Source organism: Labeo rohita, chromosome 16 (genome assembly GCF_022985175.1).
Source record: "Labeo rohita strain BAU-BD-2019 chromosome 16, IGBB_LRoh.1.0, whole genome shotgun sequence".
Classification (NCBI taxonomy): Eukaryota; Metazoa; Chordata; class Actinopteri; order Cypriniformes; family Cyprinidae; genus Labeo; species Labeo rohita.
The window spans coordinates 10,276,473-10,348,561 of NC_066884.1; the positions used below are offsets into that span (position 1 = coordinate 10,276,473).

General features: G+C 36.3%; 2 protein-coding genes across 2 annotated transcripts; one reads left to right on the plus strand and one right to left on the minus strand.

Annotated features, from left to right (window-relative positions):
- Window positions 1-8,620: 8,620 nt before the first annotated feature.
- trhra (thyrotropin-releasing hormone receptor a) lies at window positions 8,621-13,894 on the minus strand. The gene is made up of 2 exons (XM_051131740.1): window positions 12,712-13,894; window positions 8,621-11,216 (listed from the first exon to the last, which is right to left on the minus strand). Exons 1-2 carry the CDS (start codon window positions 13,483-13,485, stop codon window positions 10,785-10,787), a joined length of 1,206 nt encoding a protein of 401 aa, XP_050987697.1. The 5' UTR covers window positions 13,486-13,894; the 3' UTR covers window positions 8,621-10,784.
- Window positions 13,895-21,769: 7,875 nt separating this feature from the next.
- Window positions 21,770-25,604, plus strand: LOC127178706 (transmembrane protein 74). The gene is made up of 2 exons (XM_051131745.1): window positions 21,770-21,857; window positions 23,793-25,604. Exon 2 carries the CDS (start codon window positions 23,852-23,854, stop codon window positions 24,695-24,697), a length of 846 nt encoding a protein of 281 aa, XP_050987702.1. The 5' UTR covers window positions 21,770-21,857; window positions 23,793-23,851; the 3' UTR covers window positions 24,698-25,604.
- Window positions 25,605-72,089: the final 46,485 nt, after the last annotated feature.

A 72,089-nucleotide genomic window follows, 5' to 3' on the forward strand; every position in this document is an offset into this window, starting at 1 on the left:
ATGCATAAAATACCAATATTTTGTTTGACAGAAAAGTCTATAATGTATTTCATTTATGCATCAGTATTCATTGTTGGCAATTCAAAGTCAATGAAGGATAAATAGTATCGGGATCTTCTTGACTGACCAAAAGCAGATTGAGGAGTGTTTGAGACTGGTTTGAAAATGTTTTTAATATTATTATTATTATTATTGTTGTTGTTGTTGTTGTTGTTGTTAGATGTGTAGAAATGACTGTGGGTAAAAAAGACACATTTACATTGTCATAAATCATGTAAGCATCACAGTAGCCAATCCTATTTCAAAAAAAAAAAAAGAAAACAACAACAACAAAAGACTGGAATTTAAACTCACTTTGTCCATGAGCGCTTGTCAGAGTTGAGCCCTCTCTTTAGTAAAACGTTTGCTCTGCAAAACCTTTTTCATAACTCACCTGTGGCTTTTTGTCAAAGAATGGGTTGTGACTTACGTTTAAGACATACTTCTGAATAGACCCATATTCATGCTTAGTATACCATTTGTTCTACTAAACCTTTTGCATAAGCCACTTGTACTTTTTGGTCAAGGCATCTGTTGTATTGTTTTAAATGGGGAATTACTTCTGAATAGATTTAAAGGAGTCATGACATGAGAAATCAAATTTGCTTTGATCTTTTGTATTATAGGAGGTCTTTGTACCATTAAAACATCCTGCAAGTTTCATAGCTTAAAACCTCCTCCCCATTATAAATGAAGCATTTACTTAGTCAAGCTCCAAAAACGGCTTGTTTGAGGTGCCAGGGTGACATCAACTGGGCGCTGTTGTTTGCATATACACCGCCTCCAGATCAAGACATTGACCAAAGTTAAAATGAAAATTTAAAAAATCCATGTCATGACCCCTTTAAAGGAGAAATTCACTTTCAGAACAAAAATGTACAGATAATTTACTCACCCCCTTGTCATCCAAGATGTTTATGTCTGTCTTTTTTTTTTAGTCGTAAAGAAATAATGTTTCTTGAGGAAAACATTTCAAGAATTTTCTCCATATATTGGACTTCTATGGTGCCAATGAGTTTGAACTTCAAAAATGCAGTTTAAATGCAGCTTCGAAGGGTTCTAAATGATCCCAGCTGAAGAAGAAGGGTCTTATCTAGCAAAACAAATGGTTATTTTCTAAAAAAAAAAAACCTCAACCTCAAATGCTTGTCTTGTCTAGCTCTGCGTGAACTTTGTGCATTCCAGTTCAATACAGTTAGGGTAGGTCGAAAAACTCAAATCGAATTTTCTCCTTCAACTTTAAAATCATCCTATATCGATACAGAAATACCGATCCAGCGTTTACAAAGTGCTTGCGCAAGGAGGGTCAAACACCCTTTACAAAAAAGGTAAAACAGTGATGTAAGGAGGATTTTGAAGTTAGAGGAGAAAATGAGATGGGAGTTTTTTGACATACCCTAACATACCCTATATATATAACTACATGGAGAACATTCCTGAAATGCTTTCCTCAAAAACATAATTTCTTTACGACTGAAGAAAGACAATGAACATCCTGGATGACAAGGGGATAAGTAAATTATCTGTAAATTTTTGTTCTGGAAGTGCACTTCTCCTTTAAGTTAAATTATGCATCTTTAGAATATGATACAAATCAGTCAACAAATAACGCTGGAAAAAGGTAGTCAATATGATTTTTATAATGACTAATGCCATTGTGTTTGATATAGCCAGATGTGGTTAATGTGTATGGGCTTTTTCCAAAATTAAATTTTCGGTGACACTCCGATTTAGATTAAATGTGATTTGATTAATCTTTAATATCTGGCTTGTTGTTGCAGATTACTCAAGTCTTATCGGATTTGTCTGTCCACGGTCTAGCTTTTAGCACCTGAACGGACCTAACAGTGCCCTCTCGACCGAGTCCTTTTCCTCCACTGAGTTTCTTCCACAGCTGTCCACAAGAAACCCATCAACTCGAGCTTTGACGGATAGAAATAATTGTTGCCTAGCAACGCTGGTTTGAGATTTGTGAATGCCAATGAGGCTTTACTGTTCATTCATTGCAACATGGGAATGATAGAGGTTAACCATTAATTTTAGGCACAGTTCAGGCAGAAACATCTGCTCAATCTCCCATCCTACAGTGTATTATAAGCACACTAGGTGAAGTGTTGCATGACACACTGTGACGAATTCAGAGATAATCTACAGAGAACGCTCTCTGCTTGATTTGCCGTCTATAATGACACCAGCTTGATTTATAAATATGATGACAATAATTATTGAGGCACATTAGCCTCATTACTAATCATTTTATATGCCAAAACATTTTTCTTTTTCATTGAATCAGCAAGTAATGCTTGGGATCAGTCCAAGATATATATGGGTTGAGTGCTTTATCTGGGGGTAAAACACATGGACTGTTCCCAGGGTTTATTTTTTTGATTAAGTGATAACTAATGTCCTGACATTGTTTATTACTGAATCGCTTTGCCTGAAAACAGTACAGGTGCTATAAAATATCACACAATTTCCTTGAAGTGCAAAGTATCATATTTCCAATGATGTCAGGTTTACGTATATATTTTTACAGGTTACGGTTACAACCTCATAGGTCAATAGTCATGTATGTGCCTCTTTTCACAGCGGAATCAGAGGTGCTTTGAAGTGTGAGAAGAAGCCTTAGGGTGAAGCTAGTATGTATACTATGTATTCAGACTGTATCAAGTGCATACTTTAGGTTTGAATGGCACTTTTGTTCTCACTTAGCTAACAAAAGCCAATCAGAGGGAACTAGTCAATGACCATCTCAGCAACCCATTATTATATGGTCTTAACTCACTTTGTTGCCCTTGTGATAGCAGTGCAGTGATTGCAGTGCCATTTAAGGTCTTTTGTATAAGCACGCAACAGGTCATTGCTATAAACTGTTCTTTAGATATTCTCAGAATTTCCTTTAAAAATACTGTTAATATGATTTTTTAAGGAACATTGAAAGGAAAATAGCCCCAAATGACCAAATAGTACTATAAATTAGTTTTGTTTATTATTTCTTATGACAATGAGATTATTTCTTATGACAATGAGATAAGTTAAGAAATATGCTATCACAGACAATATAAAAGAGGAAATACATTTTGTCCTAGAGGCATAGTTAACCCAATAATAGGTTAGCCTCATTTGATCCCAAATCCTAGACTCATTTTTTTTCTGTAAAACAGATCTGTATGGGACCTCGATACTTTAAAGGGATAGTTCACCCAAAAATGAAAATTACCCCATGATTTGCTCACCCTTGAGCCATCCTAGATGTATATGAATTTTTCTTTCAGACGAATACAGTTGGAGTTACATTAAAAAATGTCTTGGCTCTTCCAAGCTTTAAAATGGCAGTGAATGGGTGCTGAGATTTTGAAGTCCAATAACGTGAATCCATCCATCATAAAAAGAGCTCCACACTGCACTTTTCTATCTACTTTTTCTATTTATCTTATACTTTCTGAAGCAAATTATCCAAGAAAATATCCATATTTAAAACTTTATAAACCATAATCTCTAGCTTCCGCTAACTGTTGTATGCACATTCACGAAAGAGTGGCATTCCACTTAGGACGTAAGCAAATGTGGAAGCGCAGAGGAGAGAGCAAATCAAAACACCAGTCATGAATTAGCAGTACAAAACGAGGATTTGTAAAGACAGATGTCGGAGGATTTCGATATATAGCCAAGAGGAGACTGTTTTTCCTTTTCTGTAAACAAAACTTAGTTCTTGCCAGACTAGCATATTCTCACCAGAACTACGTCATCCGCTGGAACGCCACTCTCTTTTGTGAACATGCATATGACAGTTAGCGGAAGCTTTAGCCTTCATTAACCCCCTGGAGCCGTGTGAAGTACTGTTAATGATGGATGGATGCACTTTTTGGGCTTCAAAATCTCAACAGCCATTCACTACCATTCTAAAGCTTGTAAAAGACAGGATATTTTTTAATATAACTCAGATTGTATTTGTCTGAAAGAAGAAAGTCATATACACATAAGACGGCTTGAGAGTGAGTAAATCACAGAGTAAATTTAATTTTTGGGTGAACTGTTCTTTTAATAGTAAGGACAGAAAAGAAAGAAGTTTGGAACAACATGAGGATGTGTAAATAATGATGACGATGTTCATTTTTGGGTCAACTGTCTCTTTAAGAAAGCTTAACAACTTCTGAGTAGGAGGTAAAAATGTGTACTCGTGTTTTTTGTGTAGCTGAATTTAATGAGCTGCATCATAATAAGAAATGGGCAGAGATAACACTAATGCTTCAGTGAGTTTTTGAGTGTGGTTTTGTGTCCTTGGATGTGTGTGTGTTTGTGCGTATCACCCCTTGTTAACCTGGTTGACGAGTTAAGATACTGTCATGCTAAGGTAAGAACGACAGACCAAAAATGAAATTGTGTTAAAAATGTACTTACTCTCATGTTATCCAAGATGTAGATGAGTTTGTTTCTACATAAGATCAGATTTGGAGAAATGATTTGCGCACCAGTGGATCCTCTGCAGTGAATGGGTGCCGTCAGATTGAGAGTTTCAACTCGAAAAAAAAAATCTGTTCTGATAAGAGACAAACTCATCTACATTTTGGATAGCCATGAGGGTGAATACATTTTCAGCTAATTATTTCTTGATTTATTTTGAATTAACTAATCCTTTAAAGTGGATACAGGCATTTGATGTATTTAAAATGTGTTACTTTTCATTCTAGGTTAATTTTAGATTTTCAGTAATATATTTTGAGCTCACAGCCTTAGATTTGTGTCTGTAATGAAAGCCATGGAACATCATAAATAGAAAGTGTCTAGGACATTACTTGCAATATCACTACAGGCTTATGAAAATACGTGCATCTATGTACATTTCTGCCACACCATAATTATATACCTTACTGCACGTTTTGTAGCAGTTTCGAAATGAAATGTCCAGGGAATGGTGCTAAAACACGTTCAGTACATTTTATTACGTTGGTACAGGCACGTAATGCTGCGTTTTTATTACGCTGCTTGAGGTACGTATTGCGGCTGTTCAGAATTCAAATTTCCGGCGAGTGTCGCTAAAGGTTAATGCTCTATGGTGTTGGAAATATCCCCTACACCAAATCAAATTATAAACCTACCTGATAGTGTTAACAAATGCAAAAGTGATATAAAAATGCATTTGCTGATGCAGCCGTGCTATTATAACTTTCTTACGTGGATTTGTGCTGTTTTGTCAAACTGTAGTTTCACAGGGTTCATACCGGAGCTCTTCATCATTCAAGTGCAATGCTGTATCACGTGAGCTAAAACACAAACCTACTGAGTTAGAAAACTCATGCATCTGATGCTGTAAATGTGACGACAACGTTCAAAAGTCGTTAAAATCATTTTGAAGTCATAACATAACATTCAGCAAGTAATTGTGTGAAAATTAGGCTTTATTAATCAAAACTCTGTACTTGTAAATCATACTTTGTGTGAAAAGGAATAAATGTTGTTGGGAGTGTTACTGTCTAGTGTTCATTTCAAATGGAAACTGCAGTGATTCATACATATAGGTACTTTTTTCAGTTTTGCAAAAACGTATTTCCAGCGAGCGTAGGTAGCACAATAGTCTATTGAAGACCCTATGTTTCAGCTACATCTGTGAGAAATTTTTAATATTTACTAACTGAGATGTTCTTCATTCTAAAATTTACGTGATTTATTTTGCATGTGTTGTATTTCTGACAGAAAAACACGAGGCCAACAATAATTTGATTTGAGCAGAAATTGCAGTTCCAGTCACATGTTATTGAATATTAATTTTGACAAGTTAGTCGTGGAGAGTTGACATTTTCATGAGGGCGTTTGTAACACTGCAGTATGTTTGTTGTTTTGTTTTGTTTGGAATGAAAAACTACAAGCCACACCAACAGGTTTCTCTTTCTATTATTCTGTTCCACTATGCGGCCTGTGGGAGTTCAAAACATTGATTTTCATAATTTGTCTCATTTGCAGTAACAAACAGTCTGGGAAGGGTCTTTTTTTCTTAAGTCAATATTTGTTGAACATATTAGAGAACAAACTGTTCATGTTAATCCTTGTAAAGACTGGAAAGCATTATTTCCATCATGCCAAACACCTGATGCTCACATGCTGTCCTTGTGTCTGATAGACAGAAATGTATTGAATAAGCACTGAGTATAAACAGCAATTCATTTGTATTCCAGACTCTTTATTCCAGTAGAGGCCATGATGTTATACAATGCATCCTAAAATAGAAGTGGAGTGTACGGTTATCTTCACTGGGTCAAGTGTTGACATAAGTGCATGAGGCTGAACTGGGCTGTAGCTGTTTACACTAATCAGTCCTGTCCTGCTAAGCTCTTTTGCTGACTCTTGTGTCAAGAGAGCGTTGGTTCAGATTAACATTCGCTCATTCTCACCACATCTGACTCGAGGCTAATGCTGGATGCATTTGTTTGGGTCTTTTTGGCCCCAGGCACACAAGCCAATGTGTTTGGTGCAGAAACCCAGCTGGTATATGTATCCAATTAGAAAGTGTACATAAAAAGTGGGAAAAGAAAGTTAAATATAAACAATCAAATACATATAAATTATTTTATTGAAGTTGTAAATAATGCAAAGATTAATAAATGTGTTTTACACCAAAGTACTGTTTCAGTTTCAGTATGTATGTATTTATAGCGTGCCATAACAACCTAGTTGTCTGTATTTTTTCTGTTTTAATTTTAGGGCTGTCACTAATGATTATTTTTTTTAGGTTTTTTGTGGTAATAAAAAAAACCTAAGCAAACAATAGCCTTTAAAGTGACTTAAAATACATATATAATAGCAATGAGGCAATAATAATTAGTTGAAATAAAGTACGAAAAGCAAGTAATCATATGGTTTTTCTTTACAGCAGAAAAAAATGTTTACAGCCTGGTACAAAAAGTGTTTTTGGCCTATATAGCTAATTTTGCCCTTCATGTCGATTGTGAGGGGGGTGAATTTTTTTTATAACTCGTCCGTTTAAATTATATTAAGCCTTAAAGGTCTGCATAATTTAGGGCGTGGCAACTTGAGTGACAGGTGGATTGCCGCTGCTGTCACCACCGTCGCGCTAGGCGGGCGTGGTTTCAGCAACCAGCTCCACCCACATCCCGCCTCTTTGCCCATTTTCGATTATCCGGGAGTGATTCCAAGATGGCGACGGCCGACTCCCGCCCACTAAGAGCTTCAAAAATGCTCTTCAGAAACCTACGGGTGACGTCACGGACACTACGTCCATATTTTTTTTTTTACAGTCTCGTCAGTGTGTATGTGAGTGTTTCTACCCTCCTGTTGTGAATCTGCCGGTTTTGGAATTACCTGTGGATTATAATAAAGACTTTATCTTTGACCTTCCTCTTCGTTCACCCCTTCCTCACATATTACGTGACAACAATAGTATTATGCTTTATTATATTTTTAAACGCGTTTAATGTATCATGTAGCCTTAGAAAAAGGTCTAATAAACCATGAATTCTCGTCCATGGAATGCACCACTTCCGGTATTTTGCCGGTTATTTGACATGGCAAATGCAATCGTTTTTTTTTTTTTTAAAATTGAGTACTCAAATTGATCCGAGGAGTAAGAATATTTAAACGAGATAAATGTGACCCTGGTCCACAAAACCAGTCATAAGGGTCAATTTTTTTTTTTCAGTTATGATTTATAAATCACACAAGCTTAATAAATAAGCGTTCCATTGATGTATGGTTTGTTATGATAGGACAGTATTTGGCTGAGATACAACTATTTGAAAATCTGGAATCTGAGGGTGCAAAAAAAAAAAAAAAAAAAAAAAAAAAAAATATTGAGAAAATCACCTTTAAAGTTGTCCAAATTAAGTTCTTAGCAATGCATATTACTAATCAAAAATTACAGTTTTATATATTTATGGTACAAAATGATAATTTTGACCCATACAATGCCGTGCTACTTACGACTGTTTTGTGGTCCAGGGTCATATATAACAACAGAATAGAAGACAATTGTTTTAGATGGGAATTTTCATAAAATACAATGCTTTTGTCATAGATGCAACATCATGCTCAAACAAGCCAATTATATTTCACTTGCAGCTGCAATCACTCTAATGTTTGTTAGTGCTTTGTAATTTATTGCCCCTTATAAATCACTTTGTTGATAACCCACTTCTCTGTATGGAGTGATGATTTATTGTTATTGGAGGGCAAGAGGGAATGGTAATAAATGGTTGTTCAGGCTCTTCCTCTAGAGCTTTTACATCTGTCTTCTAGCGGAGCATCTGCCCTACGTCGGGGCTCCATTAGCTCGATAGTTTAGTGAGGGTCAAGACTGCTTCTGCAATGGAATGGTCCTGAAAGGATTGAAAACTTATAAACTCATAAACAAGCGTGACATCTTGGCTGTTTTTTGTGTCACTGGGTAATCTGCAACAAAATACAATATCCACAGGATTATTTAGAGGAAATGAGCTGAAATCAGTTTTATTGGATTTTATGTTGCAAGATTACTGTCATGAAATTCTCATAAATTACAGCTTCTGCATTAGTATGTGATAACATTATAGGATGTTAAAGCATAAAAATGAAATCGGGCAAAGGGGAATTTCCTAATCATCTACTATCAGTTTATTTTAAACAACAACTGTACAAAATACAAATACAAAGCAGCAAGAAAGACAATTTAAAGACTAATAATGAGCAAATGTTACCACCACACACTTTTTGCTTACATCACAACAGCTGTACATTTCATCCACTGAAGTGTTTGAGTGTTTAAAATGTCACATCACAATCCATATTCACACATATAGTATTTTACAGCAGCCACTACCAAAAACTACAGATAAAGCGCTAAAACATCTTGTTTTTTAGGGAGATAGATATGAAAACAAGGCATTTACAGCATGAAATAATTCTTAAATTACCTTCCCTTATATTAAACAACAATGATGCAAATGATAGACACAAATATCCAAAATCACAGATGATCTTCATCTCCTCTTTAATTTTTCATTTTACCATCTGCAAAATTGAGCTCTGCTGGAAAATCTCAGTGCCAGCATGAGTATCAGATCTGAGAAAACAGCCTCAGCTGCACAATATATGTGACAAACAATAGATACTTGTTTACTCTAGATTTAGACTGATAAATTTGAGAAGTGGGTGTGAATCGTGACCTGCCGAAATGCTAAAATTAAGGGCTTGAACATGCAATGCCCTTAAATCTAGTGTCACGGCTGTGGGTGTACTGTGGTGTTTTAAGCCTCATAATAGTGTCATTTTATATCCTTTTGGAAAACAAAGTATCATTGAGCAGGATACAGCTCTACAATTGTAAAAGAAGTAATCAACCGTCCATTTTTTCAGCGCGCACTGTGAGTGACAATGTGACAACTGTTCCTGGAACAAGTTTTCCAGAGTGATTATTTGGCAATGATGCGTGCAGCCGTTGCCACAGTGACCACTGGCCATCACTTTGAGACCAGAGTGGTAGAAATCTTCTGACATTAAGTAAAGAATTCACCTCTCAGCTTAAACTAGGACTGCACAATTTTGGATAAAAATTGAGATTTATTTTGGCAGAGGGACGAAGCCAAATATAGCCATTAAACATTCGCTTTTTCTCTCTCTATACAACTGGTTTATAAGTGCTTCTCGTTACAGTTAGGGAATGCATGTAATGCATGTAAGCCACCCCAACTCAGTAGATGCAGAGATGAGTTAATGTAGAGCCGCTTTGAGATACTGAAAACACGGTCACGAGCTGCTGACGTGTAACAGAACACAGTGCCGCGCTTCACACAGGCGATTCTAGATGCACCAGTAGCAAATGTGTAGGTAATTTTCAATAGGAGATAAAAGACGTTTACATATAGTCCACAAATGAAAATAAGAGTTGAATTTCTAAAAATGACTTGATTCTTAAAACTGTGTTACCTGAATGATCCATAGCTGTGTTTTTTTTGTTTGTTTAGTGATACTTGTTAATAACAGTTAAAACTGCCTGCTGTTCTTCAGAAAAATTCTTTAAGTTCCATACATTTTTTTGTTTTTTTAGCATTTTTTTGTGAATTTGAACCCTTTCCAATGATTTTGAGATCCATCTTTTCACACTGAGGACAACTGAGGGACTCATTTGCAACTATTACAGAAGTTTTAAATGCTCACTGATGCTTCAGATTCATTAAGCCAGGGGTGAAAACTTTTGGAATTTGAAGATCAGGGTAAATTTAACTTATTTTGTCTTATTCAGGTCAGTAGTAAATAAAAAATAACATGCATTTTGTATGATCCCACTTATTTTGATAAAATAATTAACATTTTGAAGATTCTGCAAGGTGTATATAAACTTTTGACCTCAACTGTATTTATTTCATTAAACTGCAGCCTTTGTGATTTTATAATACCACTAAGCCATATCACAACTGCAGTTTTATTTCAATTAATCATGCAGCCCTAGTTCACACGCTCAGTCACCCCTAAATCAATACCATCACAGAGTCATGTTCAATCAGCCATCCAATTGTATGTCTGTCCTCACCCATGATTGCTTCTGGAGCATTACCTCACCTTCACAAGACTGGGCCAGGCCTGTTTTGGACTTCAGCCACTTTAAAAGTCTAGGTTATGAATAAATCTGCATTGTTTTGAATCTGTAAATGAAAGTCTGTGATTGTCAAAATGCTGTCTCCATGTTGAGGCCCCACCAACAGGCCACTCAGAGGCACTATGAAAGTGCAAATTAAGCAACCTAATCTAAGAAGAATCTAAGCAGTAGCCAATGTGTCTTTACAAGCTATCGAGGACTCTTTAAACGACAACCTCTTCCTCTCAGGCAAAAGCTCTTCGGCTGCCCCGCGGATGTCGTCGAGCTCTGTGGTGTAGTGGTCTGGGCTTTCACCATTGGAGGTCTCCTTGATGACGCTATATGTGAGGGCCACGCTATACGTGGGAGGCTTCTCGGAGCGCTGGGGCCCACAATGGCATAGTTTGTGGAAAGCGGCACGGAACTTCTGAGACATGGCGTTGTAGATGATTGGGTTGATGGCGCTGTTCATGTAGATGCAGAGACGGCAGAACAGAACGAACCAGTTGTTCAGATAGGCTTCCTTCAGGAAGGAGTTGACCACCACCAGCGTTCGATAGGGCATCCACAGCACAGCGAAGAGGATCACTACCACCGCCAGCATCTTTGTCACCTACAGAAGACAGGATGACAGAAGTTTTCAGTTATGTATGTAACTCTCTGATCCCTCTTAATTACTTTTTTCCCTCTTTGGTCTATATTACATTACATTATTATGCACCTCAACAGTGTTTAAGTTAAATATGGGTACATTTAGCATTTATGTTTACCGTTAATACTCAATTTTACATTCTACATTGCTGCTTTAATATGACTGATTAATGTGTAAGGTGAATATGTCTGAATATGAGTGACTTGACTAGCATGAGCTAGACTAGCACCTGTTTCCTTACTAGAGAGGTACCAACATGCTTACTTTAATTTCTCACTCAATCTTGGCCTTTAGCAACAGCATAAACATGATTGTCATGGTGCAGCTGTTGTATTGTTTGCCATAATTGTTTCCAAATGCATTAACACACCATAACATGTCACGGTTCATTTATTGTAGAGATTTACAAGATGGCTTTAAGACTGATTTTATAAAGGTCATGAGAGATGTGTTTTCTCACCATGTTGGACAACCAAGCAGTCAAAGAGCCCTAGGGCAACACAACAACAACACAAGTGCTGTCCTTCTGAGTTTAGCAAATAGGGTCTGGCTTTGCTATGCATTTGGACTTTTACCTGCTCAAGGCTATGTGAGCATCACAACACATAACATTTCTCAAATAGTCGGCAAACGCCCGTATTCTGGTTGTGGATCACATCCTGCACTTCCATTCACCCCAACTAGTGTAGTCCGATTCCCGAAATAATGAGTCGTATGAGTCGGCTCCTTCATGTGAATCAGGTACGACTAATACGTTCCGAATCTCAAACGAGTGATTCTAATGAGTCGGTTCTTTAAAAATGCTCAGCGCGACCAATTCAGTTCTATTTGTAAATGAATCTAATGAGATTTTTAAAGAATCAAACATACAGCGATCAGAATCTCGAACGAATAACTCGAGACGAGTTCGTGAGTGTGATTACTGACTGACTGTGTTTGCTGACATTGTGATATTAAAAATTATTAGTTTTGTTCCAATCAGCGTATAAATTTGATGTCAAATTTGTTACCACGATTTTTTGTATTTTTATTAAATTCGAAATTCAGTGCATGTATGCCGTCTCTAAAACGTCTTTACAAAGTAATTCAAGTGTTTGTATATAATTTTTGCGAGAATTGTATTGCGTTTACTTTTAATTGATGTTTTGTTTTGCAACAGGGAACTAAATGCATTCTATCCATCTCTCTCTCTCTCTCTCTCTCTCTCTCTCTCTCTATCTGTCTATCTATACATATCTATCTATCTATTTATCTATCTATTTATTATATTTCATCTATACATTAATTAAAAATATTGTTTCCTCAGAAGTAATAAAAGCGTAAATGTCAATACAAGAAATCCAAACGAGAATCAACGATTCTCATTTTAAACCAGTAAATGCTAATAGAACTTCGCGCGCAATTACGCACAGAAGAAAATCTGAGTATAATAAGCCAAATAAAACCAGCATTTTACCTGTCTCCGAGAAGCAGCAGTTGTGCTGCTGGAGGAACTCCTGGAGTTCCCATGTACGGACGACTCCTTTTTCCAATTTCTTCGACTTTCCTTGGGATCCGACGGGAGTGGGTTGAGGAAAAGAATTCTTGCGATCAATCCGTATAAAACAGTGGCCAGCAAAAGCGGGATAACGTAAAACACGGCGAAATCAGTGAAATATATGGGCAAATACAGGTTTCTAGACACTTTGTAGGCGCATGTCACGAGGACAGCGTTCTCAAAAACAACCTCTTTCGTGTCGGAAAGATAAAACCACATAACGCAATAGAGGGACGTTAAAACCCAAACGAGAACAATTATTTTTTTGGCTCTGGAGAGGGTGCACATAAACTGCGCTTTTATCGGGTGGCAGATGGCGATGTAGCGTTCAATGGTGAAGGCTGTGATGGAGCAGGAGGACGCGTTGATGCCCAGGTACTGTAAATAAGTGATGGAGAGGCACCCGGCGTATCCGTACACCCAATGGCCGCTAAACAGACTCTCGGTGATGTTGGGCAGCCCGGCTGCAGTCAGGACCATAAGGTCCGCAAGTGCCAGACTCACCAAGTAGCAGTTAGTTGGGGTACGCATGTGCTTGGTCGTTAAGACCACAAGGATGACCATAACATTGCCAACAATTCCAACTCCACAAATAAGAATCACTAATAAGATGCTCGCCACCTTGTATTCGACACTATAATCAGTCCACGTATCAGTCCCGTTGCTGAATTTTATTAAAGTGCTGTTCTCCATACTCCAATTGGTTTTGATTTCTTCTTTGCGCAAAAATCACTTTTCAGCTCTCCAGGACGCGCGCAAAAAGGTCATGTTTCAACATTCCAGAGAAAGAAAAATTCCTTAAAGTTCAAATCTGTGCAATGTCCGTGTGGAATAAAACACCGCTCACTGCAGACTTTAGATCTCAGATGAAAATTAAACCGTTTGCGTTTGGTGCAAAGCCAAGAATGTGTCCGTGGTAATTTGTGTGATATATAAAAATCCTGTCCCTGGCGTGCATAACTGCAGAGAGCTGACAGAGGTGTTGCACCGCCCAGGGCTGAACAGGCTGATATGGTCTCTCGAAGACCCTTGTAACCCTAATACGAGACCGAGAGCGTCAGTAAGGGCAGGTTGTGCCGTGCGTAATGCCGCAGCACCAAGCAAGAGAGGAAGTGTCTCCAACACACGCTCTGTTCAATTATAGGTTTCTCGGCTAAACTGCCAAAAACCCCTAAATATAGGCCCATTTCACATTCTAATTACAGTGTTCCTCTGCAATATGGTGTTTGTTTAAAAGTCAGTTTGCTTTGGGCATATCAGAACTGATAGTGCTTGCTTTTAGGCTGTTTGTTTCAAGGGTTGTGATAAGGTTACAAATTGATCCAAGCCTAGAAAGACTGGCCAAGTTTGATTTCACCCGCAGAATGCAGGAGGTTTACACCCGGAGGAGAACTATTATTGACACTTAACTGAGTCTTTTGAGGATGCACAGATCTTCAGTCTATTTACGATGAAAGAAAATTCACTATGATTAATCTTTTATCTATAGTTTTGTGCCTTGAGCTATGGTGCATAACATTGTTATTTGACGTTGTATTTGTACAAACAGGTCAACTGAAATTAGATTTTTAAGTAAGTGGATAAAAGCTACAATTTTATCTGTGAAAAGACCCTTTAGCTTTGGAGCATTAAGGTTCGTTCACACCAAGATAACTATAAAAATAATAAAGATCGCTGTCCACCTTTTTCTTCAATGTGGAGGTAAGCCTGTGGGGGAGACTTCCGGTTCATTATGCGCTATAGGGAAATAACGAGAAGAATAACGACGTGTAAACGGTAAAACAGTTTGGACTACAAACCAGTGTGTTCATAATTAACATAATACATTAAAATAACACGGTAGGACACACCAATTTGCAATATCAAGCAGCAAAACAAGCTAAAAATAGCTGGACGCGGATGACACCTTCATTTAGCAACACATAATTTTTCTTCTTAGGAATAAATTCCTTATAAGGAAAAATTATTCTTATGGAAAAATGATCTATTATAAGCGAACGCCAAAGCAGAATGTATTCTGATTGGCTGTCAATGTTTTTGTCCTTCATCAGCTGGAAAAAAAAGGAGTTCATGTGTTATTACTGTTATAGTTGTGGTTTGGACTCTGCTGTTCTTTAAAATGTTGAACGATTTTTAAAACTTCATCTTTTATGATTGTAGTTATCATCCTTGGTTTGAACAGGTCTTTATTGTTGCAATATTTGATTGGCGTGAGGTTTTCCAGGTTGGCTCATCTTTGCTCATTCTTAATTTGTTGCTAAATGCGTTCTTTGTCAAAAGCAAGACAGTGTCATTCATGACACACAAAATAAATAAATAATTTTTGACAGTTTTTGTATTCTCTTAAGACTTGAAACAAATTGCTTTTATATTCTTGAGAAAACTTAATAGCAGTTAACCATCATTTTAAAGCTGTCAAATCTTGTGGATTATTTTTTAGGATTTTTCCTATTCGTAGACTAGACAACATTTTGCATCATGGCTATTACAGTCAGTAAGTGCTACAAGTCATTGCACTTTTCCATTATGCGAAGGTCAGATCTATTTGTAGAGTTTATGACTCTGTGAGGGGTGATATCTGACAGCCATAAAGACATAATCCATTATGGACACGTTAAAAAATATCAAGAACATTTCGCTTCATGCAGTTCAGCTATTAATATTTCTAGACCTTTGCAAGTGTACACAAGCGTAGAAAAATAGTATAACGACCTGATAGTTTTTCTTATTTATTATTTGTTTAAAAGTTCTAGATAGATAATGCATTATTTGTGCAACATATTTGCAACCATGAATTATCTTTAAACAGATCATCGTCTATTACCTTACGTAAATGTTTGACTTTTCACATACTTCTTTGCATGGTTAGTGTTAGACTGCCATCTTGTGGACATTCTGAATGATCACACAAATAGTCCAAAAACTTTATTAGTCTATTCTAGAATGCCTTCTAAGGCTTGTGATTCATTTCAAGAAATGAAAAGGAACTAAAACGCTTTGTTGTTAAATATTTCATTATTAGGATCATGTTAAAATGTTTAAAATGGCTTTGGAAGAACCACAATAGTTATTTATCACTACTGAAAATGCTGTTGGGACATTTATGCCACATAATCATGTAGTTTTGGATGTTTTAGACACTAGGATGAGTCCTGTTGCAATATATAGTTGATTTGCATCCCATAACAACACATTTAGTGTTCCCACGTCATCTCAGCTCTACTCAAACTATGGCCACCCATGTAAAAAACAAGTACAGTTGTATAATGACCTTAAGTGCTCTATTTTCATGCACCCATTTTTTACTTACACTCTTAAAAATAAAGGTTCTTTCCTGGCATCAATGGTGCAATGAAGAACCTTGAACATCCATAGAACCCTTTAAATGCTGAAAATTCTTTATAGTGGAAAATGTTCCAAAATGGTTCTTTTAGGAACTGTTCACTGAAAGATTGTTTAGGGAAGCAAAAAAGGTTCTTCTACACTGTAAAAAACACAATTTGTTGAGTCAGCTTAAAATAATTTGTTACCCTGCTGCCTTAAAGTATAAAGTTCAGTCAGCTAAAATAAGTTTATTCAACTTGAAATGTTAAGTTGTACTAAGTAACAACTTAGGTATTTGTGTTTGCTAAACTTAACAGATTGGTAAGTAACCCAGCTGCCTTAAAATCTGAAGTTGATTCAACTCAAATATCTAAGTTGTCACTTAGTATAATTTAACATTTCAAGTTGAATAAACTGTTTTTGAGTTGACTGAACTTAAAATGTTAAGGCAGCCAGGTTACAAATTATTTTAAGCTGACTCAACAAATCGTTTTTTACAGTGTATGGCATCATCACAAAAACACCCCTTTGGAGCCTTTTTTTTAAGAGTGTAATATACTAAAATTTATTCTAAATACATAACTAAATACATTTTTTTAAATACAGAGATAGTATATTAAAAGCACATTTTAGTTAATATTCATGGTGCCCCAAAAAAGCACATTTGAGTACACTTAGATATTCTAAAGTTTATCCTAAGAAGTACTAAAGAATAATTTTTCGTATGTTAAGCACAAAATTAGTGCATGAAAATAGAGCACTTAAAATCTTTGAAATAGAGCACTTTAACTATAATGAGATGAATAAAAATCTGGAAGCTATTGTTCGTCAAATCTCCTTGAGAAAGAGACAAAGGAGCTTATATTGCATTGATCAAAGTTAACTTCCTGTAATGGTTCATCACCCAACTTCTACTCTGAAAGGAACCAGCAAAGCCTGTGAGAGATCTGAGAGATTATCAAGCTGAGACGCGAGAGTTTATGAATATGAGAGCGTGACAAGCATTCATAAAGAGAGGGCTGTGGTTTCATCATTTGTTATGGAAATGTAATGAATAATTCATCGTCTGCCAGACTGTATGAATCATTCATTCTCTAATTGAATTTGATTTCAGCAAACTTCAGAATTTAAAACACAAAGATGTTGTCTTGTTCTTAATCCGACACAATGCCAGCAGACCACTCAAAGCTTGGCAGCCGGCATCTCAAAGGAATAAATAAAATTTCTGGCTGCAACTCAGGAATCTCTCATTTTCCTAATGACGAGAGCCCGTTTCTTCGTCTCACTTTGCACGTCTCCCATCATGCACAAAATGAGGTGAAACTCCCGTTATTGGCTGCAAAGAGAGCCGGTTCATATCAGAAAAATGAGATGAGTGCAGGTAGCCGGCGGTGACGGCATCGGCCCATCAAAACCATTTCATCAAATTAAACGTATTTCAATAATACTTATATGTTCAAGGACAATGAAGTTACTTCTACATCCAAGATTTGATTCTCAACTCTTGTTCTATAAAAACCTTTTTGTCAATTAAAACTCGGATAGTGGATGTTGTGTTGTTATAATTTAAATGGATAGGGATGAGCTCATATTATGATACAATAAAAGCATTTTGTTACTAGTGAGTCACTATTTTCGATGACCTTCAAGGATGTTTAATAATTAAAAGAGCTGTCTGTCATTCTGCCTCTTTCAGTCTCTTAAAAACTGTTCTGCTTCTCCACATGCCCTAAAATTTCTGTCTTATGCTGTATGTATTTAAGAAGCTTAAGAGTTTTGAGAAATCTTTGTCAGAGTTTTATTCCTCTTTTTTCTTCCTGTAAGAGCTTTCAGGCATACACCTCCTTATACAAGACTTTATTCAGAATATTATACTAACATACTGTTCTTCATTGCTGCAGTATGTAATACTGGACTCACTATACATATTTTTTGTACCACACAATGCAAAATGCCCAACTATGAGGGATGAACTAAAATATCAGATTCGATTCTATTTTGAATAATTAAAACTGAATGAGTCATCTGACTGGAAATCCTTAAGAAATTTTTAATGTAAAATTGCTTTAAAATGCTAAATAATAATATGATGACTGGAAACCACTTGCTGAATTAAACTGCAACAGTTCATGAGGCCATTAGTGTCATTTTAGTATTATTTACACTACCAATCAAAAGTTTTTGAACAGTAAGATTTTTAATGTTCTTTTAAAGTCTCTTCTGCTCACCAAGCCTAAATTTATTTGATCCAAAGTACAGCAAAAACATAAAGGTTTTGAAATATTTTCACTGTTTAAAATAACTGTTTTCTATTTGGATATATTTTAAAATGTAATTTATTCCTGTGATCAAAGCTAAATTTTCTTTAGTGTCATCCTTCAGAAATCATTACAATATGTTGATTTGCTGTTCAAGAAACATTTTTTTTATTATTATTATTATCAATATTTATAACAGTTGAGCACATTTTTTCAGGATTCTTTGATGAATAAAAAAAGATCAAAAGATCAGCATTTATCTGAAATAAAAAAGCTTTTGTAACAAGTCAGTATATTTTTTTGGGGGAAAGAAATTATAGAAATTAATACTTTTATTTAGCAAAGATTCTTAAAATTGATCAAAAGTAACAATAAAGACATGAATAATGTTACAAAAGATTCTGTTTCAGATAAATGCTGTTCTTCTGAACCTGAACTTTCTAGAAACTTGAAAAAAAAAAAAAATTTTTTTTCACCAACATAATAATAATAAATGTTTTTTGAGCAGCAGGTCAGAATGTTAGAATGATTTCTGAAGGATCATGTGACTGGAGTAATGATGCTAAAAAATCAGCATTGAAATCACAGGAATAAATTACATTTTAAAATAATTTCAAATAGAAATCAGTCATTTTAAACAGTAAAAATATTTCAGAATTTTACTGTTTTTGCTGTAATGGATACAGTCTTCTTTAAAAAACATTAAAAATCTTACTGTTCCAAAACTTTTGACTGGTAGTGTATATACTATTATATTATTGATTATTAAATAATATTTTTTAATTAGCTTTTATTTTTAATTTTAGTTCAACTTCAATTTAGTTTTCTTCCAAGTTTTTTGTAAGTAGATTTTTTTTTATCTAATATTTATATTTTATTTTAGCTTTATTTCAATTACCAAAAACAACTGAAGTGACAATGTTGCTTACTTCTGTATATAATGCTTGCCACTGAACAATGCGTACTGTTTCATTTACTATTTTAATCAATATGAAGTATATACAGCACAGTATTCAGTTAGTACTAAACTGGTATTCCTTTCTGAACATAGCCTGATATGCACAACTCCTGGATCACATAACATGTGACCTTGGATCACATGTCATGTGACATGTTTAGCTTTGTGGGCAGCAGTGATTTCAGCCTGAGCTCAAATGTAATTGAGTCACTGTGCTCAGCACCAAGGACAGCTCCTCCCTTCCCTACCTACTCGCATTTGCTTACCTTGGCCGTATTATTCACAAAGACACTGCCATTGAGGCTAATAATAAACTACTTGTCCTCAGCATCTAATCAGTTACAAAATCCCCAACAATATCCAGTATAACTACTTTGTTTTTATTTTCAGCATCTGTCATATTGTCATATTTAGAATGATTTCCGAAGGATCATGTGACACTGAGACTGGAGTAATGGCTGTTGAAAATTTAGCTTTGCCATCACAGGAATAACTCACATTTTAAAATACATTAAGAAAAATCTTAAATTGCAATAAAAATTGTAATTGCAATATTAGTTGCACTGTATTTTTTGATCAAATAAATGTAGTCAACTTCTGTCAAAAAAAAAAAATTTTTACAACCCCAAACTTTTTAAGAATAGTGTAAAGCTCATCTCTTCATAACAGTCATCTGAAACTTTCAAAATCAATGCAGTTTTGTTTGCACAGCGTGCACACCTGGACTACATCGGTCAGCAAGTACACAGGTAAGTGTCATGTCAGATTATGTTCCAAGTTAATTTTCTCTTGGCTCCTTTATGCTGAGGCGGCTAAGCGTAGACCTCTGGAAGGCAGCTGGTGAAAATACTAACTTTGGTGGCACAGACTGCCAGACGAGTGTCACCACCTGGATTCACACCTGAGAAACTGCCTGTCTTGCAGGTCCTAAAACAAAGAACCAAACTTTACACTCCAGACTAACATCTAATTATGTGGTTTCACAGTTTAGAAATGATCACGTATTACCTTTTATTTATAATTAGTGATTGTTAATCCTCTAATTAGCCTTTATTTAGATACGAGTGCAGAGGGATGTGACTGCAGGTTTGTTGCTGCTCAATAACATTATGTGTTGTTATTGAGTGCCTAAGTATGCACGTGTAACCACCTGCTCCAAACAACATGAGGATAGATTGTCAAGCCACAGCTTGCTTCTGTACATTCCAAGGTGACTAGATTGATACCCAAGGCTCTGAACTCAATTTCGTCCTTGGCAATGCATGCAGGATTGGCTCAGCTGGCAGCTGACGGTATGGAAATCTCAGAGGGGCATGCAGCAGAAAATAAGCCGTGCACCCTTCTGAGATTTCCGTCCTGTTGAAAATAGTCCAAATTGACTGCAGCATACAGCTACCCCACCTATGTTCATAAAGTCTGCAGTGACAGATGGGAATTCATGACTGTGCACCTCATACTCCCTGAGCTGAGCTTCCACCAGTCTGGGACATTAATCTCTGGCTGAGTAAGCCCCGCTTCTCTGCAGACTCATCCGTTAAATGGGAACTTGTCTGGCGTTGAACCAAAGTCATCCTTTGTATTGGTCAACACAATAGCACATATCTATGGAAATAATATTGATTGTTTGTTGTCAAGAAGAGCTAGGAATCATTTCTGAATGTACCTTAAATTAAATGTTTGAAATAAAAGATCATGTGGAGGAAGTATTCTTTATTTTTTTCTTATTTTTTATAACCAAGCATAGTAAAATAGGCTATATTTTGTTATGGATGATATAGCAGTTATAAATAATGTAAAGGTATGCTTATGTTTACAAGGTCATTTTGAAGAATATGATGTGGTATAGGCTGCTTGTGTAAATTAAAAATAGGTTTTACAGACCTCAAACTGACCAGTAATCTTTCAAGCTTTCTAAGGACCACAGAGCAGATGGTGTAGAATGGGTGTGGTTTAGCAGAGTCGCTGCTCCTTACTGGTCGTAGTAGGAAATGTCTCCAGGCTATGGTTTCCAGTCAAACGCTGGTGATTTGTCCAAAAAATAACTACTTTTCGCTTCCGAGAACTTCATTTCCCATGGTTCCAAAACAATTTTAAGCCTCTTATGTTTTACTTGAAAACGCCAGAGTGATGTAAATCAGCGAGGCGTAGCTACCGGAGGAGAATTTCCAAATCTCACTATGGCGAAGACTTGAATTAATATTCATAACCCGATGCTTCGCCATTGGAACTTTCGCAAGTAACGTCACCAACACCTACTTAAAATTTAATGAGCTGGCATTCGCTATAGGACGGTAACTACGGAACGTCGGCGCAAGCTCATTAATATTCATACTCGAGCCGTTTCCAATAGGAAGGTTGTCGAGAAACGTCATCACTACCTAATGAATTATTCACAAACAGGCCTTTCCCATAGTAGAATTAGTAATTTGGCTATCAAGAGCTCAGTTCATCTTTAAAACGGAGCGTGGGAGGGAGAACGGCGGAGAGCAGCAGCCGGGAGGCCAAAATGTTGGGCAAACGAGAAGGTATTATTTTAAGAACATTTGTTTATACCAAACAAATAATGCGTAATTTGCGTCTAAATATAGGGAAGTGTGGAATGTCCTGTTTGTGCCGCTTTCTCTACGGGATATTCTATGACCTATTGATGAGTGTAACGATGCAGCCTGATGGACACGTGCCAAAACTACTGTATATATATGTGTCTATCGCATATCCTTTTAGCTACTATGTATGTGAGCTATTGCAGATTTGATTATTTGTAGGATGAATTTACTGTCCATTTTTCTTGAGTATTGTATTTAAACCAATAATCACAGTGGCACATTTTTATACTGATATTCTTACTTTTCCAGTTTATTGGTTATTTATTATTTAATAGTTATTCTATAGATTAAAATTCGTTTATATAGATTTAAAACATTCTGCATAAATATAACATCATAAATTAAATTAATATGGATATTGGAACACATGTAAAAGTACTGTTACTGTACTGATATCGGTCATAAAAATGTATCATGATATTGATCTCTGCTGTAAAGTGTGATGCCTATATCTCCATCGGCCGTTGAGCCATGCGTTTCAAAGCGACTTATAGCTTATCTTGGGTTTTATACGGATTGCTTTGCTAATTGGATATTGAAGAAGTAGGGCTAATCAGTAACTTTAATCGTCTTTCATTAAAGAGGCAAATGATTTCGTTCAAATACAGTCATTAGCTGTTGCTAGATCATTGTGTTGTGCATAAATGGGTTAGAGCAGTAAATAGCACGCATGAGGCGCAGTTTGAAATCAGGAACACGTGCTGTAGTACACTAGACTGACCTATAAAAGCAAATCCAGTAACACTTTGTATGTAAGTGTAAATTTGTAACCCTGGACCACAAAACCAGTCATACATTAATCTACAGTCATCTGAAAGCTAAATAAATAAGCTTTCCATTGATATATGGTTTGTTAGGATAGGACTATTTGAAAATCTGGAATCTGAGGGTGTAATAAATCAAAATATTGATTCTGAAATATTCTGAAATCAAACTGCCTTTGAAGTTGTCCAAATGAAGTTCTTAGCAATGCATATTACTAATCAAAAATTAAGTTTTGATATATTTACGTTAGGAAATTTACAAAATGTCTTAATGGAACATGATCTTTACTTGATATCCTAATGATTTTTTTGCACAAAAGAAAAATCAATAATTTTGACTCACACAGTGGCTATTGCTACAAATATACTATGCTACTTAAGACAGGGTCACTTATGATCTGTCATGTGGCAACTATGTCCAGAATTTGAGAAATTTCAGAGCAAATTCCAGATGTGTAAGCACAAAGTACCCAGCAAGCAATAGTCGTCATTTCAACGTCTAGTTTAACTATAGACCCGATATAGTCAGGCTATTTGTAACCCACTTCTAGACCAAATAATCTTGAATTTAGTTACATGTCATTTTTTGGCAAAATACTTGTGAGATATATGATATTTCATCATGTAAGCAAAGTCAACAGCGTTTACAAGGTGTTTGGTTTTATTTCTATATTTCTATATATTTATAAATATATATATATATTTATAGTCTATTCTAGGGCTATGTTTAGATGTCTATTAAATTTTCACTGACAGCCCAATGACAACCTTATTTTAGCCTAGACGTCTAGGCTGTGTTTCAACGGCTAATATACGTTTTTTAGACCAAAAATTGCTTGCTGGGTATTTACTAACAGACATAGTTTGTCAAAAGCAAATAAGAATTTTAATTGCAATAGCATGCAACAAAGGTAGACAACAACAATTGTGCAGCCATCTGTGATCTTAAATAATTATTCAAATATTCACGTTATGTTTTTTTGCAGTATGCTAATTCATTATCATTGTGTCAAAAGCAAAAATTACACAAAAATCTGTTCTATCAGACATTTAAACGTACAGTTAATTATTGTAAATTATGTGTTTATAGGTATAGAGTGGATGGCTTGATGCGGCAAGAAATTAAAGCGATCCGTGGGAGTGGATCTGATGGCCTCGGTGGAGTTACTCTACATAGATAATAGAGGGGGAAGACCTGATCCCCCCGGGGTACTGGATTGGTCTTCTAGCCCTCTTCATGTTCACAGGCTAAACAGTTCAGTGGAAGAAGCTTCTCCCACTCAGAAGGTGCCTGCCTGTGAGGGACAGTGTAATTCAGCACCAAGGACGGCTCCCGTCAGAGGACAACATGGCCAGCACCGACATCAGCCCACAGAGAAGGTCAGGGTGTGTTGTGACGAGGAGCTGGAGACCTCATTCACATACATCGATGAAAATGTCAATCTCCGGTTGGCCACCCCGGACACGAGTGAAAAAAACGCTCCACGCCACACGACTTCGCTCCACGACTCCTCGAGCGAAATCCGTCCCGAGGGCCTTCAGGAGTTGTCGCTGATGTCCGACATCGACCTCAGCTCAGAGAGTTCGGGGAAATCCGTGGATTACGGATTCATTAGCGCAGTCACGTTCCTGATCACCGGGATCTCGCTGGTGATCATATCGTACACGGTCCCTCGTGACGTCAGAGTGAACCCCGACAACGTCTCCGCACGTGAAATGGAAAGACTTGAGAACGAGAGCGCCAGGATAGGCGCGCACCTCGACAGGTGCGTTATCGCCGGCCTTTGCCTTCTCACTTTAGGCGGAGTAGTGCTGTCCACTCTGCTAATGATTTCAATGTGGAAAGGTGAGATGTACAGAAGGAAAGCCTTCGCTTATTCGAAGCACTCTGCAAAGCTCTACGGTTCGATTAATTTAAGAACAAGATCGAGTCCTAGTCGCTCGTCGCCACCACATAGTTTGGTCGAGGAGGAGAATGGCGATGCCATTAGTTGACTGTTTTCTCCGTTTTCTATATTGGACTGACCTTTCCAGCATGGCCAAAAGAGCTTGTTTTTCAACCTTGTATCAGTGGCAACTGCTTACTGATGCAGAAAAGCGTAATATCACATAACAGATTTCTCAGGCTTCCAAAAAGACACAGCATGATATCATTTGTATTAATCATAAAGCAAGTTCCTTTTTGAATAAAAACAGGTTGTGTTGCAGAAATAAGGTTCCTGATAGTATTCAAACCCTTAATTTACAAGCTGAAAATAAGAGCTCTAAAAGAAGTCCTGTGCTGCTAATACTGACAATCCTACTGCCTCTTTCTTACTCTTTCAGAATACTGAAATGTTTCCACTTCAGCCATTTCATCATGGTATGTAAAGTGATTGCGGGCCACCATTTCTGGTTTAGAGCACTTTGGTGTATTCAGATCCTCAGAAAGCATTGTTCAGTGTTGCGCTGAGAAAATGCCAGCGTGTATAATTGGGATATTTTTGCCATTCTTTTCTCATATTGTCCTTGTTAGTTCATGTGTGGAATGGGCCATGCAGAAATCCAATACTTTTTCCCCACTAAGCGCTAAAATATTTTATAAATATTTAATGGAGGAAGCTGCCACACAATGATTTGCTATCTTTTGGAAATTTAAATTCATCTCTCTGAGAGAGCAAAGCATTACTACTGTATCTTCACTGACACTGTATACACACGGTTAAACCTATAGGCTCTCAGTATGTAACAAGATATGGACACAAATGGAAAAAATGTCTGCACTCACAGGATTTATCATAAGATTTACAATATCATAAGCATATCATCTGTATCAGTGCATACTCTGATGATTAATGACAATTCATAAAACTCATAACTTGACTCACTTTCTGATACAAAAATAAAATTATATTATTCTTGATTTGTGTTTCATTGGTTGTGATAATTCATTAACGTATTTTACTGCAATAAGTGTGACCACTTAAAACCTAAATTTATGATCGTGAGTCATCTGTCTGACTCCTGGTTTTGTGCATGTTTCTGAGGTTCCTTGGCATCACCAAGAAAAGACTGAATCAAAGGTCCTTCTGATGAAAAGACTTTAGCTTTAAAACTCTTTAACTAAACTTTGTGGTGTTTTTACTGTATATTATGCTTTGTCAAGCATTAAAGGGATAGTTAACCCAAAAATTAAAATTCTATTATTAATTACTCACCCTCATGTCGTTCCAACAGAACACAAAATAAGATATATTTGATGAAATCTGGGAGCTTTCTCACCCTCCATAGACAGCAAGAGTCCTACCATGTTCAAACCCCAGAAAGGTACCAAGAATATCGACAAAATAGTCCATGTGATATCAGTGGTTCAACCGCAGTTTTACAAGGCTATGAGACTTTTTGTGTGTCATGGTACTCGCGATAATGGTGAAGGATTGTCCCGAGAGACAAGTATTCTCATGAGGATGAGTAATTAATGACAGAATTTTCATTTTAGGGTGAACTACTCCTTTAAAGGAGTAGTTACTCCTTTAACTACTCCTTCAAATTTCTCAAAAACAAAAATTAAAGTATTCATCTCTGACTCACTGCAATATAATGGATGCTGCAGTTTTACAGGAAAATTACTCTTTGCTCATAACATCTTCCTCACAATGAGTAAGATCTAAATTTTAGGTCTATAAGAGATGAGTCACTGGTAATTGCCCATATTATCTAGGACGGTCCTACCGGGCGTCTCAAAGGGAAATTAGAAATGGTAATAGAATCACTTTTAATGAGCTAATTTGAAGGTAGCGTGTAAGGGAACAGTTAGTAACACTAGCTAGGCTACCGCGCGTGGTAATTGTATAGAGCATGACGGTCTTTAGTTTTCACGAACGAATATAGAATTTACACACTATATAGAGAAAAATAAAAAATAAAACACTCTGTAACCTAGTACCTGTAATAAAAATCGTGTTTCTGAACTCCACCGACTGCTAAAAATAGCAGTGCTGTCCATTTCAAACCACATTGTCATGTAGTATGTGGTATCCATGACAGCTTGCCCCCATCAGCCCTATGTTCTGAGAAATCTGGATTCTCCTCCTTTCTCCGAGATCATATATGATTAAAGTGAATGAGGGTTTTTCTGGAAAATGCGCTTAGCAGTGCAGACTTTACGGACGAATTGAATCAACTTAAGCACTTGCAGCGCTTCCAATAAAGACGTTTTTGTGCAGTTGTTTGTTGTACACTTCAGCTTCTCAAGATGGAACACATTAACCTCACTGGAAGCTTTTAGTCATCTAGTCCCATCCCCTCATTCACTAGCACAGGGATGCCACTTGTTCCTACAGAAATGCTCCAGTATTTGATGGAAAGTTGAAGTGTGTGTACTTGTACCCTTGGAAACCCTGTGGAAAATTTCCAGTGGTATTGATTTCTGAGAAGAGCACTCTACTGAGACAGCCTCAGGGATCTGACCCCCAACTCTTGGCTGCGTTTCCCCAGCATTATTTTTAGTAGCAGCACAATGTAGGTATTTGTATGGCTTACCAAGGTTTATTAACATTAGACTTGATATCTCTTTGTAATGTAAATTCAATCCTTTAAGCTTTTTAGCTGAAATGGAACTATGTTCCCCTGCACTCTGCGTTAGCACCTAGATTAGTTTCTCCCATCAGCTCTATTACCCTGAAGCATTTGTCATTATGAGGTGGAATAAGAATGCTTCTAAAAGCCCACGGGAAATCTCAGAGGGGCCTCTTTGGCTCGGAGAGGTTTCTACCTGTCTGGATAAACAATGTAGATTCAATTGCAAAATGGGAAAGTTACTCGTTATCTGGTTTCAATACTAAGAATTGTCCAAATAAAAGTGAATCAGCAAAGAAAATCATGTTGTCCCACTTCCATTACTTGAAATCTCCAATTAGTAGCCTGTACTCATGTGGTCTTGAATAATTAGTAATATTTTGCTCTCCTTCTAAAGAGCTTGGGGAACTGCATTCCTTCTCCTAGGGATTTACCTTTCTGCAAATTTTAGAGCCTTGAGACCCCACCTGAAGAAGGTTTTAGAATTCAATAAAAGTTACAGACAGGTGTGCTTTAGCAGGCATCATTTGTTCTCATCTAAACTGGCTTTCATTGTCCAAGCTTACCCACAAAGGTGCAGCATGCTCGCTTTTCAAGATGGATTGTAATAAATATTAGAAAAGGATGCCAGTCGGCTGCAGAGGCTAGCGTCTCCGGAATGGCTCGCTGTGGTCGGTCCTGTGAAAAGGAATGGTCTGTTTAGATCAGACAAAAGCGAGTGAAAATAATGCCCTGCCGTGTCAACACTGATGAGAACTCAGAGAACATCCGGAAATGATTGCTTTTGTCACATTTCATTTGCACTGAGTGTTTGGTATCTGCTGTGGAGTAAATAAGAAGAAACAAAAGCAAATAGACGGCTGTTCATTTTCTCTATGCTTTCTTACCTGGAATGCGAAGAATTTTTTATACTTTTTCATTTTGCCTTTCTTCAGAAGACCTTCAAGGATCAAAATAACCTGGAATTGCTTTCTCTAGTCAGACTTTTTAGAAAAACAAGCAGCACATCCCAGACATTGGACAATCAGCACTTGCAATATAATGATCTTAAACATATCTCAGTGTCAGTTCTATTCTAAATAAAGGTTAATTTTTCATAACTAAAGTTTAAATCTAACCTTAATTAAAACTTCAAAACTCGCCTAATCGTTTGAATGTGGTTCCCACTAACGACCAGCAGGTGGCACCTTTAGATCTGCATAAGCAGAGTCCTGGATCTATAACTTCCCCTAGATTCACAGCTTATTTGATTTCATAAATTGCATGGTGGTATCAGTTCCTCTCAGTTATCAGTTTACAGACATTTTATTTCGCTCCCATGTGGTGAACTCTGCGATAGCAGATTTTAGATTAGCACACTTTTCGAAAGAATTCAGTTTCGCAAGGAACTTTTTGCATGCAAGGTAACCACATTGCAGCCTATTAATCATATCAGACATAGCCAATGCAAACAAACAGCTTTAAACGCTTCCCGTTTATGCATCTGTAAAACGGCCTCATTACACGTAGCCCATGTAACTGCACAACAACCTTTTCCTCTCGCTGATCTTGTTATAAAACACAAACACATGCATGCAAGGAAGGTGACCTGACCTTCCATCTCCGTGCACAGGCTTTATTTAGGATCGCAAGTGTTTCTCTCCGCCACAAGAACCCTCAATGGAGCTACAAACAAAGAGTTGAATTATTTATTCCCGTCAATAGCTGTTAAAGGGTAACAGACCAGCAGGCATGTGGAACGAGGATTTCCTCTCACGTATCGCAAGGATCAAGGCGTCTTTTGTTTGCGTGTCGCGCTCGCGCACCGTGTCAAGGATTACTGCTGCGTCATGTTTTGTTTAGCGGTGATGTTGACAAGGTATGCGATGCCCTGATGTGATCTCGCTCAGGCCCTGCCTCACCCCCTCCTTCCCCTCGGTTATCTGTGGAGTGGAGAGGACCGTTTGCGGGAATCACTGGTGAACGATCGTATCTGGGCCGTTCTCGAGTTTCTCAGCTGCACCGAGAACTGATGCTGTGCGCTGTCATCACTCGTAACCTTGGAGCCGGACTCTGCTTTCTGGCCCTGATAGTGGCTACTATAAACACAGCATGAGAACAAATGACGGATTGTGTATTTTGTAGTGAATGACTACAAAATACACACAGAGTCAACTGTTATTTGATTTGTCTGTATCTTTTGAGTTGAGTTATTCAAAGAACACATTTAAAAGTGAATTAAATACACCTGTACTATTACGAACATGCTTTTGGTTGAAGTCATTTTAGGTTATGAAATAAGGCATGATATTTTATGTAGATGTTAAACTTCTATTAAAAGACTTTTACCTCATATTTTATTATTTCTGAAACCAGTGAAACTGTTTTGTCAGTGAAGTCAGTGTATAAACAACATGCTGAAAGCTTTTTGTTGTCATGTGGAAAAAAATAAAACCCTTTGTATTTTTTTTAAAGCTATTATAATTTTTTTTTTTTTTACCTTTTAAATTGTCTTTAATTTCTTTCTATAGGCTTATTTAATTTGGTTTCATTTTATTTAAATAATATAAAATCAATTTAGACATTTTTTCAAAAGGAACCCAGCATTAATTTTTTAAGCTGATTTTAACAAGATTTCTCCTTTTTATCATCCCAGACTTTAGACATATTTGTCACATGCATGTCAAAAGTATGTGTACATATCATACATACTCTTTCGACTCCTTATATATCTTTCCAACCTCTTTTTGCCTCACACACTGACACAAACTAAAATCCTGATCTTCAGAGGAAGAGAAAGGAATACATGCAAACATATGTTCTGCATAAAAGAAACCAGTAAAACAATAACTCAGTTGAAAGTGACAGAGAAGATGGATTTGACCTGACATCATTGATAAACTTTTGGCTGGAAACGAAAAGCACCCTTTCTAGTTTTTCCTGGTTGACACAATATTCTTTCTCCTCCCCTCAAGCTTCTGAATACAGCTGTAGTAACCACGACCCAGGATATGAGACACTTGAGGAGACTGTCAAAATGCATATAGCTGAATTAAATTTGTTACATAAATTTTATGAACTTTGAGCTGCCATTAAACTACATGAGTTGACTTGAGTTGAATAATAACTTAGAAAATTACTTGAAAGCCCCTGGTAATGTGTTTCTTTGTACAGAAAACAGATGTATACTCTAAAAAAAAAATGCTGGGTTATTTTTTTAACCCAAATACTGGGTTCAGCTTGTTGGGTTATTTTTAATATTTTTACCCAGGTGCTGGGTAGTTTTTCTGTAACTAAGTTGCTGGGACATTTTTAACTGGGTTAAGCCTGTCTCTGACGAAACAACTCAGCTGCTGAATTACAGTCAGAGAGCGGGCTTTTAGAGTCCTTTACAGGAGAGAGGTGGTTCTCAGCGCTGCCGATTTGTTGCACACCGGCACGAGAATTAGCGCTATTTCAGTAAAAAGTATTTACAGAGAACAGTTGGATACACTAAAATTAAAATGCTACTTTTAAATGTTACATTTTTTATATCTAAAATGCTTGATAAACAACTTTAAAGGAGAACTCCACTTTCAGAACAACAATTTATAAAGAATTTGTCAACCCCATTGTCATCCAAGATGTTCATGTCTTTCTGTCTTTGGTCATAAAGAGATTATGGAGATTATGGAAAGCATTTCAGGATTTTTCTTCATAAAATGGACTTCATTGGTGCCCCGATTTTGAACTTCCAAAATGCAGTTTAAAATCAGCTTCAAAGGGCTCTAAACGATCCCAGCCAAGGAAGAAGGGTCTTATCTAGTGGAACGATTGGTCATTTTTTTTTCGAAAAATAAAAATTTGTATACTTTTTAAGCACAAAAGCTTGTGTAGCACATGCTCTGGGATGTGCGTCCACGATGCTATGAATTAGTAATGGGTCATTTTGAACAAATCTTTAATATGACTCTGGAAGAACGAGTCGTCTCGAGGAGTGATTCGTTCACTCGTGCATGCGCAACATCCTATTAGGTTCTGTACTGGAATTAGTTCACCTGTTTTGAGTCTTCGGGTTTTTTGAGTCGTTCGTTCATCTTATGAGGCGATGAACGAATGACTCAAACCCGAAAACTTGTCAGATAAGAGGTGAGGTGAGCTAATCATAGACTAAAGACCCAGGTAAACAATGAATGAATCTTTTCTGTTTCTTATAGCATTATAGTTTTGTCTTGTTTGTAGTGTGATCAATGTTTGTGTAAGCAAATTTAATTATATTTTGCTAAAATGAACAAAATGACTCAAAAAAAAAGTTCATTTTGCTGAACGAGACTCTATGAATCACATGCAAATTCATTGTCTGAGCACTGAGTATGGCGAAAAACTCCATCTTATTTTCTCCTACAACTTGAGAGGAGGACATCTTTGTAAACAGCATTTACAAACTTATTTGTACTTTCTTAGTCTTTGCCTGTTCGCTTTGTGAACACTGGGTCTGTAGATCCGCCTGTGTTCTGCATGACCTTTCAATGTGATTTAATAGTACGTAGCGTCGCGTCCCAGTGCATCCCAGAGCCTGTGCTATACAAGCTTTTGTGCTTAAAAAGTATTAAGACTAGATAAGACCCTTTTTTCTCGGCTGGGATCGTTTAGAGCCCTTTGAAGCTGCATTTAAACTGCATTTTGGAAGTTTAAAATCGGGGCACCAATGAAGTCCATTATATGAAGAAAAATCCTGAATTGCTTTCCTCAAAAAACCATAATTTCTTCACGACTGAAGACAGAAAGACATGAGCATCTTGAATGACAAGGGGGTGAGTAAATTATTTGTGAATTGTTGTTCTGGAAGTGGAGTTTTCCTTTAAATGTATACTATGTAATATTGTAAACTATGCTGTATTCACCCAAATAAATTTAATTTTTCTGGTAATTTATCCATATGTTAATGTCTTAATAATAAATGTTCATTCTTTGATTATTGCTGTTGCCTCTAGTAATTCTAAGTTCCAGTCCATTTTAAGCCAGCAATATAATATTTTTTAAATGAAAGTTGACTTAAATTAAATAACCCAGCATGTTCGGTAAAAACATTTAACCCAACCAGCTTGGTCAAAATAACCCAGCATGTGTTCTGTCCAATATATTTACCCAGCGATTTACCCAACCAAAAAAAAAAATAACTCAGCATTTTTTAGAGTGCCGGAACATTCAAAACAAAGTCAAACAGGTTTATAATGACATCATAGTTACTAAATTGTTAGCGAATTTACATTTTTGGGTCAGCTATTTCTTTAAGTTTTACACAGCCAGAAACAGATTCATTTGCCAGAACTGAATGTTAAGCTATTAATTTGATCATTAATTTAAAATTCCTTGAGAACATTTGGTATTGCATGAACATGACCTTTCTGTGATATGACTACCCATTAATCAATCAAGAAATCATTTACGCAAATTGGCCATTAGCTATTCGTATCCTTAAACTACAGGATAAATGATCCACCAAGCTTCAAGATGATGTGTCATCATGAAAAAACAACTTTCTCCATTATATAATAAAATACAATATTAAATAATAACTGAAATCCAATTCAAGGCTCCTACACTGAACAATGGGTTTGGAAAATGGATGGATGGATGAAATCCAATTCCTAACCTAAATTAATGCAAGTCAGACCTCGTCTTGCAGTCAATTAGCAATGAATATCATCTCTGCGATAGCAAAACTGATGAAAAATGATGTTAGGAATGACAATTCATACGTCTACCATAGCTCCACTGAGGAGAAAAAGAAGTCTGTTTTGATTGACAGCACAAGCTTAATGCAAATCCCTACTAAGTCTCAGTTGTTATTGGTTAGTACAGCTGGTCTGATGTGCCGCATCACTCCCAGAAGAGTCCCGCCACTGACAAAGAGCTTTGAGAGTGTTTGATGGTGATTGCTCTCGAGACAGTATGGATGATAAATCAGACGAATGGAAGAGGAAGAGCGTGTACTTGGTGCACTATGGAGTGAAGTGACAGGTGTTTGGTGTTTAGCCCATCTCTTGTCCCGCTTGTTCCAGACTCTCTTAGAACAATGAATGAGTCACTGAGGTGAGAAAGCAAAGAGTAAAAAGGCTCTGAGTCACCGGCCTTGTTTCGAGATAAATAAAAGGACTCCCTCATTTATCTGACCGTGCTAAACCGGAGGGCTCTTCTGTCTTCTCCTCTTGGCTCAAGGTTGGCAGAAGTTCAGTTTGCGACGGAAGGGCTGGGCGAGCTAAACAAATCTCCGTCCTGACCGACGTCCTCTTAGCTAAGGTTTGTCTGAGGCTGGAGATTTGTGTGTGTGTTGGGGAGGATGAGGATGACGTGATCCCCTTTATCCCAGCCAATAAAAGAGAGTGGCCAGCAAAGATCCGGTTCTGTACGTGCCGTCAAATTCAATAAGGTAGTGCTTTAATGTTTTCTTTTAATCAACCAAATTGCATTATACACCAACGGCGTGCTGTACCCCTCGACGGCGGCCCGCCGGAAGAGAGGAGGAAACGGCAGGGGGCAGACAGGACACTTCGTTCCTCTCACGTTGAATAGCGGGTGGAAATGATGTCTGACGGACACAGGTGAGTTTTTAAAGAGTCATACAAATACAAGTGTAGGTCAAACGAGTGTTTAAACCAGCTTGGTCCTGTCTTTTCCCATTTACAAGGGCACCATAAACGCTAAAGGACTTAATAAGTGCAGGAAGAGACTAAAGTCACTGCTGCTGGCGTATGAATGTCAATAAAATATAAGTCTAGTCAGAGATCTGGTTAAGTGGTCAGCAAACTCGCTGACACATGGCGCTGTGATGCTCATTCAGGCAGTGTTAGTCTGAGTCTGGCTTGCTTGATCATATCCCACCAAGTCTCCTCAGATTTCTACTTTATTCTTAGTCATAACAATAAAAGTTGCAAAAGGTCAAAATCAAGATTTTTAAATGAGCTTTGTGAATAATACCAAAACATCCACTCAAGACTGGATTATGAACAGTAATATTAATCTGCATTCTTCTACTTGTTTAGACAGAACTTTGCATTTAAGGCATTATGATTTAGCACTATGGTCCTGGTTATGAGCTGGTTTAAGCTGGCCATGTGCTGGTCCTAAGCTGGTTCTGAACAGGAGCTAGTTGCTTAGGACCATCTTAAACCAGCTCATGACCAGCTAAGGACCAGCTCAAACCAGCAGCCATGCTTCAAAATATGCCTAACCAGCATATGCTTTTTTTCAAAAGGAGTGTTGACATCTCATAGCCATATTTTTGAGCTTGAGGTCTGTTCTGGTTGTGTTGCACTTCCTCTGTTTTGATTCCCAAAAGATATTAATGTTTTGAGTCGGCTCTTTTTAATTTATCAACAACATACAGTGCATTTATCTACTAAGATTGTACAACGAATGACTCTTTTGACTCAGTCTTTTTTAGTTATTAAACAACATTCAGCACATCTAGTGTAGTATAATCAGAGCCGATCCTCCCTCTACGCAAAATACACGAGCTGCGTAGGGCTCCCAAAACACCAGAAGGCCCCCCTGCTCTCAAAGATGATTTTTTTAGTTTAGTTTTTGAAGTGGGTCAGCGGTTATCAAAACATGATTGTTCACTTCTTTTAATGCGGTGCGCTGCCACACTTTAAAAAATAAAAAACACAATTTGTTGAGTCAGCTTAAAATAATTTGTTACCCTGCTGCCTTAAAATTTTAAGTTCAGTCAACTAAAATAAGTTTAGTCAACCTGAAATGTTAAGTTGTACTAAGTAACAACTTAGATATTTGTGTTTGCTAAACTTAACAGATGGGTAAGTAACCCAGCTGCCTTAAAATTTTAAGTTGATTCAACTCAAATATCTAAGTTGTCACTTAGTATAACTTAACATTTCAAGTTGAATAAACTTTTTTTGAGTTGACTAAACTTAAAATTTTAAGGCAGCCAGGTTACAAATTATTTTAAGTTGACTCAACAAATTGTTTTTTACAGTGCACCCCTTCTACTTAAAAATCATTCAAATCATGTAACGTGAATGTCGTACAGTGTTTTGCTCGAGACTAAAAAAACAAGTCGAAAGTGTACCAAGCCACAGAAGACAGCTGTTTCTCAAGCACTTTCCGTGAGCGTGATTCGAGACGGAGTGAACCAAGGACAAATACCTAGCCTATTGCTATTTTTTGAACGAAGACGCACTATGTACTGTTTATTCATCAACTGAAAACAGCATAGACTAAAACACTGATTGTGATTTAAGAATTGATTTTGGTTCATTAAAATGAGAATCTATTAAAATCGAGTATAGAGATAATTTGTTTACTCAGCCCTAGCGTATTTTGCTGTTTTTAAACACTGCGCTGTCGTCCTGTAGGTTCATGATAAAAAATGAAAAAGTGAACAAAAATAAAAGCAATTAAATGTTTTATTCCAATTAAAATATGAAAATTAAAATGACGGGTAATTACAGATTATGACGGAATTTTTACGACCCTGTCTTTAAAAAAAAGTTTTGTTTTGGTTATATGAAACGCTGTTAAAAAGTTTTGCTAAATTTTTATTTTTTTATTTTTTGGCACAGGCTATAGTTAATTCTCTCTCTCTCAACATTATTGGCCTATCATGAATGTGAATATAAATATACTAATCTTAGACCTCAGTCTAGTCACTTTGTTGGGAGGCTAATTTGTTGTTAAGAAAATCATTTCAAAAACCTATAAATCCTATAAAAGTGTTCTTTTTTAGAAACTTGAAAACATGATTTGCAGCACTGCTACATGGTGTTCTTTAAAAATATTTACTGCTCCCCCTTAGATTAAGGAATTAGAGTCATAAATAGCATAGTACAAGCAGTGATCTTCTTTTACAGCTTGCGGTGTGTTCTGACTGATGTTCTCAGCATGACATATCAGTTCTATGTTGATCGAGTGTTTTTGCTGTCCCACAGACAGATCTCATGTATTCACCGCATACTTGCATGCAGCGGAATGGACTGGTGAATACATTCGATCCTCAGGATAGAGGAGGAGAAGAAACTAAAGGGATGACTTCAGCCACAAAGTCACTTTGACACAGCGAATGAGGAATCAGGTAACGGGATCAGGCTTCATTAGGTGACTTCAGGCAAGCTGGCAGTCAGCCAGGTGAGCTGGACGCACAAATGGACATTGATTTTTCAATAAGGGCCCCCCGAGCTGTCAGCCAACCGTACCACACCGATATCCCTCCTCCTGGGGATCAGCCTTAGGCTACCTGACTAGTGGGTCTTTTTGGCATCTACACACAGCCCACCTGCTTCCTACCTTCAATCTAACTGAGAAGCAACCATCCGACCCCACTTGGAGAAATTTATGTCTTTATTCAAGTACACAGTGTGAATTGCGGCCTGGGACAGGAGAGGTCATAATCTGTTGACATCTCAGCCATATTTTTAAGCTTGAGGTCTGTATCGGTTGTGTTGCGGTTCTTCTGTTCCAGAGCTGCTGGGGCCAGACACCTTTAATGTGTCCCATCCATCAGGCCGTCTCCTTGACCGCGGGGCACCGCTAATACTGGGCTGCCCTCCACCTGAACCTCTTCACCCAGCGGGAAGTAGTAGTTTGCAGAGGATTCATTCCATCGCTTTTACATATGAATTTGAGAGCAATGTCTACAGAGAATAACGCTGAGGTTGCACAGAGAAATAAAGAGACATGAGCAAACTATGTGCTGTGTCTGTTCACCCACCCGCCTGTGTTAAAATTCGATGTTTTCGAAGGCGTTTTGTCCAAATATCAACCTTAGCGTGTTCCCAGATTGAAATCAATGAGGTTTGATAAATGCTACGTTCTTCTTTTGGAGAAAGCCTCTAATAGGCCTTGGAGGAGAGCAGATGAGAAATCAATATTCACAGCATTGTAAAAATTATACAAGTTTCACTTACATGTAATTATCAGATTTCAAGCCGATTTACCCTGACACTGCTTAATGAAATCGATTATCTGTTGTGCAAAATAACAGAGGGCCTCGCGATCTATATTCAGGCCGGTGCTCTCTTGCAAGCTCATAAATTATGAAAATGCAGTGAAAAGTGGATAATAAATAATATTTATACTAGCTGTGAGGTAGAAGCCATCAGGAGTGTAATAAAATTTGACTTGGCTAATGCTTATTGAAACGGCGTTACTAATGAAAGGGCACTTGTCAACAACTATGAGGTCATTGCAAGCCATAATGAGATTACCTAATCGTAAAAGTGAGAGCTCACGCAGATTTAGGGGACGTAACAAAAGTTTGAGGGTGTTTGGGGAATTACCAGCAGATTTTAACTATCCACAGCTGAGAAACTGATTGTCTAGGGATTACAAAAAAATAAAAAATCTGCCAAACTACATCCTGTCACTATGCAAGATGCAGTTTTCTGTACTTTTAGGGTAATCTGACAAATCGCTAAATTACGGAAGCCTGTTTAAAAAAAATTGAAAAGGTATTTGTCAGGTAAGAAAGAAAAAATAAAGTTACAGCTGTGAAATATAGTCATATTTGTAAGATATAAAGGCACAAATTTGATTTATTAAGTCAGTTTTGAAAAATGAAATTGCAGTTGTTAGATATAAATTAACAGGAAATAAAATACAATCACAGTTATGCAAACAGTCAAAAATGTGTGCCTTGATCTGCAATTGGGAGTCACAGTTTTGAGAAATAATTAAATTGCGAGGCATAAACACAACTGGTTGATAAAAAGTTGCAATTATGCAAAAAATATAGTCAAAATTATGAGATATAAGTTAAGTAAAAATATTAACTTAATTATAAAAAAAAAGTCACAATTATGAAAAGATGCAAATGACGTTATTAGATATAAAGTCACAACAATGATAAATAGATCCAATCTCGCAAAAAGAGCCAAAATTGTTAGACATTAGTTGTTATACATATAGTCTCAATTATGACAAAGTCGCAACTATGCAAAGATACTTAAAATTGTGATATATATGTTGCTACTGTTAGATATAAAGTCACTATACAATACTGAGTTGCTATTTCGCAAAAAAGTCAAAATTGTGAGATATAAGCTGTTATAGATATAGTCTTAATTATGACAAATAAAGTCGAAACTGCAAAGACACTTAAAATTGTGCTATATATGTTGCTATTGTTAGATATAGTCACAATACTGAAAAAGTTGTTGCAATTTTGCAAAAAAGTCAAAATTGTGAGATATAAGTTATTATAGATATAGTCACTTAATTGTGACAAATTAAGTTGCAACTATGCAAAGATACTCAAAATTGTGACATATACTGTACGTTGCTGTTGTTAGATATAGTCACAATACTGAGAAATAGTTGCAATTTTGCAAAAACATTCAAAATTGCACAACTATGCAAAAATGTCACAATGATGAGAAATAAAGTTGCAGTTTTTCCAAAAATCATCAACTCAACTCAACCAGATGAAATACACACAATAGTGGATTACTCAGTAAATATTCATCCATGACATTTAATATTTTGGCTTTCATCATTATACATGTCTATCTTTCTTTAGAAAAAATATTAGCAAAATCAAAAATTTGAGCTGGGTAAGTTTCTAAAATTTGGTTGACTTGACACGGAATGACCTTATAAAGACATAATCGGGAGAAATAACACTGAAATTATGCAAAGACAGTCAAATATGTGAGATGAGTTGCTATTTTTAGATATGAAGTCACAATAACAAGAAATAGTCGCAATTATGCAAAAATAGTCAAAACTGTCAGATATAAGTTACTACTGTTATGTCACAATAACAATAAATCAAGTTAAATTGTAAGATTTAGTCATATTTTGAGGTATAGAGATACAATTGACGCTTTGCAAAGAAACAAACCTTTGCAAAATGAAACAAAGTCTCAGATTTCAAATGTTGTCATTTTTTTAATGAAATTCAAAACAATAAATAACGTTTTGTGGCTCTTTAATGTGTCATGACAGATTGCTGTAGCGTCTCAGTTTAAGCAGCACGTGAACTGTTCATCTCTTCCTCTTTACTAGTTATAGCATGAAATAAACATGAATGAACATCATAAGGTATCTTGTTTCAACCGTGGAAAGACGTCAATACACACCATTTTTTGAGTTTAAGTTGCCATTGTTAATGTACTTACATCTGGTTTATTTGTCTGACAAAAATGACAGATTCTGCATTATGACTAGTCAGATTGGCTGTCAATCAAACTCCCTGCGAAGGCTCAATATTTAGCTATACAGTCATATTTATGCAAATGTCAGTCAAAATTGTCACAACAGAGAAACAAAGTCAGATTGTGAGATATAAAGTCATAATTACCTTTTTATCTTTTTTTTACTCTTAGGCAGAAATTGACTTCCATACTGTATCCACTTTTAAATGCCATTCAATAACACTCAAAAAAAAAATTAGGGCAATAAATAACAGGATACATCAATCGCCGGCTACTCACAGGATATCACGGCATGCAACTTCTCCCTCTGTTTGTCTTACAGATTTCCCATATTTTGAGTCAGACACAGAGACGACGGCGTGAATGCAACACATCAATGATGTGAAACCATATTATGTCGGTTGGGTGTAAATCATGCAGGTACGCAGCAGACCGTTTCGGAAATGAGCACGCCATGTCAACAGTCCTCTGTGTGTAAAACTCCATACTTTCATTTGATATTAGGCTGTTAAAGAATCACCTGCAGGGTTTTGGAACCGACCAACGCTTTGGCATCGGCCGAGTGCAAAGTGTAATATTCACATCCAGCCAGACGTGGATTTTTAAATACATTTTATTTGAAAGCGATTTGCCAAAATAATCGTATTTCCATTTACTGAACCCATCGCTCGCAGTAAAGTCAGCAGACTAGACGTAAACCTCTCTTTACTTTACTTTGCACAGACTGTTCACTGGCATTTATTGCGCCAAATTACTCATGCTTTTGAATGTCACTTTTTATTGGGATAACTACAATGAATTGGTTTAAAGTTTGGAGACCACTTGAAAACCATGACTGTAATGGCTTTTGCAGTATCGAGTTCACCAATACTGCTTAGAGCACCATCGCTTATCCTGTTCTTCGTCAATACAAAGTGTTATGCATAATTCATCCTAAAAACAGATCAAACTGGCCTACAGTTGCAAGGTAAAAGAAAAGCAATTCAGTTTCTTCTTGTTTACTCATGTTCATGCTGTTAAAACCTGTATTTGTTTGTCTCAGTGGTACAAAAAGAATAATTGTGAAGAAAACGAGAAATAACAAAAAAAACAGCATAAAAGGATTATAAAAGTGTTTCATATAACTTATGAGATATGTTACAAGTCTTCTGAATCCTTATACAGCAGCTTATGGTGAACAGAAAAATATTTCAAGTGTTTTTCTTGTATCTTGTAGCTCTTCTTAGCATGTTCATTAGAGTAGCAATCTGATTTGTGATTGAATGTTTTTGTGTTGATTCTTTTCAATGAATCATTTGATCCAATTTAGAACTATTCTTAATGATCCGTTCATGAATCAGACTGATACAGTTTTCGAGTTCAACTCAACAGCTCATTGGGAGTGAATACTGTTAAAGGATAATGACTTCAGTCTGTTTGTCACACAAATCCTACGGCTTCAGAAGACTTGGAATTTAGTGCACAAGTATGTACGGACAGTATGGACTGATATTTTACGACGAGTTAGTCCTTATTTGTAGCTTGAAAGCTCCAGTTCCCATTAACTGTAATTCAAATGAGAAGAGCAAACAGTATGTCGCTCAAAATGTCTACTTTAGTGTTCCACCGAAGAAGGGTTTGGAAAGACGAGGGTCAGTCCATTTCCATTTTTGGGTGAACTTTCTTTCTAAAGGTTATGAGAATGTTTCTCATTCAGCAACTGAATTGTTTTTCTTAACATGCTGGAAGACCTTTTTTAAACTTCAGCATCAATTATCCCATGGCACGACCTTTAGCTGTCCATTTCTTCATGCGATCTACACAAACACAAGCACGTATAATTGCCCCAAAATGCTCCTTCTTCACTATCTGGAAAGGGTTTTGCAGCTTTTGGTCTGGAAAGCCACAGAAGTTGCCATTAGGCTGTTGAATGGGCCCGGCTCCCCTCACCTCATACGATTACCCACACATTTCTCAAACAAATCTCATCTGAAACTGTCTAGATTCCTGTAGCAATTAAAGCATTTCTCTCATTCTCCGGTCCTTTTTCCCTGCTCCTTTTGGCAGGAGAGGTGACCATGTTGGTCAAGTCATCTCGAGGCTCGCCAGCCAGCTCTGCCAATGTCGATTTGCAGGGCTGCTGAGATCCGACAAACAAAAGGAGAGGCGGATTATTGTGCTGAGGGGAAGTCTGGGCTTCTCAGAGTGTCGAAAAATGTGCAGGGTGTGCCATTGTTTCTCAACCGCCAGTGCTGTTTTGGCAGGTCCGCCGACCCTTCTCTTCCCTTCTGTCAAAAGTCTGAGCGAGGAGACAAAACGAAAATAAAGAGCATTTGCGGGCTATAAGAGTGACATTGGCCGAGAGGTGGAATGGAGTGATGGAAAGTGGAGTTTTGACTAAGAATGAAGGCTGATGGCAGCCACATCATATGGGAGTCCCACATCCATGTATATCAAAAACAGCCATGCAGCAAATACCACTGACTCATGCAATACTGAACCGTGGTTTGTTTTGACATTAAAATGACTTTCAAGGCATTCATTTAATATATCATTATTTAACCTCATGAGACAATACAATGTTAATCGACAGAGGCAAGTGAGACTGCAAGTCTCTGACACACAGAGGGGACGATTCTTGTTTTGCTTAAGAGTAATATATGAGCGAGAGAAAAAGAGAGAGAAATATGCACAACTAAAACCGATTTAAAGTGCTGTGTTTTTATATTTGTCCTCTCGTGCTGAAAAGATGAAGAGGTCTTTGACCTTTCCCTGATATATCATGGTTATAAAAATCATAAATCACTAACCTGGTTGCCTCATCTGATTATAATAACATAACATAACATAACATAAACAAAATAATTACAATATTTAATAATAATTACAACAACAATTCATTTTATTGTTTAAAAAAGTATAACACACTACCAGTCAAAAGTTTTTGAACAGTAAGATTTTTAATGTTTTTAATGAAGAAGTCTTTTCTGCTCACCACACCTGCGTTTATTTGATCCAAAGTACAGCAAAACAATATTTTTACTATTTAAAATAACTGTTTTCTATTTAAATGTATTTTAAAATGTAATTTATTCCTTTGATCAAAGTTACATTTTCAGCATCATTACTCCAGTGTTCAGTGTGAAATCATTCTAATATGCTGATTTGCTGTTCAAGAAACAACAAATCAGGGGCAAAATTATAGAAATTAATACTTTTATTTAGCAAGGATGCTTTAAATTGATTTAAAAAAATGATATTTCAAATAAATGCTGTTCTTCTGAACTTTCTATTCATCAAAGAAACCTGAAAAAAACCTACTCAGCTGTTTTTAACATAATAATAATAAATAATTTGAGAAGCAAATCAGAATATTAGAATGATTTCTGAAGAATCACGTGACTGAAGTAATGATGCTAAAAATTCAGCTTTGAAATCACAGGAATAAATTACATTTTAAAATATATTAAAATAGAAAACAGTTATTTTAAATAGTAAAAATATTTGTAAAAAAATTTACTGGTTTTGCTGTACTTTAGATCAAATAAATGCAGGCTAGGTGAGCAGAACCGACTTTTTTAAAGAAAACATTACAAAAACTTTTGACTGGTGTAACAAGAATATATACATACATACATACATATATATATATAAAACCAAATTTTTGATTTATAAACCAAAATCTGTTTATAACTAAATTAAGTATAATACATTTAATTTTTTTTAAGTTAAGTTTTTAAGTTATATAATTAATTACATGTTATAATTATATATTTTATAAGAATAAATATGGATATACATTCCAATATATTAAAATATGGTAATACATCTCAAATTATATTCATATTTATTGATCAAAAGTGAAAGTAAAGGCGTTTATAATGTTACAAAAGATTTCTATTTCAAATAAAAGCTGTTCTTATGAAATGTGTATCAGTGTTTCCCCTGCCATTATATTAGGGGGGCGGCTCGCCCCCTCAACGGCACCCCCCGCCCCCCTTAAAGGTCAAATAAACTTTTTTTTTTTCCATATAGCCCAGATCACAACAGAAGTCATTTAAGGTTACCTTTTGCTATAGAACAGGTATATACCTTGTTCTTTTATTAAACAAACTAAAAAGTCTTATGTTATTTATCTTATTTACACAACGGCATGTCATTTCTGTCTCTACGTGGACGCGCATCTACAATTTCTCCGTGAATACTCGGACGGGATTTACTCTATAGCGCGGAATGCCACAGAATTCATCAATTTTTGGATGAATAAAGCAAAAGTAGGTCTCTCACTTCGAATCGAAGATATAGACTAGTGTAGGCTCGCGGTGGTTTTCGGCCTTTGGGTCTCATTATATGACAACATAAACACATGAACTTCATCTCCAGAGCCGCTGTGAGAGTCACTTCATTTGAATTTTACCGTTTCATTTGAGAAAATTAGCATCATATCAACCTGTCAAAATAAAAGTACGGTTTAACATGTAAAAGAAATGTAATAGTCTTGTATTACTTTACTACAGTATAATGTAGGTGTTTATATATTCCTATTTCTGGCTAATTCAAATAAAACAATTAAATGCTAAAAATATTACAACAAGTTTAACCACCTAATTGTAGAAAAAAATTCTTCTTCTTATTTTTTTTTTTAAATAATATTCATTTATTCAATAATATGTATTAATTTTAACTGAAAAACCTCTGTTTGTTTGGCAACAAAAAAAAAGGGATTCATTTTAATTTCATTAAAAAAATAAATAAATGTTTAATGCCTTAATTTAATTATCAGAAAAATTAAAACACAAGAGGAATCCTAGGGGAAACATTGTGTATTCTTTAAAAAAATCCTAAAAAGATTTCCACAAAAATATTAAACAGCACTGTTTACAACACTGATAATGATAAGAAATGTTTCTTGAACATCAAACCAGAACATTAGAATGATTTCTGAAGGATCATGTGACACTGAAGACTGGAGTAACGATGCTGCTTTGCAAACAGGAATAACTTACTTTTTTAAAAATGTAAAAACAATAATTGTAATAATATTAAAATCTAAATTCTCAAACTATTAAATTAACGTTTTAAAAAGCAGCTCGGATATTAAGGTGTTTTTAAATTACTCCTTACTTGGAAAAAATACTTACATTACATTCTACCACATTACCCCAAACACTGAAACAAAATAGCAGCACAAAGATCAAATAATTACAGAAATAAATAAATAAATAAATAAATAAATAAATAAATAAAAAAATAAATGGATACAGACAGAAAAATAAAGTTACAAATAAATGGTAATACATCATTTTCAGTTCCAGGTGGTAAATTAGTAGATCTCCATAATTATGGTGCTGGTATTTCACAACATGCAGACTGGGAACACGAAATTATTCCCACCTCGGAGAGGTCAGTAAAGTTCGGACTATTTACCCCCGAGTTTTAGTGTTTGGATTCCGTTTCTGTTTCTCATGGGGAAGGTTTACACCCGAAAAACACAAACGTCCTTGTTTGAACGCTCGAATGCAAATTGACTGAATGATGTTATACCGAGAACTTTTTAATGGCCGCTGCGAGAGCCATGGAACATACTAATATTACCTTTGAAAGGGATACATATTTTTGGAGCGGCAGTACAGTGGAGCAGGCCCGCTCAAACGTGCTTTAATGGACGCTAGAGTGGAGTTGTGTGTAATTACAGGGAAATGAAAGTGAAGGCGATACTGACAGCAGCGAACCTCGCTGTGCTAATGTAACACAACACTTCTCAGTTTAACACAGCGAGAGCAATATGAAAAACATCTGTTTCAACATCTCCCACTTTCCAAAGCACTTTCTCAAGCTGATTGGTGTATAAGAGAACTGATTGTGTTTAGCTTTTATTTGGCTGTTGGGTACGTTGAAGACGTTGAAGCGTTGGGTACTAGGAATCTTTCTGCTCTCAATTCACTCATTCTTCCATCGCCATTGTATCCACACACAGTTAGGATTCTCTCAAATGTTCAAATATTGATGTTAAAGGAGGAGGCTAGGACAGAAGAATCAACCAGAAAAGTCTTTAATATGAGAATGAATATTTGACAAAACACTTCCTGTGTCCGCTGAAAAATAACAACGTGTCTGGTTACCAGCATGTTTTTAAAAAGCTGTTCCCCAGTGGTGCTGGTTTTCAACACATTTTGTAACTAGCTAAACCAGCAAGATTAAGTTTTTTTTGTTGAAGAACATTTCCTCAAGCTGGAGCAGCACCAAACCAGCACTAACCACTCTGGATAAGCATAGACATTTTTGCTGGACAGATGGACAGACTGACCGACTTATTTATTTTTGAAGAGTTGAAAAGGTCCTGAGGTCATTTTAATAGTCAAATATGCATAAAAAAATAACACCGGTACCTAAAAACTAAAAATACTTTATGCCTTTTTGTGATAACAACAAATTACAAATTTTAATATTGGTCTACCAGGGTTTAATTGGCACAGAGAAAAGGAAAAAAAAAAATAAAAGATCAAATATATATATATATATATATATATATATTGTTGTTGTTATAAAAATCAAATCAAAGTTTGGAATAAATACAATTTTTAAATGTTTTTGAAAGAAAGTCTCCTATGCTTCCAAGATGTGTTTATTCAATTAAAAAAACAGTAAAAACAGTAATACTGTGAAATATTATTATAGTTGAAATGAACTGTTTTCTCGTTGAATATATTTTAAAATGTAATTTATTACTGTGATGGCAAAGCTCAATTTTCAGCAGCCATTACTCTATCACACACACACATTATATATATACAGTAGTCAACATTTGAAGTGGATCAAAAATATTCATCAAAATTGTCCTAAGACAAGAACGGGTATTGTTTTTGGTATTAGGACAACTTTGATGAAAGGTTTTGATCCACTTCAAATGTTGACTACTGTATATATATATATATATATATATATATATATTTTTTTTTTTTTTCCTGTAAATTCATTTAATGTCCCTTTTACTCATAGACCATTTTTTTTTTTATTTTTACTCTTAAAAAATATATTTAAATATATTTTTTCTAATTTCTAATTTTTCTAATTCTAATTTTCTAATATTTCACTATTTTGATTATTATTATTATTCAATATTTTTTAATTAAATAGATGCAGTTAGGCTGGGACTTTGCTCGAAAACATTAAAAAAGTAAATTATTATTATTATTATGAAAAATAAACTTTGATTTTCCCTGGAAATTTATTTAATGTGCCTTTTTTTACCCATACACTATTAGGACCCAGAGCACCCCTTTTTTAATATATTTAAATAGATTTCTTTTATCTAATTGTATTTTTATGTAATAATATTTTACTATTTCACTGAAGTATTTCTGTATCAAATAAGTATCAAATAAATGCAGTCTTGGTAAAACGTTAAAAGAACATTAAAAAAGTAAATTATTATTATTATTATTATTATTATCATAAATAAACTTAATAATGAAAAATAAACTTTGATCAATTTATTTAATGTTACTTTTTATTCACATAGCCTATCATTAGGCCCCAGAGCACCCCATTTTTTTAATCTAACAAACATAAAAAAGAAAAAAAAAAAATCAGAGGGTTTATAAAGAAAAAGAAAAGGGTGGGGGGGGTTGGGACATGCTAAGGGGGCAAATTCTCTTCCCGACCATAGCATTAGAATCCCACTGTGTTTCCACTTTCACACAGCACTCCAAAACTCCAGGACACTCTGATCAGTCTGGACAGACTAAGAGTTACCCAGAAAACCCAAATATTATCCTTCTGAAACTCAATATGTGGGCACGACTATGGCAGCTAATAAGCTGGCCCCTGCCCTCACTCCACACCTCCCACGGGTAGATGGCGGTGTAGGCATAAACACCCACAGAATGAAAAGAATGCCTTCACACTGAGAGAAGGTCATTGGTCACTTGAGAGTCTTCAGCGATTGCCGCAAAAACGCAATCCGTCTGTGAGAATCCGCTCGCACACATACACACCTCCACAACACAATACACACCCAATGCCTGGAACTGTTGTACGCTCAGATTACAGTGTTGATAGTGTACATTTAGTGGGAAGAAATAGCTAGAGGTGTGTCTACTTCTCCTTGGGCTGTGGCTGTTGGCGCCTCCATTGTTTGCTTCTGTTATTTCAGAGCTCAGAAATGCTCAAAAATTGACTTTCTCTGGATGTTGGTGTGAGAGCGCTAACGTCAATCTGGAGGTCTACATCTTTTAGCCACATATCTGATCCTTGGTTTCCTAGACTTGCTCTCTAACAGGCCACACAGAGATAAAAACATGGCCAAAATAATGTCACTGCCTGCTGTATAATCCTGTTAGAAAGCTTAAAGTAATGGGAACAGGCTAGTAAAAGTAACTGAGAAGGGTCAATGTGGAAACATAAAATCATAGAATGCAATATTATATCAACTGAGAGAGAAAACACTACTAACTAAAAATAAATAAATAAACAACATTATTATTTGTGCAGTATATATACAACAGTTTGTGGTCAGGAAGATTTTTAAATGTTTTTAAAAGTTTCTTAGGCTCACCAAGCCTGCATTTATCTGATGTACATAAAATAAAATGAAATAATTTTTAAAATATGATTTTTATTTTATTTATTTTTTTTACTCTTTTTACTGACATTTTTTTCAGTCATGATTATCAATGCTGAAAAAAATTGTGCTAGCTAATTTTTTGTGCAAATAGTGATTTTTTTTTCCCCCCTCAGACCAAATCTCTTGTCTGACCTTCATATGCCTTTGGTTTTTAAGCATGCATTATCCCTATGTGCTCCTTAAGACTCAAAGCCATTTAAACAGCAAAAACAGCCAAAAAACACAATGAGCTCAGCTCACTTTTAATGCTATTACACATCCTTCAACAGCCAATTTACATAGATAATCAATTAGGACCACCTTGGTAGCGTTTTTATTTCTAGCATTAAAAAAGCCTGTATTGATTGTACTGTGAAGGATTGTGGTACATTACGTGGAGGTTGTGCCAGAGGCTGATGAGGACACACTAAATATAATCACAGTCAAAACGATTTGCCTTTTTCTTGCGCTTGAATATAAATTTGTCAGCAGCTCCTACAAATGCCTGGACGCCTACAAAAAGCATTCACTATTTTTACTTACACATGAAAGGATCTCATTGATTATGTCACAAGCACTGAGACGAAAGGATCGTACAATACGGCTATTTTAGACTTTACCCGCTCTAAATGTCTTGGCCAGAGGGCCTTGTATCGGGGTTGAATGAACAGAAATTCCCTGATGGCGGTACTTTATTTGGAGTCTCTTGGACGTCATTGGATAATAAATGGCCAGTAGTGGGCCTATAACCCAAAACCTTTTTTTGCAAGGGCCAAGGCCGATATGAAGGAACAGGATGGGTTGAGAGGAAGCCCTGTAGGTTGAATCAAACAGGAAGTGTATATAAGGAGCGTGGGTTAATAGAGATATCCTCAGCAAACAGTGTGTAAGGATGACCTGGTTGCTCAATGATTTGTATCTGATCTACTGAGCACCACATGGCATTTTGGGGAAATCAGACTGCATATCTTGAGAACCAATGATGGTTGATGTCACTGATGTCCACTATGCTCAAGAGGTACTGTATTCGATTTAATAGTGAATAATGAGCTAAACTTTGGTCCGTGCATCAGCAAAATCTTATGGCTTTAAACGGTTAGTTCACCCAAAAATGAAAATTAGCCCATTATTTACTTACCCTCAAGGCATCTTAGTGTATATGACTTCCTTCTTTCAGAAGAATGCAATCAAAGTTATATTAAAATTGTTCTGGCACCTTCAAGCTTTATAGTGCATTGAGCAGGTGTTTCTCTTCATCAGTCCAAAACAAGTCCAATAAAGTGCATCCATCCATAATAAAGTGCCTCACACGGCTCCAGGGGGTGAATAAAGGCCTCCTGCAGCAAATCAATGCGTTTTTGTAAGGAAAATATCCATATTCAAAATGTAAGTCCAGAGTCCATGTACAACTATTAGTGCAAGCTAGATTAAAGTGATTATTATGTTTTAAATATGGATATTTATCTTACAAAAACGCACTGATTCGCTACAGGAGGCCTTTATTCACCCCCTGGAGCCGTGTGAGGCAATTTTTATTATGGATACACCTAGGATGCCTTAAGGGTAAATAATGAGATCATTTTCATTTTTGGGTGAGCCAACCCTTTAAACTTGGAACGCAAAAACGTATTACAAAATCACATAACAAAATAACTAAAACTTAAACTAAAACTAATATGAAAACTTAAGCTAATAGTATAAATGCCAAGTTCTGTCATGAAACCCTAGATGGCGCAGGCTGATTGGTCGTTAACACAAACTGATTACATTCACAGCATTAAAATACTTGGCACAAGCTGATTGGTTCAAGTTGCATTCCCAGCCAATGAGCTTGCTTCTTTACATTTAAATGGCTGTTTAGCATTCACTAGAGAATTTCACAGTGCTCTTTCAGAGATCCTCTGAAACCCTCAACCTCCCCAGCTCCACCGGTATAGATCTGCTATGGGTTATAATTATATATGCTATTCATGCAGAAGCAGTATGTCTTAAATAGGGATGTGCTCAAATAGTGAACCCGTATTTGGAAAGGCAGGGAAAACGGATAATGGTGTTCTACGGAGCCACTAACATGGTTAGCCGCTTGCTAGCGGTAGCCTGTTACATCACAGTACATACAATTTAATTTAATTCCACATAAACGGAGTAAGGAGACATGACTGATAGGATGAGAGTGAATAATTTTAAGATCCTGTGCACCACTGTAGTATACACAGAGTACATGTGATTGCGAAATCCCGAAAGTGAAAGTAAAAAGCGAACACATATTCAAAAGCGGCTCCCTGATGCCCATAATTTATATACATTATTGTAACGAGTGGGGCGGGGCCCAGCGCCGTGGGAACGGAACGAGGCCGGTGGAGTATAATGATAATGAGCGACACCTGCGCCACTCTCCGGTCTCGAGTCCCATGGTGGAGCTTGGGATGGATAAAAAGAGGAGCGACGACAATGGAAGAGGAGAGAGGACCAGGCCTGGACTTTATTTTGTGTTTTGTGTGCGGCAGTCGTCCGTGAGGGGCTGCCGCTTTACTTTTGTTTATTTTTGTTTGTTTATTTTATTATTAAAGTGCTTTAATGTTCGCCAGTTCCCGCCTCCTTCTTCCCGTTCTATGAACTGTGTTAAAAATATAATTACCCAACGATATAATTGCGAGAAAAAGCACTGAAATATGTGACCTTAACTACAAAACCAGTCTTAAGTAGCACAGGTATATTTGTGGCAATAGCCAAAAATACATTGTATGGGTCAAAATGATTGATTTTTCTTTAATGCCAAAAATCATTAGGATATTAAGTAAAGATCATGTTCCATGAAGATATTTTGTAAATGTCCATAAATATATCAAAACTTAATTTTTTATTAGTAATATGCATTGCTAAGAACTTTGGACAACTTTAAAGGTGATTTTTACGTGCCCTCAGATTCTAGATTTTCAAATAGTTATATCTCGGCCAAACACTGTTCTATCCTAACAAATGTAACTAACCATACATCAATGGAAAGCTTATTTATCCAGCTTTCGCATGATGTATGAATCTTATGACTGGTTTTGTGGTCCGGGTCACATTTTTTCCTCCCATCTCGTATTTATTCCCTTTAGGGGTTTCGTAGTACATGTCATTTCCTTTCCAAACAAGGTATTTGGATTCAGGCACATCCCTAGTCTTAAATACTAACAGCACATAGCAGATCTATTCCAACAAGACCAAATACATTAATACCATCATAAGAACTACTGTAATAGAATATAATAATACTCAAATAATACTCAAATATGACTACAGTGTAGTGCTTGAGTCATTTTTGTGGTGCTTGCTTGCCCTTTAGGACATTATTTATTATAAGAAAAAAATTCTGAGAAACTGAATAGAGTTTCACTCTTTAAAAAGTTATTAGATTTTGGCGAAGCTAAATATATGAGTGTTAAAATTTCACTACAAAACCTTATTGATGGCATATGACACTTGAGTACTTTTATTTGTATTTTTGCAAACGTCCATCAAAAAATCAGATCATATCACTGTTAATTTTGGATTTAAAGGATACATATTGAAATAAACAATCAATGCCAAAATAATTAACCAGTGGCAGATGAGAATCTACTGTACACAGCCACCATCCACTGCTTTTGGCTTTTTAGCTAGCACTGAAAAAATGTATTTGCTGAACATTTTTCCATTTTTCCATTTACCAAAGGTTTCACCTTTTCATTTTATTTGCGCTGACTTTGGCTTCAAAATGATCGAATATATGCATTCCACAGTTCATTTCGGGCTATGTGAAAACATATCTAGACTGACGTTTTGATGCTGTTCTCACAGCAGGCCTTCAACCAGGCATCCTGAAAAGCAGGAAAAAGAACCCAAGAGCAGTTCTCTGGGAGAATCAGTAAGCTCTTTGCTGGCTCTGGCCTAGTCAGGGATAGAGTTTGGTTTGGTTTGAACTGCTCTCTACTTTGAGTCTTTGATTGAAGGCCATCAGAAAAGACTAAAATTACGGTCAGCATGGCCTCTCGCTGCCATGACTGGCTAGTCTGTGGCCTGACCATTTGGAAAGCTGTGTACAATAACATTTTACTGAGTTCATAAACCTCTTGTGCATATAAGAATCGCTCTCCTCCATAAATCTAAAGGTGTTTAAGGCACGGCTGTAAAGTTGATGCAGTGGGAAAGGGAAACGTATGAAAGGGGCAAGACTCCAATGAGACGCACGTGGCCAGATGGATCCTGCCTGAAATAATACACTTATTCTTGATATTAATCAAAAATGAACATGGCTTTAGCTTTCACACATATTTCAAGTCAGGCAGACGGAGCAAATTGTCTAACGAATTGGATCAAGCTACTGAAAAGACATTTTGCAGGTACTTTTTTAGTATTCACAGGTGTGAGAAATGTATTAGAGCAAAAGTTTAATTTCTCTGGCTGTTTGGAAGTGTTAATGTCACTGTCCCATGATTAAAAAGCACCAACTGGGGTCATAAAGTCAGCCAACCCTATGAGGTTATTGGGTTTGACTTGCTAATAGGATAGTAATAGTCCCTCAAAGAATTTTTCCTTACTCTTTCTTAAGCAATTACACCAGTGACGTCAAAACATCCTCTTTCCCCCCCTTCTTATTGCTTTCAGTCACCCGAAAGCCTCATGTGGTTTTTAACTTGTTCGTGCACAGTGTGTCACGCTGCTACAATACAGATTCTCATTGCACTTCCTCTCATCATGTGCCCATGTAACTCATAACACCTGTTTCCTCGATCCTACTCCTTCATGCACAAACTATCCTGTTCTGTAGCTGGTTAGCTGTGCAGCGTGTGTGTGTTTTTTTACTTACGATGCCGTCTCTGTGGGGGCACCGTAGCTCATCCCTTACAGCCCAAAGTTCGAGACCCCATTGAGACCCATTTATGAACCAGTGTGAGTCATCCTACTCCAGCCTGCCGGATATGCCGTCCCCTTATTGAAGTCCACTGCAAGACACACACATATCTGCATCTGATCATCTGCAGATGTTCTGATCACAGAAGAATGAGAATGAATCATGCAACGGTTTGGAATGAAATGTAAGATGAAGAGTTCCAACCAGAAACCAAAATAAAGCTTTTGCTGCTAAATAAACTGAGAATTATTGAAATTATTTTTCTACCATACAAACAGAACTGAGTTGAAATGTTCTATATTAATCCATCAAGTTGCAAATTAAAATATAATGGCAAAAAAACGTTCTGATTATTATTATCATTAATAAATGTAACTCTATGAACATTCACGTATTTGATCACATTGCTGTAGCATGCACAATATGATACTCGATGTTAAGCAATGGTTTATATTACTAAACATTAGATGTAAACATGCACGTTTAGAAATATATTATCACATCAGTGGATAACATGGCCAGTTTAAATGTCACATTTTTCATTGCTCAGCATAAAACGATCACATGAAACAGCCCTGCTGCCTGGGACGGCAAATCTATACATTGATCTGCATAATGCAACGTATAATAAGTCAACAGTCAGTACTTACACCAAATCCTTACTTTACAATCGGTCTTCTTGGTGTCCACTATTTTGGTGTTTTTTGTACTGCTAGTGTTTAGATAACTGTAACTCAGTAAGGAAATGTCTTCCCTGGTGAAAAAAACAGCATATGCTGGTAGGTATGTTTTAATGCTGGGATGCTGGTTAGGTAGGTTTTGATGCTGGTTTAAGCTGGTCCTTTGCTGGTTTATTCTGGTCCTTGACCAGCAACATGACCAGCAAAAAACAGCAAAGGACCAGCTTAAACCAGCATCAAAACCTACCTAACCAGCATATGCTGTTTTTTTCACCAGGTTTTACCTGCTGCACATGGAGGTAAACCTATTTAAGACCCTCCATCGATTTAAAACGATGGGGTACAGTTACAGGTTGGTTTGGTTCGACGTTAGGCAACTTAAGGGTTAATATTCATTTCAGTTAGCGCTCTAAAAAGCGCGTTCTTGTTACTATTTACAGAGTTACACACCGCTGCAAACGATTCAATGAGTGAACAGGCTGTACCGAATTCAGAACGTGAAATGAGCAAATCACGAAACGAATCATACGCTGCAAATGATGCAGTGAGTGAATGAGTAGCCCTTAGTTCAGAACGAGAAATGTGCGCATCGCGAATCGATTCATACGCGGCAAATGATTCAATGAGTGAACGAGCTGTCCTTAGTTCAGAATGAGAAATGTGCGAATCGCGAACTGATTCATACGCTGCAAATGATTCAGTGAGTAAAAGCGCTTACTTGAATAACTTGAATAGCTTACTTGTAAAATGTGCAAATCGCAAACTGATTCATACACTGCAAAAGATTCCCTTAGTGGACAAGCAGGCTGAATTCAGACCATCAAAACATTTGCGAATCGCGAACCGATTCATACGCTGCAAATGATTCAGTGAGTGAATGAGCTGTCCTGAATTCAGAACGTGAAATGAACAAAATCACAAACCGATTCATATGCTGCAAATGATTCAGTGAGTAAAAGAGCTGTCCTGAATTCGTCAAATGTGCAAAATGCAAACTGATTCCGTGAGTGAACAAGCTGTCCTGAATTCAGACCATGGTGAAATATGTGAATTGCAAACTGATTCACACACTGCAAATTATACAGTGATTAAATGAGCTGTCTTGAATTCAGACAGAGAAATGTAAGAATTGTGAACTGATTTATACACTGCAAATAATTCCATAAATGAACCAGCTGTCCTGAATTCGTCGTGAAATGTGCAAATTGCAAACTGATTCATACGCTGCAAATGATTCAGTGAGTGAAAGAGCTGTCCTGAATTCAGACAGACTGTGAAAGGTTTGAAACACAAACCAGTTCATACACTGCAAATGATCCAGTGAGTGAACAAGCTGTACTGAAGTCAGACCATGATATGTACAAATAGCAAACCAATTATGCTGCAAATGATTAAGTGAGTGAACAAGCTGTCCTGAATTCAGAATGTGAAATGTGCAAATGATTCAGTGAGTGAACGAGCTGTTCTAAATTCAGACTGTGAAATGTGCGAATCACGAACTGATTCATACGCTGCAAATGATTCAGTGAGTGAACAAGCTGTCCTAAAGTCAGACTGTGAAATGTGCGAATAGCGAACCGTTTACACTTCAAATGATTAAGCGAGTAAGTGTCCTTAATTCAGACTGTTATTAAATGTGCGATTCGTGAACAGTTCATACGCTGCACATGATTCATGATGAAATGTGTGAATCGCAAACTGATTTATAGGCTACTCTGCAAATAATTCAATGAGTGAACAAGCTGTTCTGAATTAAGAATGTGAAATGAGCGAATCACAAAAAGATTAATATGCTGCAAATAATTCAGTGTGTGAACGAGCTGTGCTGAATCCAGAGAGACCATGAAATGTGCAAATCACGAACTGATTTACGTTGCAAATTCTGTGAATTAATGAGCTGTCCTGAATTCAGAGAGACCGTGAAATGTGTGAATTATGAACCAATTCATACGCTGCAAATGATTCAGTGAGTAAACGAGTTTTCCTGAATTCAGACAGTGAAACAAAACAAAACAAAAAAAAAAAAAAAAAAAAAAGTGAAAATGTGCAGAAAAAAAAGTGAAATGTGCAAATTGCAAACTGATTCATATCATTTTGCTAACCTGTTTAATTAATAGAGGGAAACCTACTCAAAAGAGTGATTCATTTACAAATTTGGCAAAGACAGAAAATAGACTACCTGATACATGACAAGGTTGCAGACATATCCAGAAACATATGATTTTTCTAATTATTATTATAGCCTATATTGTAGATATATATTTTATTTGTTATTTATTATTAAATTAGGCCTACCTGATATAGTGTTTTTAAATCTGGCAAGCAAAGACTACAATGCCCTATGTTTATGTAACAATGTCAGTTAACTTACATCATCTTTCAGTTCTCACGTCACTGGAAACAGTAGGTTCTCATCCCTCGGCCAAGAAGTACCAGCTCCGGCGTGAAAACCAGCACCATTCTGGTGGAAAAGGGGGTAATAAAGCCCTGTGAGCATTACGCTCCTGGAATTTAGAAGCATGAGGTATGTGTTTGAAGTGATATTCCATGGATTAAAAAGTGCCTTTCAGTTAAATAACGAAAAGAAGATGGAATCTACTGCTCCAAAACCTCACTTGGAAGAGATATGGCAGAACAACCTCAAGATGCCTCTGCACTAAAAAGTGAGGTGCAGATATGTGCTGCCTCTGCATGAATGTCCATAAATAGTGGAATACAAGCCAGGTCAAATGGTAACTGAGAACAGGTGTGGTTTTGACAGTCCATCAACTGTTCGTTAAATTATTAAAATAATTACATTTTATATTTTTATAATATGAGAGAAAAAAGGAGTGAGATGAGAGAGTACTGAATGAGAAATAATATTCAAATTGCCATCCCAACTGTTGCAGGCAAGATTGTGTCCTAAACTTCACACTCTCTCACCTCCATTTGAAAACCCTGTCGTAATTGTTAGAATGGTCACAGATCAGTGATCTCTATGTAAAACTGATCGTGCAGGCCAAACCATAAGTCATAGAGACTTAAAACTTGGAAGGGTGGTAGTACTCACACCGCCTACAACATGGCCAAGGCTTGCCCCAATCAGCCTGACAAAGGCACTACAGCGATCAAAAGTACCAAATTGCTCATAACTCCTAAACCATCAGTCACAGGCTCAAGTGTCTTATGTCGCTGGAATCCTTGGCTCAAAATGCAAAACACACGCCTCAGATTCGGGGTTTTTCGCATTTTTTGAAAAATCTACTTTTGCAAACTAGTCCTCAGTTTTTCGCCCGAACCAAACCAGTGCAGAAAGATTCTCTGGAGAGTGAATATCAATAATTATCAAAAAAAAGTTGACATTTTGACTCGCCAATACAAAGGGGCGCCAAAACATTTGAAAGGGGCAGGGCCACTTTCAGTAAAATGCCTATTACTCCTGAACGGAATGACATATCTCTGCCAAACTCGGAACACTTATGTAAGAGCTCAATCTCAAAAAAATTGCAGAGCTTGGCCACTTGGTGGCGCTATAAGAGGGAAAAAAACATAAAAATGGCTATAACAGCACAACCATTTGTCTTATCAACATGGAAATTGGTGTGCATGGTCTTGGTCTAAAGTTCCACAAGTGTCTACAAGGACATTTGCTTATCTCAAAAAAGATGAATTTTGGGCATCTGTTACACAAGATTAATGGAGGCCCCAAAGTTCTGGGAGAAATTTGAAAGAAATCAGCCACTTGATAGCACGTTTTTCAAGAGCATTAATGATTGTATGTTGCACAATATTTGTATCATATATGGGACAATTTTGCCTCTAGAACCACTGCTGTCAATCATATTGTTTGTTCAGTGATTGAGAAGATGTAAAAAACCTACTTTTACGAACTAGTCCTGGGTTTTTTGCTCAAAACACTGCAGTATAATTCTCTGGACTCTCTAGATCAATGATTATCAAAAATGTTAAAATTTACCCTTTAGGAGGCTATAGCGTGGTCGTTTAGAAAAGGGGCCTGTCCAAATTCACCCAAAATCCTATAAAGCCAAAAGGAAAACTCAAAACTAAAGCATGCAAAGTTTTAAGGAGATCAGACCACAGCTGGCACTATAACAGTCCTAAATGTCAATTTCTATGGTAAATTACCTGGATTTGGCAAAAATGCTTTTTTAATTGATTTTGAATTTTGGGCACCTGTTACACAAGATTAATGGAGGCCCCAAAGTTCTGGGAGAAATTAGAAAATTTTGAATCATTGATATAGGTGGTTACAGGCTAGCTAAACAATGTCTTTTTTCATATGTGCTTAAGTGCCTTAAAGTGCTTGAACCCTGGTAATCGCTGCTTGCAGTTATCTTTTTTAAAATTATTTTTTGAAATGTGAAAATTTCCTAAAATAAATTGTTTTCATTTGGTGTTAAAACGAAGAAAGTAATTAATACAGCTACAGCCACAGGGAGTGTAAATGATGATAGAATTATTTTTTAAATTTGTATTAAAAAAAAAAAAAAAAAAAAAAATATATATATATATATATATATTTTGAGTGAACTATGCCTTAAAAGTCATCTGTTGAGTAAGATCACACTGCAGTTATGTAGTTACTTGGCATCACTGCACAATGAAGACCTAAAAAAACATTGACGACAAAGGATTTGGCGATTGTGTGAACTTTAATTTAACCTTAGCAGGAATTGCATCTGTAATTGATTATTAATGAAAACTCCAACCACACTGACAGCATGAAAGCAGCAGAAGAACAACATGTCAAAAAATAACTGATGCGAATAACATTCCAGGATGGCCTTGGACTTCCCACAACCCAGGAAAGCTGTTCCCATCTCTTTATTAAGTTGGAAATAAGAGAGCAGTTTAAGTGGACACAGAGAGCTGGCATTTCATTGCATTACTTCCAGAACATCATGTGATTGTTCAGGAAGGTGCAGTAGGCTATTGGCACTATTAAGCTACTGAACCATTAAAGGGGTCCTGTCATATTTTTTTTATTATTATACATTTTTTTCTCTCGGAGGTCCACTCATAATTTAAGCTTTTTTGTGCCAAAAACAATATTAATTCATTTTTTTATAAGCTCAATTTTCCGCACATATCTACCCTTTCTGTAACCCTTAAAATTTAATGTTCTGTTTTATTTTTTTGTTGCTGCTGTGCTGTGTGTGAATGCATACAGTACATCCAGAAATATTCATATTTTCCACTAAAATATTACGCAGCCTAACTGTAAGAAAGGTTTCTTGATCACCAAATATCACACTACAAAAACGACTTTTCAAAGTCGTAAATAAAGCAAAGATTATGTTTTACAGATAAATACTATTTCAGTTTTCTTTTTATGTTTTCTTTTAAATTTTTTAAAACAGTTTAATAATATTTCACAATATTACTGATTTTACTGTATTTAAATAAATGTAGCCATGCCAAGCATAAGAGACTTCTTTCAAACATAATAAATGATATCTAAATATTTTTAGATAAAAATGCTAAATGCAATAAAGAAAATCAAATTTAATATTTTTTTAACTACCCACCCATTGCTATGAAGACAGAAAAGACTTGTTCATTTGATTTTGATGCTCAGATGGCAGTAAAGCTGGACTTATTAACTTTTCCTTCCCTCTTGCGTCAGCGCCGCATCCCATCATAGTGTCAGAGTGAAAAAGTCACCGTGTACCGCAGATGCTTGGCTGGTGACATCAACTCAAGTCTGAAATTGCTGTTGAAACCACGTCTTAGCCATAGTAGGGTGGTGTATGTAGCCAGGCAGCATCAAGTGTTAAGACAAGCAGAGTGAAATATGCCAGCACTTGATCTGTCAGAGGTGAAGAATGGCAGGGCTGTCTACAGGACGTTGTGGGTTATGGAGCCAGGCTCATTAATCTCGTCTGACTGCTCCGTGCGCTGAGCCAGGGTCAGTGTGTGATCTTACCCCAACACACATGCAGCAGGGATGGGCTTCACTGTAGCAGCAAGCCCCTATCCTTATTCTACATTCCCATACCAGCCGACCCCAAAACATCCCATTCCCCCAGCCCAAAAATGCTCTGGCAACTGGATTTTTCTTCAGATCAAAATCAAAGAGTTCATATGGAGCTAACTTCACAGTCCAAGTTTCTGCAATCGCCTCTTGGCCTTGTATTACAGTAGAGCAGCGAAGAGGTGTTCTTAAAAGGCAAATTCTAGAACGTAGCAGGGTTATTATAGTTCTGAAAATATCACAATTTTTTAGTCTATTTTATATAATAAAATCTAAAATATTCAGCGTAGCGCTGAAATCCTATTGTAATAGTTAGAATGGTCACGGATCAGCGACCTCCATGTAAATCTGATTGTAGCAGACCAAACCGTAAGTCGTAGAGACTTGAAACTTGGAAGAATGGCAGTACTCACACCGCCAACAACGTGACCCAGAATGAGATATCTTCGCCAAACTCAGAAGACTTATGTAAAAAAGCTCAATCTGAGGTCACAGGGAAGAAAAAAAAAAAAAAAATCACAGAGCTTGGCCAATTGGTGGTGCTATAAGAGGAAAAAAACAAAAATGGCTATACCTGTGCAACCATTTGTCCTATCAACATGAAAATTGGTGTGCATGGTCTTGGTCCAAAGTGCCACAGGTGTATACAAGGACATTCGTGTATCCCAAAAAACATGGCTGCAATTGGGCGATGAAGTTTGAGCACCTGTTAAACATGGTTAACTAAGGCCGATCAGGACGAAACTCGATGGGTCTGTTCTACTCACGGCCCCAAAGGTCTGAAAGAAATTTGAAAGAAATCAGCCACTGGGGGCGATATCGTATTTTTCAAGGGTGTAAACGATTGTACGTTGTGTGATCTTCGTATCATGCAATAGAACTCCTCATTCCGGACAACTCTAGTTGGACAACCAGACCACAGCTGTCAATCAAATCGTTTGTTAAATGATTGAGATGTAAAAAAAAAATACTTTTGTGAACCTGTTCTAGGTTTTTGGCTCAATCTGGGAAAAAACCACTGCAGTACAATCTTCTGGACTCTCTAGGCCAGGGGTGGCGAACGTCAGTCCTGGAGAGCCACAGCCCTGCATAGTTTTGCTTCAACCCTAATCAAATGCACCTGAACTAGCTAATCAAGGTCTGAAGGGTTACTAGAAAGCAACAGGCAGGTGAGTTTTAATTAGGGTTGGAGCTGAACTCTGCAAGGCTGCAGCTCTCCAGTATCGGAGTTCACCACCCTTGCTCTAGGCCAATAATTATCAAAAAATCTTGAAATTTACCCTTTGGAAAGCTGTAACAGCCTGTCTAAGTTTACCCCAAATCCTATAAAGCCTAAAAGAAAACTCACCAAACCTCCTGAGCACGTGTGACAGCTGATTCTAAACAAGCATGCAAAGTTTTAAGGACCCCAGCTGGTTGCTATAACTGTCATAATCGTTAAAAAACCCCCATAATATTTCTATGGTAAATTACCTAGATTTGCCAAAAATGCTTTTTTAAATCATTGATTTAGGTGGTTACAGGCTTGCTAAATAATGTTTTTTTTTTTTCATATGTGCTTAAATGGCTTAAAGAGCTTGAACACTGGTAATCACAGTTTACAGCTATATTATATATATACATATAATATAGCTGTAAGCTGTGATTATATAATATATGTATATATATATATATATATATATATACATATATTATATTGTATTTGTTTTGTTTATGTTTGTGAATTGTGTTTGTAAAGAGTGTGCAACAAACATACTGTTCTGCAAGAAAAATTTCAGACTTAAAGTTTGACAATAAATTATATCTATATCTATATCTATATATGGTAAGTTTTATAGCTTTTAATTTTGCTAATTCATTTTGTTTACAATTTTCAGTTTTAGTTATTTTGTAAAGAAAACAATTACTTTTTATGTAAAACAAAACTGTTCACATTAACACTATTAAAAATAAAAGATGAAAAATTAAAGGGGTAGTTCACCCAAAAAAGAAAATTCTGTCATTAATTACTTACCCTCATGTTGTTCCAAACCCATAAGGCTTTCGTTCTTCAGAATTTTCGATCTTCAGAACACAATTAAGATATTTTTGATGAAGTCCAAAAGTTTTCAGACCCTATATAGACATCAACGCAACTGACACATTCAAGGCCCAGAAAAGTAGTAAGGACATCATTAAAACAGTCCATGTTTTAAAACATCAGTGGTTCAGCCGTAATTTTATGAAGCTTGAGAATACTTTTTGTGCTTAAAAACAAAACAAACAAACAAAAAACTTCATTCAACGATTTTAATGATATCCTTACTACCTTTCTAGGCCTTGAATGTGTCAGTTGCGATGCTGTCTATGCAGGATCAGAAAACTCGGATTTCATCAAAAATATCTTAATTTGAAGACAAACTAAGGTCTTACGGGTTTGGAACGACATGAGGGTGAGTAATTAATTCAATCATTTTTTGGGTGAACTATCCCTTTAATTTGTTTATATTTAGCATTTTAAAATTAGATTCGATTATTGTTTTAGGTTTGCGTAGTTAACAAAATAAGTCAGTACTAATCTTCTCTAGCTGGTCTGTTCTTTGGGTTCCAACTTAGACCAGCAGTACTCAGAAGCATTAATGTTTTTAAACGACATAATAACTTTGGTTTGTTAATCCATCCTTTTTGAAATATGAGTCCAATTTGGGTTTTGAGGAGGCAGCCTCATCCTACCACTGGTTGTGGTTTTGTCCCTGAATGTTAGTGTGTATGCTTTCCATCTGCGGGTGAAGGTTCACTTTGGTATAAAATCACTAGATTTAGGAGTGACATTTGGTTAGGTGTCAGATGTCATACAATGAAAGTGCTTCATTGTTGTTTTTGGAGTTAATGCTGTTAGCATATTAACTTTTCATGTTTGCCTGACATGTGACTAAGACCTCACGTAGATTCATTCTTGATATTTAGACTCCGATACTTGATATCATAAACAGAAAAGGGCAGTTTCCCATAAATTAAATGGGTCTTAATAAGTGTTCCACACAATGTGCCGAACACACACAGCCTCAAAAGACATTAAAAGTAGTCCCTGTATTCAAACAGACTGTGAAGTCATTTTTAATTTGCACAGTATAATGGAAAATGTACCTTATCCATTTCACTCTTTACACAAAATACTCCTGTGCTATTTTATTTATTGTGGTTTCCATTTTTTTCTTATCCAATACGTATATTCCAGTCAGTTTCGCAGTGTGTCATTGATTGAAATTCATATTACAAAATTTGTATTACATAATGGCGTAAGTTGGCATAAGCAGACATACTGTAGTAGGTGGGCTATTTAGACAAGAGTCATCTTCCAGCAGCCTTTCATTACCATTGTTTTCATTCAACCATCATTTATGTAACCAGCCAACCACTTAAACTGTTTGGTTTGTTGTCCAACTCCTGAATAGCTCTTTATTCTTTTCCATTTTCATTCCAAATGCGGTAAATGTTGTTGGATGTCTGCGTTTGTGCAGAACTTGAGTATCTCTAATTACGTTTTGTATTATCCTTCCATCAAAAACAATCACTTCAGTCGTGAGAAATTAGTCACGGTCAATAGAACACGTGAAAAAAACGTATTCTGAGGGTGATGAATACAGAAAACCAAAGATTTAATATGTACACTTGATAAAGTCTGTGCTTAGAGAGGGAAAAATCCAAAGAATACACATTAAGTTGATCACTATTAACTCTCGAATCAAAACGATGCCTAACTTTGCCTGCTTCTTCTACGGATTCTCGATAACAGCAGCAGCAAGCAGTTTGATTTTATTATGTTTGGCACTTCTCAACTTGTTTATTCTGGTTTCCCAACATAAAAATTATTGAACTGTGGCTTTTTTTGGCTGGCGGACTCTTGCAAAAACAATTATTGCTTTGTAAAATATACAACAAAGAGCACAGTGTATCAATTACTACAGTTAAACAGGAAAGAAAAAGCAAGAGAGATGGAGCGTTCAGCGGCGTTCAAGAGAATATTTAGCCCTAATAATTGTGTGGGGTAATTGTGACAGCAAATCCTGCAGTTGGCCACGTGCTGCTGATGACTGCGGACGAAGACAGAGACTCAGTGGAACCCTTCACTATTACCTTGGCTGTTTGCGGTGGTCCCTTTGGCATCTCGCTTTCCCACAAACAGATGGTAATCTCTCCCGTCTGCCAACTATTTAGTAAGAGGAGGAGCCGCAATATGCTCCCTGTACCAATATTTTAGCATCAATCTCTTGTACAGACACCACAGCATCTTCGGCATCATTGCGGATTGCCCTTACTGTGGCGGCACTGTGGTATCAGATGGTATGGTCATACTGAATGATATTCATATCATGGTCTGTCTGACTGTCTGTCTGACTCACTAATAAAACTTTGGGGTTCTAGGATTTTTTAAGTGTTTTTGAAAGAAGTCTCTTCTCGCTTGCAATACAAAAATATTGTTACAAATAAAGATATATTTTAAAATGTCATTTCTTCCTGTGATGGCAAAGCCATTACTCCAGTTTTCAGTGTAGCATGATCTTTCAGAAAGCTTTCTAATATGCTGATGCTCAAGAAACATTTCTTATTATTGGCAACGCTAAATGTTTTGGATAGTTCAAAAGAACAGCATTTATATGAAATGTAAAAGTTTGTATTGTCACTTTTGATAAATTGAAAGCATCCTTGGTGAATAAAAGTACTGGGCCCGTATTCACGAAACATTTTATCTTACTACTAAGAGTTCTCCTAAATAGCATTTAAAGTTTTTAGCTAAGAATTTTCTCTTAAAACCTATTCACAAAGCTGCTACTGCAAACTTTTACTAAGGAATACAGAGTAAGTGCGGGATTGACCTCATTGCTAGTATACATATACAAGTATATGTTCAGCTAATTGTCAGCCTCTTACATGTGTACATGTTATAAACAGCATTTTAATTAACAGTGTTGAATATGGCTGATAGTAAGAAATGCAAACGCAAAAGAAAACCAAACTGGAAGCAAGAACAGATTCTTGAAACTTGTTGTTAATGAAAACAAGGATATAATCAAAGGAAAATTTAGAGTTGGGATAACCTCCAAATCTAAAAAAGATGCATGGGAAAACGTGTGTGTGTTTTCAAATGTTTACGTTCCGAGGCAAATTGCCAGCAACAGCCATTTTAGCTAAAAAAAAAAAAAATAGAAACCATCACAGAATTTTTAATGGTTTTACTGGTTATAATGGTCTCTACTGGTAATTGGTCACCCTCTGTTGGTGGCTTGTTAAAACCACTAAATCCTAATGGAACATGTCCCAAAACACACTACAGAAAACCATTTTTTAATGGTTTTAATGGTTAAAAGTTGATGGTTTGTCATGTTTTTGTGGTTGTTCTAATGGTATTTGTGGTTGAAACCGTTAGAATTTCTGTGATGGTTTGTATAGTTTTTTCATTTGGTCTTAGTGACTTAAGAGTCCTCTTCACTACTCCTAATGTTTCACAGATTTAGGAGCTAGTTTTGTGATTATTAAATATATATATATATATATATATTAAAAATATACGAAATAATTACAATAAACATAAAATATTTTCTAAATATAAATATCCAGTTTAAAACTATGAATCTTGTAATAACTGATCGATCAGTTCACAATTAAATAAATTATAATAGCACTATTTTTGCTATAGTGTGGGTTTTTACACAAATTTCACGATGCGGTTCAATTTGATTTCCCATTTGATTCGATATTGTTAATTCTGGATATATATCGGGTACAGTACAAGGCAAAAAAAAAAATTCAATAAACGCTGTACAGTACAAATCAGTTGAAACTACATTACTATAATGTTAAAGGTTAAAATTAACTGATTTGTATACATACGCTTAAATTACACTCAGTGAAGTTTTTATAACAACAAAGTTACAATTACTTAATTATATTTGTACTCCAATTTGTTTTTTGAAATATTAATTTTAATATAAATAATACATTTAAATGGTGGCTATTTATTTAAACTAATTAAACACTGAAGAACAGTAAAAAATTAATGCTCCTCTCTACAGTTCATTTTTCTAGCTGACTGACAAGTTTTTGGTTACTGAATATGCTTTTTCTGAGGTAAATGTGATGTTACATGACAGTATTTACAAGCTATTATACTGACGTCTTTGCGCAGTTGAAACACTGACTGAGCGATTACATAAGGCAGCTACAGATTTCAGTGAGTCGTATACTTTCTTTTAAAATGCCTTCTGATGTTCATTCATGTTTACTTCATGCTGAAACCGTTATTAAGAGGAGATGATCAGTTAACGTGCGCTTTGCGATGCTGCTTTTCTTGAACTAAGGCGCTACAACGATCTGTCACTCCACAAACAGCATCGAAACAACATTATTGTTTGAATAATGTAATAAAATTGACAGAATTTAAAATCGGAGACTTTGTTTCATATCAAAAGTAACAAAGCACAAAGCGTATTGCGATTTATTGGATAGGAAGTGCATGCATGTTCCGTTCATCCTTAATCTGAAAACAGGCTAGACTAATCAATTGTTGGGATTTAAGAATTGATATAATTTCGTTAAAATCAAGAAATCTATATTTTTTACCCAGCCATAGTGTGGAATGAGGGAGGGTTGTGACGAAAGGAAGTGGGGATAACAAAGCAGAACAACTGATCCATATGGACGAAGGTTTCTTTCCTCTTTTTAATAAGGGCTATGAAGGGGAGAGGGAGAGAGATTTACTAGAATAGCACATTCCAGACATCGTACTTTGAAAGTATGGAGAAAAATCCACTGGGATGCATTTCAAACATACGCCTAATAGTTGGCAGAGAAGCAGCTGTTTAGACGGGATTACATGACAAGGACGAGATTCTGTGATTCTGTGATATCAACAATATCACAACAGCCCACATCAATCAGTTCAATCTCCGACCTGGCTCACGCTAAAAGAACGTGTTTGTCAACACGAGCCGACCGTGAACTGTTTATGCAAAAGTCATCACGGTTCAACTGTCACCCTGATCCTTGTATGCCTTACAGATGTGCATGAGAATCTGACTTGCCGAGCAAAATCAAACAAGGATGCTGAGGCCGGTCAGATCATATCCCTGGGGTTTTAGAAGCCTTCCGTGTATCCCAATTATTATTTTTTAAATTAGCAGTGGCCAATTACCTCTAGTTGTGTGGAGAATCTGATCGTCTTCCATGAGGAAAAGTAAACAGCCTACTGGTAAATCAAACCATGCGTGTCCACAAATCATTTTGGCACATGTGGATGTCATAAATAATGCTGGTGCTGGGTTGAATGCAGAGAAGACACTGAAAAAAAAGAAGAAAAGAAAAAATGTTGAAGCATAATAAAATTATACCAGTGGCCTCTTCGCTTTGTAGGAGAGGTAACCACCACTTTAAGAAAGTGTATGAGGTTATTTTCAACAAGGATGTTACAATCCCCAAACCTCCATCCAAACGGCATGCTCTCTTCACCACAAGGGGCAAGAGAATTTGTTCCAAATAATTTAGTTTTATTATGATCGCTCTTTTTTATTAACTGAGTCATTCGGCATTATATAACTAAAAGAATGTATGTCAGGACAAATGCTGAGAGGAAGACTGTGTGTCTTTATAACATATATGCTACCATTCAAAAGTTTGGGATCAGCAAGATTTTTTATGCTTTAAAGAAGTCTCTTGTGCTTTTGTGTTTTTCCTATTTTACTATACTTTAAAATGTAATTTATTCCTGTGGAGGAAAAGCTGAATTTTCAGCCATTACTCAAGCCTACTTGTCTTTACTAAGTCTTTACTATCACATTTAAACAATTTAACTTGCTTGCTGAATAAAAGTATAAATTTCTTTAAAAAAGATAGATAGCCAGATATAACATATATACCATAACATATAACATATAACATATAACATATCTGAAGAACATTTTAAAGTATAAAATCAAGATAGACAGCTGTCAATTTTTCACTCATTTTACTCAGATATAATATGGAAGCCCTTTCCGCCACTGAATAAATAATAAAAAAAAGGTAACTGACTTTTTCTCAGAATTGCATGATCCAAACTCGCAAATCTGACTTTTTTATCAGAATTGTGTGAGACAAACTTGCAATTCAGAGAAATAGAGTCAGAATTACGAGGTATAAACTCAGAACTCAGAATTGTGAGTTTCTATCTTGCAATTGTAATTTTTTTCTCAGAATTGTGAGTTTCTAGACTTTATAACATTCATTATAACATTGCGAGTTATTAACTCAGAATTGTGAAATATAAACTGAGAACATATCAGTCTTTTTTTTAATTCATATCATTCAGAATTTAGAATTGTGTGAAAAAAACTGAATTGCGAGATATAAACTCGCAATTGCGAGGAAAAAAACACAACTGCAAGTTTTTATCTTGCAATTCTGTTTCTCGCAATTGTGAGTTTATATCACGCAAATCAGAGTAAAAAGTCAGAATTGCAAATTCATATCTCACAATTTTGACTTTGTAAGTCGCAATCGCGAGTTTATATCAAGCAATTCTGACTTTATAACTTGTAATTGCGAGTTTTTAAAATGCAATTCTGAGAAAAAAGTCAGAATTGAGAGTTTTTATCTTGTGATTCTGATTTTATAACTCACAATTGTGAGTATATATCTCACAATGCTAAAAAAAATGCCAGAATTGCATGAAAAAAGTTAGAATTGCGAGATAAAGAAAAAATCACAACCCCAATTTTTTTTTTTTATCTCACAATTATGACTGTTTCTTGCAATAGTGAGTTTATATCATGCAATTCTGGTAAAAAAAAAAGATTCAAGTTTATATCTCACAATTTTGTAACTCGCCATTGCGAGTTTATGACTTGCTATTCTGACTTTATAACTCGCAATTGCAAAGTTTAAATCACATAATTCTGAAAAAAAAAAAAAGTCAGAATTGCAAGTTTATATCTCGCAATTCTAAGAAAAGTCAGATAAGAATGAGATAAAACGTCACAATAACCTTTTACATTTTTTATTTAGTGGCAGAAACAGGCTTCTAAAGATATATGTCATAGTATGAAAGAAAACATGACCACAACTTCTAATTCATGCTGAGTTTGTTACGCAACATCAAAACTTTGTTTTCCAGGAACGCCAAAAACCTGGAAGCTGACACTGAATTTCGGATTTTAAGGTAACTTATTGCAAGAATTACTTGGTGGACGATGTTTCACAAACAGCACTGTTGTGTAAAGTGCACATTCAACCAGACATACAAAAAACATACAGCACAATATGCAAGTAAGTTATAGCGTTTAAAGTGATTTCAAAGGGGTTGAGATCCAATGCTTTCAGGAGCGAAATCATATTGCTGAGTCACAGGTAAATGTGTGGGGGCACGAGTGTGTGCACATGTGCTATTCACAGAGACACACAGACTTAGACTTGTGTTGTTCACAAGATATCCAAACCAAGAAGAGGAAGTGTCAGCATCAAAGGAGGGAAATGTAGTGAAATTCCTTTCACCTCCAATAGCTGCCATTATGAATTCTACCTGGCACATGTCTAAGACTCCTTTGTCCTTGAGCTGAAAGGCATCATTGTTTTGAAAGAAGAAATGAGGAGCAGAGTGAAATGCTTGTGAAGAAGTTAGTGCAAGAACAGAGCTGGTGTTTTCTGAAACTCAACACGAACATCTTCTCATATCAGCTTGACGTGCCTCAACCTGAACGCTATTCACAAAACTAAAAGGGTCTCAGTGAAAAAAGGAGTTTTTCTTGCAAATGTTGATATCTAGTTTCTGTTTGTTGATTATATTTACAGTGTGAGATTTACACACTGACTTTCAGGGGGGTCGACTTCGTAAAAGTTGCTGTAAAATTACCAGTATGACTTTACTGGTACAAAAACAAATGTGATCCTGGACCACAGGACCAGTTGTAAGGGTCAATTTTTTTGAAACTGACATTATACATTGTCTGAAAATTGAATAAATAAGCTTGCCATTAATGTATGGTTTGTTAGGATATTACAATACTTGGCCGAGATAAAACTATTTGAAAATCTGGAATCTGAGGGTGCAAAAAAAAATCAAAATATTGAGAAAATTGCCCAAATGAATTTCTTAGCAATGCATATTACTAATCAAAAATTAAGTTTTGATATATTTACAGTAGGAAATTTACAAAATATCTTCATGGACCATGATTTTTACTTAATATCCTAATGATTTTCGGAATAAAAGTAAAATCAACAATTTTAACCCATACAATGTATTTTGGATTTGCTACAAATATACCCATACTTAAAAGTGGTTTTGTGGTCCAGGGTCACAAATATGCTGTTCACACAGTCTATGGTGTTCTGGCTTTTTACCAGCAAGAGACCATTCACACATCAGCACTAAAATGCCAGTAAATTCTGTGATGTCAGTCATCGGAAACATCTTTAAAAGCTGCACCACTGTCTTCATTCGCCCGAATGATTAGAAGTGCTGTAGTTTCATTATCTGTCCAATTTGACAACATTTTTGAAGCCTGAATGATAGACATAAGGGGATGATCAAAAAGAATGCACAAGATAAACATAGTAGTTTCCAACTGTGCTGATGGATAAAAAAGAAGGCTGGGTCTCGAGCACTACATGTTGAAAAAGCTGCAAAACGAGGCGCAGTTATCAAAGACGTCCATCTATTGCATATCTACTAATAAAAAACTCGTTTAAAAAGCAGAAGAGCTTTGTAAACAGCTCAGAGTTATCACGTCTTCTCCATAAGAACACTATTATTGCCCAATTTGGACCAAAGCAGACTTTATTCCTCAGCGCGATCTACACTCAGATCTTCACACAGAGCACATTACCGGTAATTTACTGGTAATGTCACTTCTCATACGGGTAAATTGCCAGAATGAATTTACCAGTAATTTTAAAAAAAGGCCCTGTTCACACATGATCTCCTAATGGTAATTTACCGGTAATTTACCAGTAAAGACTGCATGTGTGAAAGGGGCTAAAGAGGGTTTGCACTTATGTTATGGTTTGGTCAGTTACCCGGATGCACGACCATACTGACGATACTCAAATGTAAACAACAGCATTGATTGCATGGTTAATATACTACAGAATACGTTATTCTGCTAATTTATCCTGTCTAAACCATGGGAGAAAACATGTGGAAGCTGTTAAATCATATAGAGAAGGATTTAGAAGTAGGAAAGGGTGCAATATTTTGACAAACTAAAGTAAATGTAAAGATACATATGAACAATATTAATATCAGCCTAATATTTTACCTACCTCACTGGAAATGATAAGAACAAACATGACCCTGGTGAAAAAACCAGCATATGCTGGTAGGTATGTTTTGATGCTGGGATGCTGGTTAGGTATGTTTTGGTGCTGGTTTAAGCTGGTCCTTAGCTGGTTTATGCTGGTCCTTTGCTGGTTTATGCTGGTCCTTTGCTGGTTTTTGCTCGTCCTTTGCTGGTTTATGCTGGTCATGTTGCTGGTCAAGGACCAGCTTAAACCAGCAAAGGACCAGCATAAACCAGCTAAGGACCAGCATAAACCAGCAAAGGACCAGCTTAAACCAGCACCAAAACCTATACCTAACCATACCTATACCATACCTAACCAGCATCCCAGCATCAAAATATGCCTACCAGCATATGCTGTTTTTTTCACCAGGGGAATGTTGTCAAGATTGTTGCCCGGGAAATCCTGGTTCAGTTTGGCCAAGCACAAACGCCTTTTGTTCCTCAGACAGATTTTGTGCACTCTTCTCCTTGATTTGTTGTAACTTTTGGCAGTCTATAGTACTCTAAATGTTTCTCCCGGTTCGGCCGATTAGTACAGCCCAAAATATGACAGTAATCAATCGTTTTCAGCAGCAATAATCAGCTAAATATGTGAGTTTCGTTCCGTTCAGTGGCATTGTTTACGTGCCGCCAATATGGATGATTGATAACCTGTCGTGAAAACACTATACTTACGTATGTGTGAAATGGGCTGACAGGACGGACGCAGTATGTGACCTACTTACATAACGGATCTAGCATTGAGCATTCTCATATTTTATCGAGTTTTTCCTGAACTAACTTTTGGACTATAAAGGTAAGACTGAATCGGTTCACTCCAATTCACGCGTTTCCCGTCACCATTGGACTTTATTCCTCTCAAACGCTAAAACTATTATTTATACAACCTGCTGCATTTCCGTGACCCTGGTGAAAAAACCAGCATATGCTGGTAGGTATGTTTTGATGCTGGGATGCTGGTTAGGTATGTTTTGGTGCTGGTTTAAGCTGGTCCTTTGCTGGTTCATGCTGGTCCTTAGCTGGTTTATGCTGGTCCTTTGCTGGTTCATGCTGGTCCTTGACCAGCAACATGACCAGCATAAACCAGCAAAGGACCAGCAGAAACCAGCTAAGGACTAGCTTAAACCAGCATCAAAACATACCTACCAGCATATGCTGTTTTTTTTTTACCAGGGGACTGTCCAAATAAGCATGTTAAGCTCCAAAGCAGTTTCATATAACAGGTAAAATGCGGTGCTAGCCCTGCTACATGTGAAATGTACCTTTACCTGGGAATAAAAGATCG

Bases quoted from the DNA above. Each gene is read 5' to 3' on its own strand.
- trhra (XM_051131740.1), bottom strand. From the start codon at position 13,485: ATGGAGAACAGCACTTTAATAAAATTCAGCAACGGGACTGATACGTGG. The intron at 11,217-12,711 runs GTAAAATGCTGG...TGTCTTCTGTAG, and splicing joins CTGCTGCTTCTCGGAGACAG to GTGACAAAGATGCTGGCGGT.
- LOC127178706 (XM_051131745.1), top strand. From the start codon at position 23,852: ATGGCCTCGGTGGAGTTACTCTACATAGATAATAGAGGGGGAAGACCT.